Genomic DNA, 72089 nt, shown 5'->3' on the forward strand with positions numbered 1-72089 from the left:
CATCTATAGAGTTCATTCCCAGTTTTTCTTTGATGTTTGGCTTTGTTTCTTTCTTCAACATAACTTTCTCTGTCTACCTGGGTTCTGGTGTGTAGCCATTTTTGATACGCCTTCTTTTTCCTTTTACAGGCTGCCTTGACTGTATCATTCCATATATATATATATATATATATATATATATATATATATATATATATATATATATATATCGGAATTATATGTCACATTTTTGCAAATGTATTATATATAACTTCTCTACATACCTTGGTCACAGTTCTTGTATATGCTTTTACGCATGTTCCTTGTTGCTACCGCAACAGATACATAGATGTGATTTAGTTACTGTAAATTGCTACTCAGTGTTTAAAGTAATCTCATACAGTATGTACATTTCTGGACACACCATGGCATTATGTTCTGTGAAGAAGATATTAACATACGCTAAACCAGTACTAAGTAAGTTCTGTAATATACTTTTTATACTTCACGTAAATGTATAGCCAAGGTCTAAAGATTTATAATACTCCAAATTATGTAGTCTTCTGAAGATAACAAATTAATTTGTCGAAACCGATAAAGCGTAATAAAATTTATTCGTGACTGATGACTGAATTTTATCCTGAAAAAAATAGGTTTGCTGAACAACATGTATTTATTCTTTATCCGTCTTACACAGCACAGTTATCCGGTTAGTTGAAGAGATACTGTGTTGAAGTTACCTGTGATATGACTTCCCAGCTTCCAGCGATTGTTTGCCTAGTCTGTAATATATGTATGCCACGTTTATGTCAGTGTTTAATGTCAATGTGTGTTACAAAGGATTTTAACACTGCTTCGATGCATCACTGCAGCCCATGCTACGAGCAAACGAGAGCTTATAATCTCCCAGTGCTGATGGAACGAAATGTCAGCGGCAGAATTCGAATGTATCCCAGGCGAGCACAAACAGACAACATGATTGACGGCAAGCGCGCAGCACACAGTAAAGTCTGGGATTTGCTTGACATCTGACAGGAGAGAGAACTGTACGACGTTAGCTCATTAACGTCATTTGGCTAAACAAACTACACCGTACTGTAGGGAATAATGAAATGTATATGCGAGTAAACCGTAAAATACTACCAGAGAAGGGCAGAGAGGAAGCTGTTTTTGACAGTTAAACAGCTGCAGTGACTCCAGCTGAGATCAAAAAATGCCAGCTACGCAGTTTTTCGATTCTTGAACTTTTCTGTAACAAGTGTTGCTTCTTCAAAGGTGCAATTCGAAAACTGGAAAATAGTACACACTATTTTCTGGAGCGGTCTACATTTTGAAGTTATATCCCCCATTTAACAAACAGGATGAAGTAAGTTACGCTGAATAACAAAACAATGGCACAAGGAAAACAATTTTAGTAACCGGGAAGAAATCACGAAGGCAGATTCACAGGATTCAATTTTAGATCTTCACCTACCCCTTACATATGTGAATGGATCACTTAGGACCACGCGTAATCAACAGTTATTGGCCTTCCTTTTCGCCCAGTATTCCTTCATAAACAACGAATGGGCTAGCTGCAACTTCTCTGTATACTACAGCATCATCCGCAAAAAGCCGCATGGAACTTCCGACACTATCTACTAGGCTACAGCTATGAATACCAGTGACACATACCACAAAATATTCTGATGTAGGTATCAACGTCAATCAATATAAATATATACAAATATCTCCAAAATAACAGACACAATGCGCATGAGAAGAATCTAATTCATGGGGCATTTAGAAAGAATGGACTCAAACAGGTTAACGCACAAAATCCGTACATTTTTAAAGAACAAAACTACAAGACCGAAATGGTACAAACAGATGGAAAAAGACCTGAGAGAATTAGGGTCTCCAAATGTACATGATAGAAATGAAATTAGAAAAATCACAAACACACGGGGTTTTGAGGAAGAAGAGAGAAAACCGAACCGACATACATGAGCTACGCAACGAAAGCTAGCCCATCCACTTAACATTCATCAAGCAGACTTGATACTTTCTGCAGACGATATTAGTGTTATAATAACTCACGTTAGAGAGGAAGCAACAGAATAAACTGCTAATGATCTTTTTGAAGGAACAAAATAAAAAGTGGTGCTCTGATAATGGACTTTTCACAGAGTTTGAAAAAAAAGCACTATATTCAGTTCTGTGCAACAAATGGAGTTGTACCCACAACTGATGTAGCACATGAAGTCGAGTCCGTAGACAAGGTAGAATTATGGAATAATATTCAGAAAGCCATCAGAAGATCAAAACGAATCGCAAAAAGATTTGGATAATGGATGTAATAAAACTGAATCTCAGTGTAGCTGTGAAAGAGAAAAGTTGAAGATGAACAGATATAAATAATAAGGTTCTCAGGAAGAGGAGCTCCTTGGTGTCTTTGAATGGATAGTATATTTAAATCAAGATTTCGATTAATAATAAATTAAACAAAGCTTAACGTGGGGAAGAGTGGAAAAATAATGTAATTAATTATTTGATTCACCTCAAGGCAACAGCAGCGGCAAAAGTGATTTTGTTGTGTTAGAATCAAAACTGCACGACTTGACTGAAATATGGGTGGCACCACAAGTGCGTCTTGAAAGGCAAAACAAAAAGTTTTCTTCAACAAGAGAGTCATATAATAATATCCATCATTAACATACAGTTCAAGAAGAAATTTTTTGAAACTCTCCATGTAGAATACAGGACTTTAGGGAAGTAAAACTTAGACCTACTATGAACTAGGGAAGAAGGAATTGGAAGTGTTTAAAATATTCGACAGATCGTGGAGGTCGTTTGTGGACTATATATTAAAGTGGTGTAGTTTATATATAGAATTACGAAGAGATCAAAAAAATCAGCTCAAGATAAAAGGAAATGGCACACAGGTCAAATTATAAACAAGACAAAGATATATGGAATGAATACACTAATTTAATTTGTTTTGTTGTTACGTGAAACTTCATGCATTCTCCAACGCAATGAGCCGTATGGGTATGCTTAGGGTAAATCAGTCAACGCAACAGTTACGTGGTCTTCTAAAATGCTTAGGATGTTTTGTACAATACTCGTGTCCTGGTTTCCAATCATCCAGCCAATCGGAGGGTAAAACGGCTTCCGAATTAAGCTTTTAGTGCTGGTGTGAATACGGTAATGAGACCGTGACATCTTACCGCAATCGCAATGGAGGTGGTTCGCCACCGGCCGTTTAATCTGTCCCCTTTCTGTCACCAGTTTTCCGGAAAGAAGAAAAAGCGGTGAAGATGCATCCAAACTCTGGGCAACAAGGAGCACCTGGTTAACGACGATACACTAGAATAAAGCTTCGCAAGATATCAGCTCATTGTCGAGTGGCGATCCTACACTTTTCAAGGAAGATGTAGCTGCCAGAACACATTAATCGTTCATTACCAATGTTGACATGAACTAAGAGTTAACTTGCCGTCGTAAATGAGCTGGTACCTTTTACATCGTTTGTACGTCAGCTGTTGACATGCACTGTTCGGATGCTACACCGCATGATGTGTCATCAGAAGGGAGAGTGACGTTCAAAACTGCTTGCGAACTCATAAACGTAATGGTTTCAATGGCACTTCAGATTCGTTCTGAAAAGAATTTTGCGAAAACAGAATAACACGGTAACTTCACCAACGTAAGAGTTAGTAACCTCATAAGTATATGCTGGATTAGGTGACACTGAACTCGAAAATTTTATCCAGAGCGAAAATAATTTACAGATTCGAGGCCACTTGAATTTTGGAATTAAATGAGCTGCTCAAAAGTCTTAACGGAATGCACACAAAGGATCAAGTTGTTCTGGAAGAAACAGTGATTATGGACAAGACCTACTGTTGATCTGTCGCTATGGTACTGATTTAAATAATGAAAGTAGTGAAGAAGACAGAACCAACAGAGTGAGTTATTCTTTGATCATGATGATGTTAGAGGAAACCAAAAGTAAAATCTGAATTCTCATGCAGAGGATCAAACATATTAAAAACAGAACAGCTGACTAACTAAGAGAAGCATCCCGTCATTAGTCTTAAATGATTTAAGGAAACCACAGAATACCTTAACCTGACTGGCCACGCATGGATTTCAACCACCATCCTTCCAAATACGAATGCAGTGTCTTCACCACTGCCCCACCTAGCTGAGTGTGAGCTTAGACGGAAGGTCAATAGTAAAGATGGTGATGGGTTTCTTTCGTTCTGCAGCTGGTAAAAAAAAAGAAACGTCTCAGCACCACATTAAAGCTTACAAGCTTAGGCGTGAGTCTGGATAAAAGAAATTTTCAAATTTTTTAAATAATAGCTTCGGTGTATCTACGTAGTGAACACATTACAAATACAGCCCAATCCCGCATTAAACATGGGCAGGGAAAGGAATAGGCAATAACCTGTTCAATGTTGGATATTCGAGTAAATTAAAGAAACCAACAAAAAGGTAGTATTTCGGGGGAGCAAAGTTTTAATCCCTGCTCAGTCGTCTAGTTTTGAGTTTTTCGTATTATCTCCGACGAATACAGACTCGCTTCTTTCAAAACAACCGAAGACTTAAAAGTAGTTACAAGGTCCCTTAACTGGTGCCGAATTACCTCGTCTCCGGCGAGACATGAACTTCCTTTTCTCTTTGTTTTGGAATTTCTGATCAGCTTTCTGAAAGTAAGGCTCAACACGGGAATCCTACTCAATATTCTAAGATTTTACTGGAAATGAAGAAGAAAACAAAATGCCTGGGAGGTAATCGCTATAAGAATGTAACACATTTAAAAGAGCATTCGTAAGAGCAAAATCTCCAGAAATTTGGCGAAAGGCAATCTCGGGTGTCTACTGAAAGAATTATCTTATGAAATGTGATGGAACGAAGAATTTACAACTGTGTTGTTGTAGCTGTAGTTGCTCTTGTGGCCTTTAGTACCAGGACTGTTTTCAGGCAATTCGCCACGCCAGTCTATCCTCACGATCTCTACCCATCTACCGCTACCTATATCCACTGACTTTGGTCGTCCTCTACAATTATTACCCTCAATACTACTCTCTAACACAAAGTCAAATAGGTGTAATGCAGGCGTAGGTTTAATAATGAATAGGAAAATAGGAATGCGGGTAAGCTACTACAAACAGCATAGTGAACGCATTATTGTGGCCAAGATAGATACGAAGCCCACACGTACTACAGTAGTACAAGTTTATATGCCAACTAGCTCTGCAGATGACGAAGAAATTGAAGAAATGTTTGATGAAATAAAAGAAATTATTCAGATAGTGAAGGGATACGAAAATTTAATAGTGATGGGTGACTGGAATTCGAGTGTAGGAAAAGGGAGAGAAGGAAACATAGTAAGTGAATATGGATTGGGGCTAAGAAATGAAAGAGGAAGCCGCCTGGTAGAATTTTGCACAGAGCACAACTTAATCATAGCTAACACTTGGTTTAAGAATCATGATAGAAGGTTGTATACATGGAAGAACCCTGGAGATACTAAAAGGTATCAGATAGATTATATAATGGTAAGACAGAGATTTAGGAACCAGGTTTTAAATTGTAAGACATTTCCAGGGGCAGTTACGGACTCTGACCACAATCTATTGGTTATGACCTGTAGATTAAAACTGAAGAAACAGCAAAAAGGTGGGAATTTAAGGAGATGGGACCTGGATAAACTGAAAGAACCAGAGGTTGTACAGAGTTTCAGGGAGAGCATAAGGGAACAATTGACAGGAATGGGGGAAAGAAATACAGTAGAAGAAGAATGGGTAGCTTTGAGGGATGAAGTAGTGAAGGCAGCAGAGGATCAAGTAGGTAAAAAGACGAGGGCTAGTAGAAATCCTAGGGTAACAGAAGAAATATTGAATTTAATTGATGAAAGGAGAAAATATAAAAACGCAGTAAATGAAGCAGGCAAAAAGGAATACAAACGTCTCAAAAATGATATAGACAGGAAGTGCAAAATGGCTAAGCAGGGATGGCTAGAGGACAAATGTAAGGATGTAGAGGCTTATCTCACTAGGGGTAACATAGATACTGCCTACAGGAAAATTAAAGAGACCTTTGGAGATAAGAGAACCACTTGTATGAACATCAAGAGCTCAGATGGAAACCCAGTTCTAAGCAAAGAAGGGAAAATAGAAAGGTGGAAGGAGTATATAGAGGGTCTATACAAGGGTGATGCACTTGAGGACAATATTATGGAAATGGAAGAGGATGTAGATGAAGATGAAATGGGAGATACGATACTGCGTGAAGAGTTTGACAGAGCACTGAAAGACCTGAGTAGAAACAAGGCCCCCGGAGTAGACAACATTCCATTGGAACTACTGACGGCCTTGGGAGAGCCAGTCCTGACAAAACTCTACCATCTGGTGAGCAAGATGTATGAAACAGGCGAAATACCCTCAGACTTCAAGAAGAATATAATAACTCCAATCCCAAAGAAAGCAGGTGTCGACAGATGTGAAAATTACCGAACTATCAGTTTAATAAGCCACAGCTGCAAAATACTAACACGAATACTTTACAGACGAATGGAAAAACTAGTAGAAGCTGACCTCAGGGATGATCAGTTTGGATTCCGTAGAAATGTTGGAACACGTGAGGCAATACTGACGTTACGACTTATCTTAGAAGAAAGATTAAGGAAAGCCAAACCTACGTTTCTAGCATTTGTAGACTTAGTGAAAGCTTTTGACAATGTTGACTGGAATACTCTCTTTCAAATTCTAAAGGTGGCAGGGGTAAAATACAGGGAGCGAAAGGCTATTTACAATTTGTACAGAAACCAGATGGCGGTTATAAGAGTCGAGGGACATGAAAGGGAAGCAGTGGTTGGGAAGAGAGTAAGACAGGGTTGTAGCCTATCCCCGATGTTATTCAATCTGTATATTGAGCAAGCAGTAAAAGAAACAAAAGAAAAATTCGGAGTAGGTATTAAAATCCATGAAGAAGAAATAAAAACTTTGAGGTTCGCCGATGACATTGTAATTCTATCAGAGACAGCAAAGGACTTGGAAGAGCAGTTGAACGGAATGGATGGTGTCTTGAAGGGAGGATATAAGATGAACATCAACAAAAGCAAAACGAGGATAATGGAATGTAGTCGAATTAACTCGGGTAATGTTGAGGGTATTAGAATAGGAAATGAGACACTTAAAGTAGTAAAGGAGTTTTGCTATTTGGGGAGCAAAATAACTGATGATGGTCGAAGTAGAGAGGATATAAAATGTAGACTGGCAATGGCAAGGAAAGCGTTTCTGAAGAAGAGAAATTTGTTAACATCGAGTATAGATTTAAGTGTCAAGAAGTCGTTTCTGAAAATATTTGTATGGAGTGTAGCCATGAATGGAAGTGAAACATGGACGGTAAATAGTTTGGACAAGAAGAGAATAGAAGCTTTCGAAATGTGGTGCTACAGAAGAATGCTGAAGATTAGATGGGTAGTCCACATAACTAATGAGGAAGTATTGAATAGAATTGGGGAGAAGAGAAGTTTGTGGCACAACTTGACGAGAAGAAGGGATCGGTTGGTAGGACATGTTCTGAGGCATCAAGGGATCAGCAATTTAGTATTGGAGGGCAGCGTGGAGGGTAAAAATCGTAGGGGGAGACCAAGAGATGGATACACTAAGCAGATTCAGAAGGTTGTAGGTTGCAGTAGGTACTGGGAGATGAATTTCTTGCACGGGATAGAATAGCATGGAGAGCTGCAACAAACCAGTCTCAGGACTGAAGACCACAATAACAACAACAACAACTACTCTCTAATACCAGACTGACGTTTCCTTGTTGGCTCAGTGTGTCCTGTCAGCTGATCCCTTATTTGAGTCAGGTTTTTCCACAAATTTCTCCATAACACGTTTCAGCGCCTCTTTACTAGTAGCCACTCTCACCATGTAATCTTCGGCGTCCATTTGTAGCAACGTATTCCTTTCAAGTTCTTAGACTCTTATAACTGCAGTCTGGTTTCTGTACAAGATGTAGATAACCTTCATTCGGAACTTCAAAGAGCGTATTCAGTTCAATATTGTCAAAAAAGCTTTCTTTAAATATGCAAATACTATACATGTACGTTTTACTTTCTTCACTCTATCTTCCAAAATAATTCGCAGTGTCAGTGTTTCCTCTGGTGGATTGTTCAGAATCAAAAATCTATCTCATCTGTGGAGGTATTTTCATTCTTACATTAACAATTTGTGTCAGTATTTTGCAAGAATGGCTAAAACTGATGGCTCTGTAATATTCACACCTGTTAGTTCCTTTCATCTTTCGAAAATCGAGTTAATACACTCTTCTTGAAGTCTGCTGGTATTTCATCTGTCTCATACACCCTGCATGGCTGTTGGAATATTCTTGTCCGAATATGCTTTTTCATAACGTTATCTTCAAGTTCGTTTCCTTTGTAAAGCAGTTCTACACTGGTGTGTAAAACTGAAGAGCGGAAGTAGGTTTCGCAAGACGTGTCACTGCCAAGTAACACAGCTCAACTAAACTAGGACCATACATTGAAGGACCTGACTCAGTGCAGTACAGTCTCTTATATGGTGAGAGGTGAGAACACGTAGTGGGCCTAGGAATGTTGTCGAACATGATAGTTTTGCTGGTCCATGTGTTATGTTGTGAGGATGCATAACGTTCGTGGGCGTACTGTCCTAGAAATCTTTGAACGTTAACACCCTCCGTTCAACATTATTGTGGCACTGTACTCTTTTCTCACGTGTGTCTTTTCAGGAGCGCACTCGAACTCGATTTCATACTTATGGATGACAATGCGCGACCGCACCGAACAGCGCAGGGTGAACGAGTTCTAGGAACGACAGGTTATTCGGCTAGCAGCTAGTACCCCCGACTTAAATCTCGTGGAGCACATGTGGGAGAGACGAATGCAGCACGTTCGCATGCACCAACGACCGTCCAACAGTTGACAATCGCCCTTTGTGGCCAGCATGGGGCACGTTGCAGAAAATGCATTTCCGGCCGTGGTAATCACAACCCCATCCTCTATTTTCTAGTGTCCAGGGGAAAATTGTAAATCGTCGTAACTTCAGTACGATTATTGTCTTTGAATAAAGGTGACATTTCTGTTCATCGCGTTTTCTTTGAGTTACCGTCTGTGATATACTGCAGCAGTTCTTTCTATGTAAGTTCCAAGTGTCATCGAGCTATGTTACCTGGCAGTGGCACGTCAAGCGAAAGCTACTTTCATCCGTAAGTTTTGCACTCCCTATCATATATTTGTTCTACTGCTGAGAATATCCTTGTGTATTTTTTGTTTGAGAAACTGCAGTGCCCAAAAAATTCTTCATGCGTTTTGCCGAAAGACGCAAAACGTTCATCAGTATAAAGATGTTGTTCAAGCTTCAGCAGCGTCAGAGAGGAAGGGCTGGGCGAATTCCAGCGGAATGGTAACAGCTGGAGCCACAAGAGAGCCGACGTGACCGCGCATAACGAGCAAAGGCGCAAAAAGAGGAACGCAGTCACAGAGTGTATTTGCAAAAGATTTACTGGCCGCCCGGCCTTGGCTTTTGCTGCTGAAGATTCGCCAGCTCCACTCGACTTGCGGATGTACGCCAGCGTAGCGGCAACGTGTGGTGTTAAAAGTTAAAAAAAAAAAAGAATCAGTGGAACTTCAGATGCGAAATGTTAAGTGGAAAATGCTGTCGGCGAATTCACGTTTTTGTAATTTCTTCTGCACCTCTGCTGTATACAGGGTGTTACAAAAAGGTACGACCAAACTTTCAGCAAACATTCCTCACACACAAATAAGGAAAAGATGTTATGTGGACATGTGTCCGGAAACGCTTAATTTCCATGTTAGAGCTCATTTTAGTTTCGTCAGTATGTACTGTACTTCCTCGATTCACCGCCATGATTTCATACAGGATACTCTACCTGTGCTGCTAAAACATGTGCCTTTACAAGTACGACACAACATGTGGTTCATGCGCGATGGAGCTCCTGCACATTTCAGTTCGAAGTGTTCGTACGCTTCTCAACAACAGATTCGGTGACCGATGGATTGGTAGAGGCGGAACAATTCCATGGCCTCCACGCTCTCCTGACCTCAACCCTCTTGACTTTCATTTATGGGGGCATTTGAAAGCTCTTGTCTACGCAACCCCGGTACCAAATGTAGAGACTCTTCGTGCCCGTATTATGGACGGCTGTGATGCAATACGCCATTCTCCAGGGCTGCATCAGTGCATCAGGGATTCCATACGACGGAGGGTGGATGCATGTATCCTCGCTAACGGAGGACATTTTGAACATTTCCTGTAACAAAGTGTTTGAGGTCACGCTGGTACGTTCTGTTGCTGTGTGTTTCCATTCCATGATCAATGTGGTTTGAAGAGAAGTAATAAAATGAGCTCTAACATGGAAAGTAAGCGTTTCCGGACACATGTCCACATAACATATTTTCTTTCTTTGTGTCCGAGGAATGTTTCCTGAAAGTTTGGCCGTAACTTTTTGTAACACCCTGTATTTATACATAAAATCGCTTTTAAGCTTCAGTCGACGCGTTGCGGAAGCCTGCTGCCATCCTCCGGGATGTAGCTGATTGTTATACACTACCTGTTTGTCACTGATTTCTGTTCGACTGGTCATGAGACAGGTTGAAGAAAGGCAAGGTACGTTTATAACAATTGTGTATTCAGTGCAAGCTTTTGACAGTGCTGACAGGAATGGGTTCGTTGAATTTTTGAATGCTACAGGGGTAAAATACAGGGAGTGAAAAATCATCTACAATTAATACAGAAACTGGTAGCAGCTACAAGGGTCGAAGGGTACGATAAAGCAGTAGTAGTTGAGAAGGGAGTGAGACAGGGCTGTAGCCTCCCCGCGATGTTACTCAATCTGTACATTGAGCAAGCAGTGAAGGAAATCAAGGAGACATTTGGAAAGGGAGTTAAGAGTTTAAGGGGAGGAAATTAAAACTTTGAGGATTACTGATGACAGTGTAATTTTGTCAGAGGCGGCGTAGGACTTGGATGAGCAACTGAACGGAAGGGATGGTGTCTTGAAAAGCAGTTATAAGATGAATATCTACAAAAGTAAAACGAAGGTAATGGAATGTAGTGGAATTAAATCAGGCGATGCTGATAGAATTATATAAGGAAGTCAGACCCTTAATCTAGCAGCTAAGTCTAGTTCTATCAGTAGCAAAATAACTCACCACTGTCGAAGCAGAGAGGATATGAAATATAGACTGGCAATAGCAAGAAAAGCATTGATGAAAAAGAGAAATTTGTTAACAAATAATATCTATGCAAGGGTTAAAAAGTTTTTTCTGAAGGTATTTTTCAGTAGTGTAGTTTTGTACGGAAGTGAAACGTGGACGATAAACGGCTCAGACAATAAGATATGGTGCTACAGAAGAATGGTGGGTACTGGTGTAAGTACTGAGGAAAGACTGAATCGAATTCGGAAAAAAGGAGTGTATGGCAGAATCTGGCTACATGAAGAGATAGACTGATGGGACACATCCTGAGGCATCAAGGATTCATTAATTTGCTAATGGAAGATGTGTATGGGGTAAAAAAGAAAGAGACATAGATTACAGTAATTATTCACAAAATGGCTCTGAGCACTATGGGACTCAACTGCTGAGGTCATTAGTCCCCTAGAACTTAGAACTAGTTAAACATAACTAACCTAAGGACATCACAAACATCCATGCCCGAGGCAGGATTCGAACCTGCGACCGTAGCGGCCTTGCGGTTCCAGACTGCAGCGCCTTTAACCGAATTATTCACAAATGAAGATATTTGCACAGGACAGACTCGCATGGTAAGCTGTATTAAACCATTCTTTAGACTGAAGATCATGATAACGACAAGTAACGCTAACACTCGAGGAAGCATACATGCGTGTTGGCGAAATTTATAATGCCAATAAAAATTTAGGAAATATTTCTTGAAAGTTTTGTTACGAGAGTTGCCGTATAAATGGCACGCAGGAGGCAGCAGAAATATTCTCAATGCTACAAACAAGCAGACGCATTATCATACGCATATTATCATCATAGTAGTTTGAGTGACCTTCTAGCTTCTTTCCGTGCTAACGGTCCATTCACAAACACGTTTCAGGTAAGTAACTGCTTAAACATCGGCGGCAATGCGCCAGTAACTGTCATACGTGCCAGAAAGTTATCAGGATACTAATATCAGCAAGACAATACAAAATTCGGATGCTGTAAAGTAGTTGGCAACTCCAGAATTCTTCATTTTCACATTCTGAAGAAACATTTGCTTAAGAGACAGTATTTTTTTTTCGGTTTCGTCGCATACATTTTCGTCTCTTCTCAGAGGACTTTGTTAATCTTAAAATTCCCAACTAGATATTACTTTATTTGCTGTACTTATTTGCCCTAGTACCCCTTACTCACAGTACTGTTGTAGCTGCAGAGGGTTGTACAACATAGAGACGACACTGATTACCTGATGAATTCTATATACGGATAACTATTCTACTTTGACAACGGTAAATAGTATAAAAGGAGTTACAGTAACAAAAGTTAAACCCTGTTACGAATTAGAAAGCAAAAGTAGTAATCTACATATTCCGTCAAATGCAAAAATTAATTTGAAGCATACTTCTACTACGCTTCGGTGTCCAACCGGATACAGTCGTTTACGAAACACGATATTTCGACAATGTACCTTGCCGTCGTCTTCAGGGAACACCTGTAGAATGATGGTCTTCGCTACATCGTGCCTCATTTCTACTGTTATCGCTCCCCACTCCTTATCTCACTAGCTGGCAGCATCGCATGCCGCGTCGGGTGGAGTGGTGAGTGAGTGTGTGTGTGTGTGTGTGTGTGTGTGTGTGTGTGTGTGTGTGTGTTTAGGGGGGGCGGGGCGCGATGGTCATATGCTGTGTGTGGTGTCACCGCCAGACACCACACTTGCTAGGTGGTAGCTTTAAATCGGCCGCTGTCCATTAGTACATGTCGGACCCGCGTGTCGCCACTGTCAGTAATCGCAGACCGAGCGCCACCACACGGCAGGTCCAGAGAGACGGACTAGCACTCGCCCCAGTTGTACGACGACTTTGCTAGCGACTACACTGACGAAGCCTTTCTCTCATTTGCCGAGAGACAGTTACAATAGCCTTCAGCTAAGTCCATGGCTACGACCTAGCAAGGCGCCATTAACCATATCTGGAAAGTGTCTTTTTGTATCGTCAGGAGCGATGTACCACAAGGATGAATTAAAGTTGAGTATTAACGCAGCTACGTACTTTTCTTTATAGCATTCATTACGTATCCTGTTTCAGACCTCACGCCAGCCGGCGGGTGTGTACGCGTGCATTTCGGCTCAAATGGCTCTGAGCACTATGGGACTCAACTGCTGTGGTCATAAGTCCCCTAGAACTTAGAACTACTTAAACCTAACTAACCGAAGGACAGCACACAACACCCAGCCATCACGAGGCAGAGAAAATCCCTGACCCCGCCGGGAATCGAACCCGGGAACCCGGGCGTGGGAAGCGAGAACGCTACCGCACGACCACGAGATGCGGGCATGCATTTCGGTTACCCGTCACTGTGGACTGGCTGTCTTGTCAGTCCACAACACTGTGTACCATCTCCGGTGCCGTCAGTGAGCTGAAGGTTTAAATGGTTCAAATGGCTCTGAGCACTATGGGACTTAGAACTACTTAAATCTAACTAACCTAACGACATCACACACATCCACACCCGAGGCAGGATTCGAACCTGCGACCGTAGCCGGTCACGCGGTTCCAGACTGAAGCGCCTACAACCGCACGGCGACACCGGCCGGCTGAGCTGAAGGGATGGGGTGGCAACTGAGAAGAGTATGGAGGAGAAGCGATGCAGCAAAGACTCCCATTCTACAGGTATCATCTGAAGATAACGGAAAGGTACGTTGTCGATGTATCGTCTTTCGTAAATGACTGCTGGACATCTGTGAGCGATAGAAATAACTGGTATGCTGGGAAAGATTATGACCAGAATTAGATACACCAATGATACCGGGGTTCCATAATACTTTCTGCTATCTAAATCTGTAGAAGGGCACGAATATTAACCATTTCACGAGTTAAACTGTTAACAGGTATGCAGTTTTTGGCCACTCCTACTCGTATTTTATTTTTAACGGGATATACGTTTCGAGTGTAATTTAATTTTCAGGGACCGTCCACAAATGTTATTTACACTCCTCAATCAACGTTACGTTGTTGTGGGTAAGGTACTTCTGGTTCCACTAGCTGACCCCCCCCTACAGTGTCCCATTCGCAAGTGACGCGTCGGATGAATGATTGTCAATAAACCTCCATATTCGGTCTAACTTCTCGGATTTGACCATTGTCCACTGACAGGATCAGTATGTGACATGGAATATGAATGTTCTGAATGGTCCCTGAATAAGAACTTTCGTTTACTGTACAGAAATTGATTGCTGAGTTACGGTTTTTGATATTTTATGCTTTTACTATAACGAAATTTAATTTTTATATTACCATGAAATTATTGTTCATGATGGGTCTCTCTGACATTCGTCGCTGGTATTCGGTTAAAAGTTGTTGAGGACAGCGCAAGTAGCCACAAATGCGTTTGACGTTGATAATGATGATGATGATGATGATGTGATGTGTTCTGCACATTAGAACGGTCAGCATTCTACAATTCTCTCAGTTTTCGTTGCTACATATAATACACTTATCTTGACGTCAATTAGGCCGTGTTTCCTCCTTCCTGAGGTCCTATTGTCAGTTACCATTCCCTGTAGTGCATTCTTTATTGCACAGTGTCTAACACTATATTTTTTTCCTCCTCTTAAATGCTTCCATTATTGGTCTTTTCTCATTCATCTGAGTAACGCAACCTCTTTTCCTTATTTTATATGTCCATTTCCTACCTTCCACCCTTCCTCAAAATTAAAAACGCTTCTCTAATCTTGTCTGTAATTCCTTGTAGGATAGACAACAAAAAGTAATACTCCTTCTTTAAGAACATTTCTTTTTGCGACAGCTATCGTTATTTGTATTTGTGGACTACGTGTCATATTACTGGTTATTTCACATCTTAGGCACATCTTAGGCACCTGAAGTTAACAACTTGCTCCACTAATCATAAAAAAGTTTCTCTTTTATCTTCCGTGAAATATTTTTGGTAAGCTTTCATTTTATCTCTGCAACCAGTTTCTAGCAGCTTCACCATCTAAAAAAATAACTGAACATCAGAGAGTGCACCATAGCAGCAATCTTTCGACAAAGACCTTCGCCAAGCACGTAACGTATATGTAGCCACGTAGGAGATAGGCGCACAGGTCCGAAACCGATAACGGCATGAAACAAAATCTTTCCAAAAGCATCTGTTGCTGTTTGTGCTCCCCTTCACCAACTTCAAATGAAATTGTTCGTGTACCTTTAAAGTAAGGTCGCATGATTTAAGATCTTAGTGGAAGCTTTGCACGTAACACAGGCTGGAGAAACAGGCCATTGCCGTGGGAAAATAAAGTTCTTCTGAAACAAAACTGGTTCTTTTCGAGCACGAACTAATGACTGCTACTGACAGGCAAGTTCAGTCCATATTTACAGATTTTCGTTTAACTTTTGACACCATTCCTCAGAAGCGGCTTCAAAGCAAACAGCATCCCTATGGAGTATCGTCTCACTTGTGCTATTGGACTCGTGATTTCATATCAGAAAGATGACAGTTCAAAGTAACTGACGGGAATTAATGTAATGAAGTAAAAATATCTAGAATTATAGGCCATCTGCTATGTAAGAGATATACCAGACAATCCGAACAGCTATCTTAAATTGTTAGCAGATGGTTCTGTCGTTTGCCATCTAGTGAAGTCGTTAGAATATCTAAACGAATTACAAAACTGACTTAAGAGTGCAGAAAGCAGAAATTGACTCTAAAAAAATAAAAAATGTGACGTTCTCTACACAAGTACTAACATAAGCCCTTCAGTCACGGTCACGTTATGAACCAGTTAACTTTAAAGATCGCTGATTCATCTGAATAGAAACGTATCACAGTTAGCAAAAACTTAAACTGCGACGATCACATTGCAAGTGTTGTGGGCAAGGTGAACCGAGGACTGCGTTTTATTGCCAAACGCTTACAAAATGCAACAGTTCTACTAAACAGACTACGCTTTTCCGTCCTTTTCTAGAATACTGCGTGCGGAACGACGTTTACCAGACAGGATTTACGGAGGACAATGAAAAAGTTCAAAGAAGGACAGCTCGTTTTGTATTATAGCGAAATAGTGGACAGAGTGTCAGGATTATGGTAAGCGTCTTGCGGCGTCAAATCGTTAAATGAAAGGCGTTTTTCGTTGCGGCAAGATCGTTTCACGTAATTTCAATCACCGAATTTTTCCTCTGAATGCGAAAATGCATTGTTGACTTCCACCTACGTAGGGAGAAATGACTGGTGTTGTTGTGGTCTTCAGTACTGAGACTGGTTTGATACAGCTCTCCATGCTACTCTATCCTGTGCAAGCTTCTTCATCTCCCAGTACCTACTGGAACCTACATCCTTCTGTATCTGTTTAGTGTATTCATCTCTTGGTCCCCCTCTACGATTTTTACCTTCCACGCTGCCCTCTAATATTAAATTGGTGATCCCTTGATACCTCAGAACATGTCCTACCAACCGGTCCCTTCCTTCTCTTCAAATTGTGTCACAAACTCCTCTTCTCCCCAATTCAATACCTCCTCATTAGTTATGTGATCTACCCATCTAATCTTCAGCATTCTTCTGTAGCACCACATTTCGAAAGCTTCTATTCTCTTCTTGTCCAAACTAGTTATTGTCCATGTTTCACTTCCATACATGGCTACACTCCATACAAATACTTTCAGAAACGACTTCCTGACACTTAAATCTATACTCGATGTTAACAAATTCCTCTTCTTCAGAAACGCTTTCCCTGCCATAGCCAGTCTACATTTTATATCCTTTCTACTTCGACCATCATCAATTATCTTGCTCCCCAGATAGCAAAACTCCTTTAGTACTTTAAGTGTCTCATTTCCTAATCTAATTCCCTCAGCATCACCCGACTTAATTCGACTACATTCCATTATCCTCGTTTTGCTTTTGTTGATGTTCATCTTATATCTTACTTTCAAGACACTGTCCATTCCGTTCAACTGCTCTTCCAAGTGCTTTGCTGTCTCGGACAGAATTACAATGTCATCGGCGAACCTCAAAGTTTCTATTTCTTCTCCATGCATTTTAATACCTACTCCGAATTTTTCTTTTGTTTCGTTTACTGCTTGCTCAATATACAGATTGAATAACATCGGAGAGAGGCTACAACCCTGTCTCACTCCCTTCTCAACCACTGCTTCCCTTTCGTGCCCCTCTACTCTTATAATTACCATCTGGTTTCTGTACAAATTGTAAATAGCCTTTCGCTCCCTGTATTTTACCCCTGCCACTTTTAGAATTTGAAAAAGAGTCAACATTGTCAAAAGCTTTCTCTAAGTCTACAAATGCTAGAAACGTAGGTTTGCCTTTCCTTAATCTAGCTTCTAAGATAAGTCTTAGGGTCAGTATTGCCTCACGTGTTCCAATATTTCTACGGAATCCAAACTGATCTTCCCTGATGTCGGCTTCTACCAGTTATTCCATTCGTTTGTAAAGAATTCGTGTTAGCATTTTGCAGCCGTGACTTACTAAACTGATAGCTCGGTAATTTTCACATCTGTCAACACCTGCTTTCTTTGGGATTGGAATTATTATATTCTTCTTGAAGTCTGAGGGTACTTCGCCTGTCTCATACACTTTGCTCAGCAGATGGTAGAGTTTTGTCAGGACTGGCTCTGCCAAGGCCGGCAGTAGTTCTAATGGAATGTTGTCTACTCCCGGAGCCTTGTTTCGACTCAGGTCTTTCAGTGCTCTGTCAAACTCTTCACGCTGTATCGTATCTCCCATTTCATCTTCATGTACATCCTCCTCCATTTGCATAATATTGTCCTCAAGTACATCGCCCTTGTATAGATCCTCTATATATTCCTTCCACCTTTCTGCTATAGTGACGAAATGAGAGCTCGCAAGAAAGATTTAGGCGTTCATTTTTCCGATATCCCACCCCACAGTGTAATGGTCTGAAACCGCATCTGGGAAGCCACTGTCGAACACTTGGACGTGACTTGCAGAGCAGCCGCGCAGATGCGGGTGCGGCGGACTTACCTGCGGTGAGAGGGCTGGTCGAGGTCTCCCAGCTTGTCCTGCAGGAAGCGCGCCATGGCGAAGCGGTCGAGCGCCTGGTCGGCGCTGCCGCAGATGTTGGAGTAGTGCATGTAGGCCGCCAGCACCACGGCCACGCTCTCCTTGCCGCCCCTGCAACACGACCACCCCGCCACACCGTCAGTATCTTGTCGCACGGAAGCACGGGCACTGCTGCGCCCTTCTCCGCACTGTTAGAACAGTGATTACTTACTAATGTTATACTTACTAATGTTTTTGTTTGTAATAGATCTGAAGATGGCAGTAGCCGGAAGCGGTAACAGGAAAGTATAAAAGTGTGTGTGCTGAAGACGGACCTGTAATATAATTATAACAAACGTCTGTTTTTTTTTCCTTGCGGTTGCGCAGACACTACCTAAGTAACCACGTTTTCTAAATTTTATAAATAAGGCCACTTGTTCTTGTCGGTGTTTTGTTATAACAAGTCGATGGTCGATGGCCGTCATCGAGGCAGAGGGATGCTCGAAACATGCACCTAGCAATGGATGGAGCTCAGGAGGGGCAGTGCTATACGAGCGACATTCACGTGAGGCTCGATAGGATCTGTGATAACGATAGTAGGTTCAAAATGGCCCTGAGCGCTATGGGACTTAACATCTATGGTCATCAGTCCCCTAGAACTTAGAACTACTTAAACCTAACTAACCTAAGGATATCACACAACACCCAGTCATCACGAGGCAGAGAAAATCCCTGACCCGCCGGGAATCGAACCCGGGAACCCGGGCATGGGAAGCGAGAACGCTACCGCACGACCACGAGCTGCGGACAACGATAGTAGGCACCATGCTAACTGTGGACTCCATGAACATCATTGCGGACTGACTGCATTCCTTCGTGCTTGATGCCTTTCTCGTTGGCCACACAGCACTTTGAAAAAAAAAAAAAAAAGGGTTCAAATGGCTCTAAGGACTATAGGACTTAACACTTAACATCTGAGGTCATCAGTCCCCTAGACTTAGAACTACTTAAACCTAACTAACCTAAGGACATCACACACATCCATGCCCGAGGTATGATTCGAACCTGCGACCGTAGCGGCCACGCGGTTCCAGACTGAAGCACCTAGAACCGCACGGCCACACCGGCCGTCACCACAATTCTCACGTTACAGTGTCAAGCAGGCCACTACTAATGCTGTATCCGAACATTACTGGTTTGTTTTTGCTGCTCATCTTCATTAACTTACATTTTTCGACATTTAGAGCTAGCCGGAATTTAAGACACCAATTAGAAGTTTTGTCTAAGTAGCCTTGTATCCTCCTAGAGTCACTCAATTTCGACAGCTTACCGTACAACACAGCATCATCAGCAAACAAGACTGCAACCAATTGTCGGAGATTTGCAGAGAGACCGCTACGGTCGCAGGTTCGAATCCTGCCTCAGGCATGGATCTGTGTGATGACATTAGGTTAGTTAGCTTTAAGTAGTTCTAAGTTCTAAGAGACTGATGACTTCAGATGTTAAGTCCCGTAGTGCTCAGAGCCATTTGAACCGTCGAGGACAACATTTCGGGTTCTATTACTTAAGAAATCTTCGGCACCACTCTCATATCTGGGAACCCATCCTTATGCTCGTATCTTCCTTGACAGTCTGCAGTGGGGCACCGTATCAAACGCTTTCCGGGAATCTAGGAATACAGAATCTTCCTCTTGACCTTCATCCATAATTCGCATTACATCCTATGAGAAAAGGGCAGGCTGCGTTTCACACGAACGGTGTCTTCTAAAACCATGCGGATTCCTGGACGTAATATCATCAGTTCAAAGAAAATTTATTATGTTGAGAATACGTTCAAGGATGCTACAGCAAAACGAAGTTAGGATATTAGTCTGTAATTCTGTATGTCCGTTCTTCTACCCTTCTTCTATACAGGAGTCACTTGCGCTTTTTTTCCAGTCATTCGGGACTTTGCACTGAAACAGAGATTCGCGATAAACTCAGGCCGGCCGGAGTGGCCGTGCGGTTCTAGGCGCTGCAGTCTGGAACCGCGAGACCGCTACGGTCGCAGGTTCGAATCCTGTCTCGGGCATGGATGTGTGTGATGTCCTTAGGTTACTTAGGTTTAAGTAGTTCTAAGTTCTAGGGGACTTATGACCTCAGAAGTTGAGTCCCATAGTGCTCAGAGCCATTTGAATCATTTTTTGATAAACTGAGGTTAAGTGTTTAGCTAACGGTAATCTGTACAATAGTTTAATGTGCCTCTTTAAAGTGCGCTATTGATAGATAAAACGCTTGGTATCAGAAGTTTGCAATGCTTTCGTAAAAGGACTGATGGATATCAATAAGTTAAGTTTGAAGTAAGACTACAATATTTATTTATATTTTATTTTTGTTCACGAGCACAGATCGCCCTTTACACTATCGGTCCTCCTACAGGAATCTATGTAGATGGAGAGGGTGAAACTAATGGGTAAGAGTCACCTGCGCTTACTCTCTTTCTGTCTAACTTTTTTGCCTCGTATTTGGGACAGGTTGAAGACTTCAGAATTTTTCGTATTTTTCACCAAACGTGATTCCGAGCTCATCGCAAACAGCTTCTCTACTGCACTTTGTAAGACTGCGATTGTATCATCGTATTATACATTACTTTCGACGTCCTATAGCTCTGGTCGCAGACGAACTGCATTTAAGAAATTCTTAGTTCTCTCGTTTGTCCACCTCTCCTTCTCTGTATACAACAAACTCACAGCAGCAAACAACTGAAGAAATAGGTGGCTATGTTTAAAAGCGCACATTTACGAACAATAGCGAAACTATATTGTTTTCCTTCGGACAAGTGACGGCAGCGCCGTCGGTGAGAGAATTAGGATACAAAGATGAGAGCGAGAGGAAAATATTTACACACAAGGACAGAAATAGATAGCGCCCTGCAATACCAAATATTCTCCACTGTTGGTGGACAACAGCTGCGACTCCTCGACAGTATACCGGCAACGTCTTTCAACTACCTGCGACACTAGCAATATTGCCCGGCCATACCGCAAAATTGCCGTGTACTGCAGTGACATAACACCATTTCTGGCAGCAGCCCTACTGCAGAAAACACTACCGTAAAAAGTGGCCCGTATAAACGCACGTTTAGAGTCAACGATTATTACTGGGGAGCCAACAATACAATCTACATCTACATCTACATCCATACTCCGCAAGCCACCTGGCGGTGTGTGGCGGAGGGCACCTTGAGTACCTCTATCGGTTCTCCCTTCTATTCCAGTCTGGTATTGTTCGTGGAAAGAAGGATTGTCAGTATGCTTCTGTGTGGGCTCTAATCTCTCTGACTTTATCCTCGTGGTCTCCTCGCGCGATATGCGTAGTAGGGAGCAATATACTGCTTGACTCTTTGGTGAAGGTATGTTCTCGAAACTTTAACAAAAGCCCGTACTGAGCTACTGAGCGTCTCTCCTGCAGAGTCTTCCACTGGTGTTTATCTATCATCTCCGTAACGCTTTCGCGATTACTAAATGATCCTGTAACGAAGCGCGCTGCTCTCCGTTGGATCTTCTCTATATCTTCTATCAAACCTATCTGGTACGGATCCCACACTGCTGAGCAGTATTCAAGCAGTGGGCGAACAAGCGTACTGTAACCTACTTCCTTTGTTTTCGGATTGCATTTCCTTAGGATTCTTCTAATGAATCTCAGCCTGGTATCTGCTTTACCAACGATCAACTTTATATGATCATTCCATTTTAAATCACTCCTAATGCGTACTCCCAGATAATTTATGGAATTAACTGCTTCCAGTTGCTGACCTGCTGTTTTGTAGCTAAATGATAAAGGATCTATCTTTCTGTGTATTCGCAGCACATTACACTTGTCTACATTGAGATTCAATTGCCATTCCCTGCACCACGCGTCAATTCGCTGCAGGTCCTCCTGCATTTCAATACAATTTTCCATTGTTACAACCTCTCGATACACCACAGCATCATCTGCAAAAAGCCTCAGTGAACTTCCGATGTCATTTATGTATATTGTGAATAGCAACGGTCCTATGACACTCCCCTGCAGCACACCTGAAATCACTCTTACTTCGGAAGACTTCTCTCCATTGAGAATGACATGCTGCGTTCTGTTATCTAGGAACTCCTCAATCCAATCACACAATTGGTCTGATGCTCTTACTTTGTTCATTAAACGACTGTGGGGAAATGTATCGAACGCCTTGCGGAAGTCAAGAAACACGGCATCTACCTGGGAACCCGTGTCTATGGCCCTCTGAGTCTCGTGGACGAATAGCGCGAGCTGGGTTTCACAGGACCGTCTTTTTCGAAACCCATGCTGATTCCTACAGAGTAGATTTCTAGTCTCCAGAAAAGTCATTATACTCGAACATAATACGTGTTACGAAATTCTACAACTGATCGACGTTAGAGATATAGGTCTATAGTTCAGCACATCTGTTGGACGTCCCTTCTTGAAAACGGGGGTGACCTGCGCCCTTTTCCAATCCTTTGGAACGCTACGCTGTTCTAGAGACCTACGGTACACCGCTGCAAGAAGGGGGCGAGTTCCTTCGCGTACTCTGTGTAAAATCGAACTGGTATCCTACCAGGTCCAGCGGCCTTTCCTCTTTTGAGCGATTTTAATTGTTTCTCTATCCCTCTGTCGTCTATTGCGATATCTACCATTTTGCCATCTGTGCGACAATCTAGAGAAGGAACTACAGTGCAGTCTTCATCTGTGAAACAGCTTCGGAAAAAGAGATTTAGTATTTCGGACTTTAGTCTGTCATCGTCTGTCTCAGTACCATTTTGGTCACAGAGTGTCTGGACATTTTGTTTGGTCCACCTACCGCTTTGACATAAGACCAAAATTTCTTAGGATTTTCTGCGAAGTCAGTGCATAGAACTTTACTTTCGAATTGCGCGAGAGGAGCCCTGAGGTACGAGGAAAGGGCTCCCGGGGATTCCCGGCGCAACGATGAGTGACGGAGGAACCGCAGATGAGGCCTGGGAGGCGGCCCGCCGGGCGGGGGTCGTGCGACGCGCTACGCACCCGCACCGCCGCACAAACAAACAATTAAGGAGCGGCGCGTGCGTGAGTGCGTGCGGCTGCGGCAGATGTAGCACGTGGCCCGGCCCGGCCCGCACGCACGCTATATTTGTCGGCCGCCTGCCGACGCAGCACCGCTGGCCACGGCGGCCCTCCACCCTCTGCACGCCAAACAGAGCTAGCCAGCGGCAGAGCTCCACCTGCCGTCGAGGACCGCCTCTGACGTGCACAGGGTGGGTGGGCACCGGAGGTCAGAGGTGAGCTCTATACACTCGCTTTAAGATCGCCATCGGATCCTATGACGTCATCTCCGAACTCGCGAGTCTGCGATGCCGTCCGTTTAACATTGAACTCATCTCTTCACTGTGTTGCCTGGTACAAGTGGACTATAACAGCACAGAAAGGAGAGAGAGAGTACAAGAGTTCGCTACATGGGCAACTGTTGCGCATGACGCGTCATGCTCCTCGCGCGCGTGTGTGTGTGTGTCTGTGTGTGCATGTATGGAAGCAGGCCGCTCTATATATATATATATATATATATATATATATATATATATATATATATATAGGGTTATTACAAATGATTGAAGCGATTTCACAGCTCTACAATAACTTTATTATTTGAGATATTTTCACAATGCTTTGCACACACATACAAAAACTCAAAAAGTTTTTTTTAGGCATTCACAAATGTTCGATATGTGCCCCTTTAGTGATTCGGCAGACATCAAGCCGATAATCAAGTTCCTCCCACACTCGGCGCAGCATGTCCCCACCAATGAGTTCGAAAGCATCGTTGATGCGAGCTCGCAGTTCTGGCACGTTCCTTGGTAGAGGAGGTTTAAACACTGAATCTTTCACATAACCCCACAGAAAGAAATCGCATGGAGTTAAGGTGGGAGAGCGTGGAGGCCATGACATGAATTGCTGATCGTGATCTCCACCACGACCGATCCATCGGTTATCCCATCTCCTGTTTAAGAAATGCCGAACATCATGATGGAAGTGCGGTGGAGCACCATCCGGTACAAAGATGAAGTCGGCGCTGTCGGTCCCCAGTTGTGGCATGAGCCAATTTTCCAGCATGTCCAGATACACGTGTCCTGTAACGTTTTTTTCGCAGAAGAAAAAGAGGCCGTAAACTTTAAACCGTGAGATTGCACAAAACACGTTAACTTTTGGTGAATTGCGAATTTGCTGCACGAATGCGTGAGGATTCTCTACCGCCCAGATTCGCACATTGTGTCTGTTCACTTCACAATTAAGAAAAAATGTTGCTTCATCACTGAAAACAAGTTTCGCACTGAACGCATCCTCTTACATGAGCTGTTGCAACCGCGCCGAAAATTCAAAGCGTTTGACTTTGTCATCGGCTGTCAGGGCTTGTAGCAATTGTAAACGGTAAGGCTTCTGCTTTAGCCTTTTCCGTAAGATTTTCCAAACCGTCGGCTGTGGTACGTTTAGCTCCCTGCTTGCTTTATTCGTCGACTTCCGCGGGCTACGTGTGAAACTTTCCCGCACGTGTTCAACCGTTTCTTCGCTCACTGCAGGCCGACCCGTTGATTTCCCATTACAGAGGCATCCAGAAGCTTTAAACTGCGCATACCATCGCCGAATGGAGTTAGCAGTTGGTGGATCTTTGTTGAACTTTGCCCTCAACTGTCGTTGCACTGTTATGACTGACTGATGTGAGTGCATTTCAAGCACGACATACGCTTTCTCGGCTCCTGACGCCATTTTGTCTCACTGCGCTCTCGAGCGCTCTGGCGGCAGAAACCTGGAGTGCGGCTTCAGCCGAACAAAACTTTATGAGTTTTTCTACGTATCTGTAGTGTGTCGAGACCATATGTCAATGAATGGAGCTACAGCGAATTTATGAAATCGCTTCAATCATTTGTAATAGCCCTGTATATATATGGTCTTACAAAAAGGTACGGCCAAACTTTCAGGAAACATTCAAAAATTGGTTCAAATGGCTCTGAGCACTATGGGACATAACATCTGTGGTCATCAGTCCCCTAGAACTTAGAGCTACTTAAACCTAACTAACCTAAGGACATCACACACATCCATGCCCGAAGCAGGATTCGAACCTGCGACCGTAGCAGTCGCGCGGTTCCGGACTGCAGCGCCTTAACTGCGAGACCACCGCGGCCGACAAGGAAACATTCCTCACACACAAATAAAGAAAATATGTTATGTGGACATGTGTCCGGAAACGCTTACTTTCCATGTTAGAGCTCATTTTATTACTTCTCTTCAAATCACATTAATCATGGAATGGAAACACACAGCAACAGAACGTACCAGCGGGACTTCAAACAATTTGTTACAGGAAATGTTCAAAATGTCCTCCGTTAGCGAGGATACATGCATCCACCCTCCGTCGCATGGAATCCCTGATGCAGCCCTGGAGAATGGCGTATTGTATCACAGCCGTCCACAATACGAGTACGAAGAGTCTCTACATTTGGTACCGGGGTTGCGTAGACAAGAGCTTTCAAATGCCCCCCATAAATGAAAGTCAAGAGGGTTGAGGTCAGGAGAGCGTGGAGGCCACGGAATTGGTCCGCCTCTACCAATCCATCGGTCACCGAATCTGTTGTTGAGAAGCGTACGAACACTTCGACTGAAATGTGCAGGAGCTCCATCGTGCATGAACCACATGTTGTGTCGTACGTGTAAAGCCACATGTTCTAGCAACACAGGTAGAGTATCCCGTATGAAATCATGGCGGTGAATCGAGGAAGTACAGTACATACTGACGAAACTAAAATGAGCTGTAACATGGAAATTAAGCGTTTCCGGACACATGTCCACATAACATCTTATCTTTATTTGTGTGTGAGGAATGTTTCCTGAAAGTTTGGCCGTACCTTTTTGTAACAATATATATTGCAGCCGAAATTGTACAGAATTCTTTTGGAACTTGGACTACCAAAGAAGTATGTTAGACTTATAGAAGCGAGTTTGAAGAACACAAAAGGTAGAGTACGCGTGGGAAAACTGGAGACAGAAGGATTCGTAATAAAGAACGGACTTAAGGAGGGAGATGACCTGCCTCCGCTACTTTTTAATTTAGTCCTAGAACATATTGTACGAATGACAGCAGATAATTCAGGGGGTGTGGAGTTAAATGGAAATATTAAGATATTAGGGTATGCAGATGATCTAAACATCATTAGCGATAGGAAAGAATCTGTAACAGCAAATGCGAATGCGTTAATCAAGGCTAGTGAGGATGTAGGTCTAAGGATAAGTGAAGACAAAATTAAATACCTGGTTACTACTAGAATGCCAACAGCAGTAGATCAGGAAATGTTAAGAGTTCGAGACATGCAGTTTGAAAAAGTGAACACATTTAAGTGTCTAGGCGTGGACATCACTTCGAGAAATGAGATTGAATCCGAACTGTAGAAGAGATTACGGGCGGGAAATGCGTGCTACTTCTCATTGAATAGATTACTTTCATCACGGATATTGTCTATGAATTTAAAGATTAGAATATACAAAACTATTATTCTACCAGTTATGCTGTATGGGTGTGAGACTTGGTCTCTCACTGTGCAAAATGAAAAGCCGTTTCGAGTATTTGAAAACAAAATTTTGAGGAAAATTTTCGGAGCAAAAAGGGATGACATTAGCGGAGAGTGGCGAAAACTGCATAACGAAGAGGTTCACGAACTCTATTAAAGCCCTGACATAATCAATATTATTAAATCACGTAGGCTGCGATGGGCGGGTCACGTAGCTCGAATGGATGAGGGCAGGGCAGCGCGCAGAGTACTGGTAGGGCACCTAGAGGGAAAACGTCCTGTGGGGAGACCGAGGCGTAGATGGGAGGACAATGTGAAGGCTGATTTGAGGAGCCTAGGTATTGAAGCTGAATGGAAGGAATAGCCCAAGGCAGGGACACATGGCGAAAATACGTTGCTGCGGTAATGGACTCTCGACTCCGGTATGAGCAGTGAGTAATATATATACAGGGTTATTACAAATGATTGAAGCGATTTCACAGCTCTACAATAACTTTATTATTTGAGATATTTTCACAATGCTTTGCACACACATACAAAAACTCAAAAAGTTTTTTTAGGCATTCACAAATGTTCGACATGTGCCCCTTTAGTGATTCGGCAGACATCAAGCCGATAATCAAGTTCCTCCCACACTCGGCGCAGCATGTTCCCATCAATGAGTTCGAAAGCATCGTTGATGCGAGCTCGCAGTTCTGACACGTTTCTTGGTAGAGGAGGTTTAAACACTGAATCTTTCACATAACCCCACAGAAAGAAATCGCATGGGGTTAAGTCGGGAGAGCGTGGAGGCCATGACATGAATTGCTGATCATGATCTCCACCACGACCGATCCATCGGTTTTCCAATCTCCTGTTTAAGAAATGCCGAACATCATGATGGAAGTGCAGTGGAGCACCATCCTGTTGAAAGATGAAGTCGGCGCTGTCGGTCTCCAGTTCTGGCATGAGCCAATTTTCCGCGGGCTACGCGTGAAACTTGCCCGCAAGCGTTCAACCGTTTCTTCGCTCACTGCAGCCCGACCCGTTGATTTCCCCTTACAGAGGCATCCAGAAGCTTTAAACTGCGCATACCATCGCCGAATGGAGTTACCAGTTGGTGGATCTTTGTTGAACTTCGTCCTGAAGTGTCGTTGCACTGTTATGACTGACTGATTTGAGTGCATTTCAAGCACGACATACACTTTCTCGGCTCCTGTCGCCATTTTGTCTCACTGCGCTCTCGAGCGCTCTGACGGCAGAAACCTGAAGTGCGGCTTCAGCCGAACAAAACTTTATGAGTTTTTCTACGTATCTGTTGTGTGCCTTGACCATATGTCAATGAATGGAGCTACGGTGAATTTATGAAATCGCTTCAATCATTTGTAATAGCCCTGTATATATATATATATATATATATATATATATATATATATATATAATGTGTGTGTGTGTGTTCATGTTTATACGGTACATACGAGGGCAGTCCAGAAAGTAAGTTCCGATTCATCGCGAGGTGGAAACGACAGTGAACATCAGAAATGTTTTATTTGCAACAGTCAGCTCTACCTTCCAGCTACTTCTCTACGTAGTCGCCGTTCTGACTTAAGACACCTGTCGTAGCGTCGTACCAACTTTTCAGTACCCTCGTCACAGAAGGCAGCCGCCAGTGCTTTCGGCCAATTCTCTACGCTGGCCTACAAGCTCGTTGTCTGTGCCAAAATGCTGTCCTCATAGCCAACGGCTCATGTAACCAGAGATGAAACTCAGAAGGAGACAATTACGGGCTGTATTGTGGGTAATGAAACATTATCAACTGAAAACAATGCAGGAGCATCTTCATCTTCATTGCCCCTGCAGAATGCGGCTGGTAATTGTCTTGAAGAAGAAACCGGGCGACCGTTATGTAATGTTGGCTGGATAGCTTCAGGCGAAATTTCTCACCAGGCCCTCGTACTTGGCGGAAGACACTATTTTCTAGACGTCTTTACGCGCTCACTGTGAGCTCAGATATGAGAAGAGCGACGTTATGCTATCTCGGGTCATACTAGAGACACTGCCCAACACGTCTGTGCTTAGCTGTATCGGATTTTCATAATCGTTTCCATTTCGCGACCGATCGGAACTTACTTTATGGACACCCCTCGTATATATGTGTTTGTATGTATATATCTTTGTATATATACATATAAAACTTTTTTATGACTGCACTGTGATTTGGCAGTGACAGAGCATGCGAAAATTACTTTCGTTTTTAAATTTTGCTCACCGATATACACTATGCTGCACGTCTCTTGCTGGAAACTATGCTTCCTGAATTGCAAACAACAATCCTTTATGTGATGGACAACGCCTGTATCGAAGCGTCTGCCACGGCAATTTGTTGAGCTCTCCTGCTGAAGCAAAAATCCCGTGGCGAAATGCGCCGCTCTTCGTTGGATCTGCTCTATATCTCCTGTCAATCAAACTTTGGAAGGCTCCCAGGCCGATGAGGAATCAACAATCAGTGGAACATGTGTTTTACAAGGCATTTATATCATGGACGAACTACGTTTCCTTAAGATTTTGCCAGTAAACCTCAGCCTGGCGTCTGCTTTTCCAGAAACTAGTTTTACGTGGCCATTCAAATTTAAATCGCTCCGAACGGTTAGTCCTAGGCTGCCGTCGCTCTGTAACGGTACGCACCAGTACGCCGTACTGGTTCCTCCGACAAAGGAAAATCATAAAAGCAGATTTTATGTATGGTACGATAGAACTCAATGTTTTACCAGCGCAAATGTCGTATTCACGCTTTTAAAACGCATTCTGAGAAAAGCGTTAAAACAACGTTTTAAGAAGTCTTAATTTCACCGAGCGGGTTGGCGCAGTGGTTGTAAGTAGGCTGTTTATGTTTTCTTATTGACAACGTTACGTAGCGCTCTGTATGAAAATCACTGGCTGGGCTGTGTCCAGTCTGTGGCTAGTTTGGATTGTTGTCTGCCATTGTAGTGTTGGGCAGCTGGATGTGAACAGCGCGTAGCGTTGCGCAGTTGGAGGTGAGCCGCCAGCAGTGGTGGATGTGGGGAGAGAGATGGCGGAGTTTTGAAATTTGTAAAACTGGATGTCATGAACCACTGTATATATTATGATGTTAAGGTAAATACATTGTTTGTTCTCTATTAACATCTTTCAATTGCTAACCATGCCTATCAGTAGTTACTGCCTTCTGTAGTTTGAATCTTTTATTTAGCTGGCAGTAGTGGCGCTCGCTGTATTGCAGTAGTTCGAGTAACGAATATTTTTGTGAGGTAAGAGAATAGAGAAGAGAATAGAAGCTTTCGAAATGTAGTGCTACAGAAGAATGCTGAAGATTAGATGGGTAGATCAGATAACTAATGAGGAAGTATTGAATAGGATTGGGGAGAAGAGAAGTTTGTGGCACAACTTGACCAGAAGAAGGGATCGGTTGTTAGGACATGTTCTGAGGCATCAAGGGATCACCAATTTAGTATTGGAGGGCAGCGTGGAGGGTAAAAATCGTAGGGGGAGACCAAGAAATGAATACACAAATCAGATTGAGAAGGATGTAGGTTGCAGTAGGTACTGGGAGATGAAGAAGCTTGCACAGGATAGAGTAGCATGGAGAGCTGCATCAAACCAGTCTCAGGACTGAGGACACAACAACAACAACAACAACAAGTGATTTGTGAAACGTATAGGTTAATGTTAGTCAGGGTCATTCTTTTGTAGGGATTTTTGAAAGTCAGATTGCGTTGCGCTAAAAATATTGTGTGTCAGTTTAAGCACAGTCATATATAATTGTTCTAAGGGGACGTTTCATGGTTAACACACTGGACTCGCATTCGGGAGGACGACGGTTCAAACCCGTCTCCAGCCATCCTGATTTAGGTTATCCGTGATTTCTCCAAATCGTTTCAGGCCAATGCCGGGATGGTTCCTTTGAAAGGGCACGGCCGATTTCCTTCCCAATTCTTCCCTAATCCGAGCTTGTGCTCCGTCTCTTATGACGTCGTTGTCGACGGGACGTTAAACATTCGTTTCCTATTAATTTCTATCTCCCCGCCCCAGAAAGTCACAGTACCGTAACTTCCTTTCTTACAAATCAAGCACTGCTCTTAGGTATTTTACAATAGCTGCTGTCTCCATCGATGAGTCGCTGACAGCGTAATCAAACAGTGCTGGACTCTGTTGCCTATTTACGCACAGTGCGTTACATCTCTTTACATTCAGAGTCAACTGACAGACCGTGCGCCAACCACGGATTCTCTGCAAGTCTCCGACAATAGGGTACAGTCTTCTGGCGTTACAACCTCGCTACTCGCTATGGGCAACAACACAGCACCGCAGCACAGTCGGCTCCTCCGCGTTTTTTTCCTCCCCACCAATCTCTTCATATCCGGTGTCACCAGCACGAACCTACTGTACGCTTTCTCTCCCTGTCTCTCTCCTGCGCCTATAAGAGTGAAATATGAGAAAAATCGGACCTGAGGTCGTGAGTAGCGGAACCAGAGCAATAAAAACACCGGCCCGCGTCCGGCGGCGCAGTTTCGGCAGCACAGGGGAGGAGGGGCCCAGTTAAAGCGACCACCCACGCAGCGGCGGCGGCAAGCGGGAACAAGCGCCGTAAATCTCCACCGCCAGCCGTCATACAACTTTTAATTAACCCCTGCCCTGCGCCGTGTACGGACCAAATGGCATTCCGGTAAGCTCTTTTCGCACTGCACGCGGTGTTCCACTGGATGAGGACTCGACGAAGCAATCTCCTACAGTTGAAGGGGGCTTACGAAGCGCTCCTGCCTCGGAAATTGCTTGCGGTATTAACTCCGGTGCCTGCACAGATGGACAGTTGTGATTTTCCGAAGATGAGACCCTCTCCGCTTTCCTTGCCTGTCCCGCCATTCATTACGACATTCTCTAATGCGTAGCTGCGTACACTGCAGCTTTCATTCGAATTAAAGCAAAACAGAGGGTGTAATTTTTGTGACCTAGGTAACCTACATAAAAGTGGTTCAGGAAATAACAGCTTTTCACTGAAAGGCTCCTAAGGCACTGTAATTCACTCACGAGACGCGGCTGACAAATCCCTCGATCAGTCCACTACTGAATTCTATTGATTGCGACTCTTACCAAGCAGGTTTGATAGCGAATTCAAAGAAGAACGGGAGGTCTCGTCAGGGGCACGTTTCATAAAGCCGTCGGCACACGGACCGTGCATCCGAACGCTGAGTGTTGAGCGTGCCCAGTTTCTCGCGTCATAGCGTGGAACAACACGTTGGGGTGTCTTTCCGAACGTGCAGAGCAATATCTAGCATGTCAGAGATTCCGAACGTGCGGTTGAACGTTGACCAATGAGATAGCACAACGCCACCTGCGTCACACGCACGCCTTCTCCCTTCAGTGCAGAGTTGTGAGGCGCCATATTGGCTTCCAGTTGAAGCCCACATCTACCAGGTGATAAAAAAATCAGTATAAATGTGAAAACTTAATAAACCACGGAATAATGTAGATAGAGAGGTAAAAATTGACACGCATGCTTGGAATGACATGCGGTTTTATTAGAACAAAAAAAAAAGTATTGCTAGACGCGTGAAAGCTCTCTTGCGCGCGTCGTTTGGTGATGATCGTGTGCTCAGCCGCAACTTTCGTCACGCTTGGCCTCCCAGGTCCCCAGACCTCAGTCCGTGCGATTATTGGCTTTGGGGTTACCTGAAGTCGCAAGTGTATCGTGATCGACCGACATCTCTAGGGATGCTGAAAGACAACATCCGACGCCAATGCCTCACCATAACTCCGGACACGCTTTACAGTGCTGTTCACAACATTATTCCTCGACTATAGCTATTGTTCAGGAATGATGGTCGACATATTGAGTATTTCCTGTAAAGAATATCGTCTTTGCTTTGTCTCACTTTGTTATGCTAATTATTGCTATTCTGATCAGATGAAGCGCCATCTGTCGGACATTTTTTGAACGTTTGTATTTTTATGGTTCTAATAAAACCCCACGTGATTCCAAGCATTTGTGTCAATTTGTACCTCTCTATCTACATTATTTCGTAATTTATTCAGTTTTCAAATTTGTACTGACTTTTTAATCACCCGGTATATATGTCGTTTCTGAGCACCAGCAAACTGAGGAGCTCTGGAAAACCCTCAGTTAGTTGTATGTTTCGCTGTAATAAAATGACGAGAAATGTCACATACGCCGTAAAAGAACTATTCCAACTTGCGTATTACGGGAGTAGATCATCTGAAATGAACAGCATGTGAGGACCCATTAAATACGCATTGTTCTTGGTACATTTTGTTACAATTAAATTTCAGATTACATTGTAATTTTGAAGTGTTGGTGGTTCGCATCCCACTACACCCAAAAAGTTTTTCTTCTAACCTTGTCTTTATTAATAGGTGTGATACTTTCTTATTAGTTTAATATAAGTTCAAATGGTTCAAATGGCTCTGAGCACTATGGGACTTAACTGCAGTGGTCATCAGTCCCCTAGAACTTAGAACTACTTAAACCTAACTAACCTAAGGACATCACACACATTCATGGCCGAGGCAGGATTCGAACCTGCGACCGTAGCGGTCACGCGGTTCCAGACTGAAGCGCCTAGAACCGCACGGCCACACCGGCCAGCTTTAATATAAGTATATACTATGTAGATATAAGGGCGCTCCTTTCACCGGGGTGAGTTTGTACTTTTAGGGCACCTTGCACTACTTGCAGTAAGATATATTTTGCACTTTTTTCGTTTTACTCTTGTAATTCACATGTAGAGTTTCAACTAATGATTAGGAACAGTAATCAAGTAAGAATGACCTTAGGATTTTACTAAATAGTGAGAATGATGAAATAATTTTAGCTTGCGTGGAGAACTATTGCAAATTAGTATCGCACTATTTTCATATTAACAGAATCTTCCGACGTTTCTTGGTAAAACAACATTAGAATAAATGAAAAGCAACAGTTTGCTTTTGTTCTACAATTGTAGAACAGAAGCAAACTGTTGCTTTTCATTTATTATCGCACTATTTGTAATTGAACTTTTATAAGCTGATGTCCTTACTAACTGGGCATCGTACTTCCCTTTTTGCCTTATAATATTTTCACGGATATTAAAGTTTTTATTTATGTATACCGCGAACAGAACAGCTTCTCATAGTCCTATTACACGACCTCGTTCAAAGTCGATAATGCCATTCTTGACTGACATCAGCTCATTACGTCCACTCTCAAAGGTAACTAACGCTCATGACGTTTGCAACGCGTATTTGAAGCAAACCTGATTTGCATCCTCACCTAGTGGCGCTAGAAGTGCCGCTCTTAAGCAGCTGGCTCGAAATCTGAATAGAGATCATCTTTCAGATATAGGAGCACGCCTACTAACTTTCGTTTATGTCGCACGCCTCCTCCTTGGTGTTGAGATTCTTTTTTCCGTCAGACATTCTACGAGGTGCACTCAAGTTCTAAGGCCTCCGATTTTTTTTCTAATTAACTACTCACCCGAAATCGATGAAACTGGCGTTACTTCTCGTCGTAATCGCCCTGCAGACGTACACATTTTTCACAACGCTGACGCCATGATTCCATGGCAGCGGCGAAGGCTTCTTTAGGAGTCTGTTTTGACCACTGGAAAATCGCTGAGGCAATAGCAGCACGGCTGGTGAATGTGCGGCCACGGAGAGTGTCTTTCATTGTTGGAAAAAGCCAAAAGTCACTGGGAGCCAAGTCAGGTGAGTAGAGAGCATGAGGAATCACTTCAAAGTTGTTATCACGAAGAAACTGTTGCGTAACGTTAGCTCGATGTGCGGGTGCGTTGTCTTGGTGAAACAGCACACGCGCAGCCCTTCCCGGACGTTTTTGTTGCAGTGCAGGAAGGAATTTGTTCTTCAAAACATTTTCGTAGGATGCACCTGTTACCGTAGTGCCCTTTGGAACGCAATGGGTAAGGATTACGCCTTCGCTGTCCCAGAACACGGACATCATCATTTTTTCAGCACTGGCGGTTACCCGAAATTTTTTTGGTGGCGGTGAATCTGTGTGCTTCCATTGAGCTGACTGGCGCGTTGTTTCTGGATTGAAAAACGACATCCACGTCTCATCCATTGTCACAACCGACGAAAAGAAAGTCCCATTCGTGCTGTCGTTGCGCGTCAACATTGCTTGGAAACATGCCACACGGGCAGCCGTGTGGTCGTCCGTCAGCATTCGTGGCACCCACCTGGATGACACTTTTCGCATTTTCAGGTCGTCATGCAGGATTGTGTGCACAGAACCCACAGAAATGCCAACTCTGGAGGCGATCTGTTCAACAGTCATTCGGCGATCCCCTAAAACAATTCTCTCCACTTTCTCGATCATCTCGTCAGACCAGCTTGTGCGAGCCCGAGGTTGTTTCGGTTTGTTGTCACACGATGTTCTGCCTTCATTAAACTGTCGCACCCACGAACGCACTTTCGACACATCCATAACTCCATCACCACATGTCTCCTTCAACTGTCGATGAATTTAAATTGGTTTCACACCACGCAAATTCAGAAAACGAATGATTGCACGCTGTTCAAGTAAGGAAAACGTCGCCATTTTAAGTATTTAAAACAGTTCTCATTCTCTCCGCTGGCGGTAAAATTCCATCTGCCGTACGGTGCTGCCATCTCTGGGACGTATTACAATGAACGCGGCCTCATTTTAAAACAATGCGCATGTTTATATCTCTTTCCAGTTCGCAGAAAAAAAATCGGAGGCCTTAGAACTTGAATGCACCTCGTATATTCCGTCAACCTTAAGGCTTTCGTGATGCAACGCTTGCTGTTCAGATTATCATTAATACGCAGTACTTGTGATCGCTAGTTGTGCGCAATAGTGACCCAACCCACATGGTATTTGTCTTCTGTTGCTACGGTCTAAATTCCCAAGAAGGATCTCGTGCAGCAGTCTACTCTGGTCTATCCTGTGCAAGTGTCTTCACCTCTGCTGCTACTACCGCAACCAACATCCATCTGAACCTGTCTACTCTAATCAAGCCTCAGTCTCGCTCTACAATTTCTACCCTGCAGACTGCGCTCCTTTACGTCTCTCCTCAACCAATCGGATGACATCGCTGTGGTGTACGCCTACTTGGTGGGCGCCTTCCCTTACTGACAGCCTACCTTGTTTCAAAGCGTCAACTCTTTGACGCCTCAGGAACTAAATGAGTTGATAGTGGAAGGTTCCAGACCGTGTTAGCATGGTCCCATGTAATGATACAGGTTGCAGTTGGTCGAATAATTTGACATCAGGTCACCTGTGGCGGCCTTTACCTTCCCAGTACCACCAGACTCAGATGTTTATGGTTTCAGTCTAGATGTTTATGGCTTTAGTCTGCAGTAACAAAAGGATTATGGCAAAGTGTAATATTTCCCTTCTAGACGCCAGAAACCGCCTAAAATATACATTTGAGTTCAGCATCAACATTCCTTCGTTTCAAGAGAAGGATAACATATTTCAATAACTGTAATTGTTTGCGTGCCGTCAGATCTATGTTGTGAAAGGTTTCTGTTATCGTTCCTTTTCTTAACAACGACATTGGCAGGGGATGCGAAAGTAGACAGTACCCTACAGCGGGGTAGGTCTCTAGACAGGTAGGTAAGCCAAGCATGGATGGATGGAATCCCTCACATCTCCCCGCCAGCCTGAGAGTAGGTATTAGGCAATTCCCGACACAGGTTTGCCAGATGGTACGTTATCTCCACGCTTTCACTTCAGACACAACAACGAGGATTTAAGCAAGGGCATACACGTGCTACAGTCTGCAGCTGCGTGACGTACACGCCTTTCGCTGCCATATTACGTTTACTTGACACAGGTGCCACAGGAAGAGAAAACGCCACATAAATAGGAATAATGTTTTCAGACCACTCGCATACCAATAATTACCGCCAACAGAGCCAGAACGAAAACAAAGTTTTAATAATTAGACAGAATACTATTCTGTTTATGAACGATACATTTATAAAATGACACAGTTTTCCCTGCAAGGCTCACGGATCTGCTTGCCTGGTATCAGTTATAAATTGCGCACTATCCTAATGAAATAGTTTAACGATCGAATCATGGAGAGTTGCCAGAAAAAAAAGGAAAAATCATCGCAGTAGGAAAATTGGCTGTAGGCCTTGCAACTTAGGTAGAGACGTACAGTGAAACCCGCTTTCGTCAATCCATTATGAGGTCTCACACATTGGGAAACCGCTGATTTCAAGCACACTGGCTGCCAATTGAAGGTAAAAATGACGCAGTCACGTCCAATGTGTAAGGAAACAGCCTCGAATGCCGTATATGTAGGCCCTCACACGTGAAGCAAGGTCAGCTAAGCTTGTACACTAAGAAGGTGTTGCAAAGCTTGCCTGTACATATCTCTAGACTAACGTCGTACATCTGTCTACATGTACCTATTTCTGTACTTGAACCTAAGGTTTAGATTAGAAAAACAGAATCTGGCACTTTCATAGTTCGTGGTCTGCAGTACTTTACGCTACTGTGTACACCCGAGGCTTAAAAAAGTTATACGCCTGGTGTGGCCATTTGTTCCGGTAAGTGATTGGAGAATACGGCAAGCCTCATCTACGTCTTACACTTACTGAAGTGTCTGTGACATTCTGCATTGTCATTGCAAACACGTGAAGAGGTAACAGAAAGCAGATCAGTAAGCCAATCCAGACTCTCATATCCTTATCATCACCATATCTAACTCCTTAGTCTAACATCCAAGTCTCCTGTGCTGTCTCCAACCACAGATACCTGAAATATTCCAGTTTGACTCCGTCGCCGTTTCACTGCCTGTACGGAGCCACTTACGTACCAAGAAAAGGACGACATAAAATCCTGCATCCCCTCTTGTCTGAGCATGAGCTTTTCAGAAAGTATGTTGCGACCCACGTTGATGTAGGACAGCAACATTCATATAAAGTGTGTATATGTACCACGGTTAATAATGGAAAAAAGCATGCGCCAACACAAAAACGATTAAGTAAATGTGGGTCGGCAAACTAGATGTTTGTGAGATAACTGCGAATGTGTAGCTGCGAGCCGCCAAAGACTTCAGTGGCGGATATTGTACTAGTTAGTACAAGTGAATTTAAAATGTAAACTTTTCGATTAAGCTCCCATGTAACTCTACTTAAATTTCACCCACAGCCGTGCTTGAGAAATGTGGCAAATGTATAGTGAGTCACAGCAAAATTTTGCCGCTGAGCAAAAGGCTCATAGATACAGCAGACAATAGTTTCTCCCTTGAGTGGAATAGAGAAGGAAACGACTAGTAGTGTTGAAGGTACCTTCCTTCATGTGTTACACACTGGCTTGCGGAATCCATACGTGGATGTAGACGATGTAAAACAACATATAAGGCGCCAGTAAGGTCCAACATTGGATTCTCAATCAACTGTATTTTTCTGTCTGGTATCATCTCGAAAGTGAAATGTACGAGGTGCATTCAAGTTCTAAGGCCTCCGATTTTTTTTCTAATTAACTACTCACCCGAAATCTATGAAACTGGCGTTACTTCTCGTCGTAATCGCCCTGCAGACGTACACATTTTTCACAACGCTGACGCCATGATTCCATGGCAGCAGCGAAGGCTTCTTTAGGAGTCTGTTTTGACCTCTGGAAAATCGCTGAGGCAATAGCAGCACGGCTGGTGAATGTGCGGCCACAGAGAGTGTCTTTCATTGTTGGAAAAAGCCAAAAGTCACTAGGAGCCAGGTCAGGTGAGTAGGGAGCATGAGGAATCACTTCAAAGTTGTTATCACGAAGAAACTGTTGCGTAACGTTAGCTCGATGTGCGGGTGCGTTGTCTCGGTGAAACAGCACACACGCAGCACTTCCCGGACGCTTTTGTTGCAGTGCAGGAAGGAATTTGTTCTTCAAAACATTGTCGTAGGATGCACCTGTTACCGTAGTGCCCTTTGGAACGCAACGGGTAAGGATTACGCCCTCGCTGTCCAAGAACATGGACACCATCATTTTTTCAGCACTGGCGGTTACCCGAAATTTTTTTGGTGGCGGTGAATCTGTGTGCTTCCATTGAGCTGACTGGCGCTTTGTTTCTGGGTTGGAAAATGGCATCCACGTCTCATCCATTGTCACAACCGACGAAAAGAAAGTCCCATTCATGCTGTCGTTGCGCGTCAACATTGCTCGGCAACATGCCACACGGGCAGCCGTGTGGTCGTCCGTCAGCATTCGTGGCACCCACCTGGATGACACTTTTCGCATTTTCAGGTCGTCATGCAGGATTGTGTGCACAGAACCCGCAGAAATGCCAACTCTGGAGGCGATCTGTTCAACAGTCATTCGGCGATCCCCCAAAACAATTCTCTCCACTTTCTCGATCATGTCGTCAGACCGGCTTGTGCGAGCCCGAGGTTGTTTCTGTTTGTTGTCACACGATGTTCTGCCTTCATTAAACTGTCGCACCCACGAACGCACTTTCGACACATCCATAACTCCATCACCACATGTCTCCTTCAACTGTCGATGAATTTCAATTGGTTTCACACCACGCAAATTCAGAAAACGAATGATTGCACGCTGTTCAAGTAAGGAAAACGTCGCCATTTTAAGTTTTTAAAACAGTTCTCATTCTCGCCGCTGGCGGTAAAATTCCATCTGCCGTACGGTGCCGCCATCTCTGGGACGTATTGACAATGAACGCGTCCTCATTTTAAAGCAATGCGCATGTTTCTCCCGACTGGAGAAAAAAAAATCGGAGGCCTTAGAACTTGAATGCACCTCGTACAGCACTCCAGGAGATGTGCTTGAAACATTGCAGCGGAGAACTGTACAGGCTCCTCTAGATTTACGGTACGATTCGCGTGCGTTTAAAAAACTCGTAACTCACTGCAGAAGCAAGAGTAGCTGAAAAAGCTCATCACCACACTGGTTACGTTTACTTAACAGAAACACCAAATGTGACCGCTAGTTGTAACTCATTGTCATCGGCGGTCAGGCACACTGTGTTGACTCTGCAGGGAGTAACTGTTCTGAGTTTAGAGGTGAACATTCGTTCTAGGGTACAAGCGTGCTCCTCCGGTTAGCATGTACTCCTGGTAAACAACCTCACTGATTTGAAAAGGATACCATTGTGGGCTTGAGGGGAAGGTGGATAGACGTATGGATGGACTGCTACACATGTTGGGTAGTGTGTATCGATGGCAATTGCCTGGACGATTTAGGGAGATCACGGAAAACCTAAATCAGGATGGCAAGACGTGGGATTGAACCGCCGTCCTCCCGAATGCGAGTCCACTATACTAACCAGTGCGCCACCTCGCTGGGTCCTCACTCTGGTGTTGACTGGAGAGTGGAATGGCGCTCTGTTATCTTCTGCGATGAGGGTAGGTTCTGCGTGAATGCAAGTAACGGATGTACACGTGTGTGGCGTAGACCAGGTGAGCTGCCTTTTATACCACACTGCGTTTGTCCACGAGGCAAAGTTCCCATTCCAATCGCCATCGTGTGTGTTCGGGGGGGGGGGGGGGGTGTTAGTTACAAGTTGAGGTCACGCTTGGTATTTCTGTTGAGTAAAGTAAACAGTGCCCACTACACTGCATACGCTGTTACTCCCTTCCTACAGCGATTTCCTCGACAGGACTGTGGCGTGCTTTTTCAGCACGACAATGCACGACCACATAAGGCTGCAGCGACGCAGCGTGCTTTCCGTGTTGTACGAATGCCCTCGCCAACTAGATTTCCAGATGTGTATGCCAGGTGAACATGTAAGGGACACGATGAAATGGGAACTGCCTCGTTCTCCAGGACCTGCAAGAACCATTCGGCAACTGCGACAAAAGGCGCAAGGTGCTTGGAACAATAAATCGCAGAATGCCATTCGGCACCTACATGATCGTTTGCATGTTAGAATACACGCCTGCGCTGCTGCCTGAGGAGGTGCACCGTTTATTGATGAGACTCTTGGGGGTACCCTTTGTTCTGACATTTGCGTTTCATTTGCTCTCAATCTGTTATCATACACTCCTACAATGATGATCTACCTATTACCTCACATAACAGTAGAATGACTTTGTCGCAGAGAGTGTTGTATTTTACTTTTCCGGCAGTGGAACTAAATGGACTATGTTCCCATCATCATCATCATCATTTAAGACTGATTATGCCTTTCAGCGTTCAGTCTGGAGCATAGCCCCCGTTATACAGTTCCTCCATGATCCCCTATTCAGTGCTAACATTGGTGCCTCTTCTGATGTTAAACCTATTACTTCAAAATCATTCTTAACCGAATCCAGGTACCTTCTCCTCGGTCTGCCCCGACTCCTCCTAGCCTCTACTGCTGAATCCATGAGTGTCTTGGGTAACCTTGCTTCTCTCATGCGTGTAACATGACCCCACCATCTAAGCCTGTTCGCCCTGACTGCTACATCTATAGAGTTCATTCCCAGTTTTTCTTTGATTTCCTCATTGTGGACATCCTCCTACCATTGTTAACATCTACTAGTACCTGTAATCATTCTAGCTACTTTCATATCCGTAACCTCAACCTTGTTGATAAGGTAACCTGAATCCACCCAGCTTTCGCTCCCATACAACAAAGTTGGTCGAAAGATTGAACGGTGCACAGATAACTTAGTCTCGGTACTGACTTCCTTCTTGCAGAAGAGAGTAGATCGTAGCTGAGGGCTCACTGCATTAGCTTTGCTACACCTCGCTTCCAGTTCTTTCACTATGTTGCCATCCTGTGAGAATATGCATCGTAAGTACTCGAAACCGTCCAGCTGTTCTAACTTTGTTCCTCCTATTTGGCACTCAATCCGTTTATATTTCTTTGCCACTGACATTACTTTCGTTTTGAAGATGCTAATCTTCATCCCATAGTCCTTACATTTCGGATCTAGCTCTGAAATATTACTTTGCAAACTTTCAATCGAATCTGCCATCACAACTAAGTCATCCGCATATGCAAGACTGCTTATTTTGTGTTCACATATCTTAATCTCACCCAGCCAGTCTATTGTTTTCAACATATGATCCATAAATAATATGAACAACAGTGGAGACAGGTTGCAGCCTTGTCTTACCCCTGAAACTACTCTGAACCATGAACTCAATTTACCGTCAACTCTAACTGCTGCCTGACTATCCATGTAAATACCTTTAATTGCTTGCAAAAGTTTGCCTCCTATTGCATAATCTTGTAGAATAGACAATAACTTCCTCCTAGGAACCCGGTCGTATGCCTTTTCTAGATCTATAAAGCATAGATACAATTCCATGTTTCACTCATAACACTTCTCCATTATTTGCCGTAAGCTAAAGATCTGGTCCTGACAACCTCTAAGAGGCCTAAACCCACACTGATTTTCATCCAATTGGTCCTCAACTAATACTCGCACTTTCCTTTCAACAATACCTGCGAAGATTTTACCCACAACGCTGGTTAAAGAGATACCTCTGTAGTTGTTACAATCTTTTCTGTTTCCATGTTTAAATATTGGTGTGATTACTGCTTTTGTCCAGTCTGATGGAACCTGTCCCGACTCCCAGGCCATTTCAATTATCCTGTGTAGCCATTTAAGACCCGACATTCCACTGTATTTGATGAGTTCCGACTTAATTTCATCCACCCGCTTTATTGCACCGCAATCTATTGACCATTTTTTCCACTTCCTCAAATGTGATCCTATTTCCATCATCATTCCTATCCCATTCTACCTCGACTATGTTCCCGCCTCTGTAAAAAGAGTAACGTTCCTTACGTTCACCTGCCTAAATAAATATTCCTATTATTTTGCAAGCTACGTTAGGTGAAACAACGCGCGTGTCCTTCAGCTGCTGTTTACTTTGGTCTAGTTATTTCATTACTCTGAGTCATTTAACTGGAAGTTAAAGACAGAGGAGCCAGCGAGCGCGTGCAGGCGGCCCTACCTGGAGTGCAGCACGGCCATGCGGTGTGGCCCGCCGCCCAGCCACGAGTCGATGTCCTTGCAGACGGCGCACAGCCGCTCCAGGGGCGGCGCCAGCCCCGGCGCCCAGCCCAGGTTGCTCACCCTCTCGTGGTGCTGCCGCAGCGCGCGCCGCGGCTCAGACAGGTTGAACACCTGCAACACGCAGACCCCAGAGTCAACCGGAAGCGCCGTGGCACCACCTCGTAACGCCGGAAATGCATATCCTCCTATTTCCTAATTTGTTTTCCTTATTTCTGTTACCTGAATATATAACATTTCTGTGTCTTCGTATATTGTAATTGTTTTACTATTTGTATATATATATATATATATATATATATATATATATATATATATTTATGTCGATGTATAATTGGTTCGTTTCGTAAATATTGTTTGTATTTTTACGCTGAGTCTTGCCTAGGGAAAACTGCTATCGAACGATTACATCAATAGCTCGTGTGAAGAATCAAAGTGTGTAGGATCTTTGGTAGTGTTAACTCTGCCGCTTGGAGCGCGGGCAGCGAGAGTCTGGCTGGGGTAGTGCAGTGGAGCAGGTGTGTTGTGTGAAGCTCCCGCGAGTTGCCGCGCTTTCGGGGTTTGGCAACATGTAATTGCGCTCGACTTGCGATGATAGTTTCTGACATGGTGTCGCGGACGGGAAGCATTAGCTGGCGCACATCAAGAGCGCGTTTCGTCTGGTGACCGTGTCGAGAAGAAGGCGCGCCAACACCCAGCTTCTGCAACAGCGACGGCCGACAATGAGTGACTGTCGCCACCTCCTCGATCGACGGCTTCAAACCTTCAATCAACCAACAAGGAAGACTGGAAGTACGTAAAGTTTTAGAACTGTATGGCAGACCTCAGCTTTTCAAGTTTTTAAAATTGTTGCATCACAAAATTACAGCAACTTAGCATGAACCTTTGTTGCTCACTGTCCCAATTGCATTACCAAGCAGGGTCCCTTCCTTTTCCGGAATGAACTCGAGTGTCGTTGAAATTCAAACGCCAGCATCATTATATTTCACTGCTTTAATTTCAAAGTTCAGTTAAGGTATCCTTAGCTGGCTACAATATTTAGATTACACAAGCACAAATTAAGAGTGCGAGTTTTGTTACCGTATTTTAGCTTAACTGTGACTGCAGCTCAGCTTGGTACGTACTAAATTTTACTATTGTTAATTGTTCAGAATCATTTAATTCAAGTTCAAAGTTAAATCTCTTATTTCTAAATTGCGTAGATTCAGGTAGGTTTTGAAATGATTGTTGAGGTAGTCCAAGACTAACCGTATTTTACTGAATTTCGATGTGCTTCAGAAAGAAAGCTCACTATTAACTTCAGTCACTAAATTAACTTTCGATTTTCCGGTTTTATTAATTCTTTTGCTAAATTAAGTCAGAGTCTAGCGAAATTTATTACTTCTGACAAACTTTCAGTTTTCACACTACACTTGTCAACCTTCAGTTGCCACGCTTCTAGTGCTAATTATATGTGTAATAATGTTTCTTTTTCAGTTACTATAGTAATTGTCCTTAGGACTGGCGACTGTAATTTCCCCCAAATCTCAAATATCTAATTACCGCTAGTTGATTGTTAACGTAACGGCCGCACATTTACATTCTTTATTAACTTTACCCCTATTTCAAAATTAATTTCCACCAGTTTCATTAGCATTTTTCCTTTCATTTAGATAAAACCCTTTCCTCCCTCTTTACCGACAGATTAACTTCGGTGACGATTGCTTTTCCCAAATTTCCATTAGGTACATGCGGTTTAATTTTTCACTGTCATTAAGGTCGGTAAGTGAGGGGGAGGTTACAGCCTCAACCGAGTAGCGACCGCGTCTCCGCGGGCGTCCTGAAAAATTCGTCTCCCTCACCCACATCTCGAAGCACTAAGTGAGTGTTTTTTTTTTCCCTCCAGAGGTTGGTACCACATTGAACGGGAACCGTGTGAAACTGGAAGTCATTCCTTTCAGCAGTTGCTACGGACGTGCGATGTTGGGGGAAAGCATCAGTGCTGACTGAAATCCTTAATATCCACGTCAAATGATGAAATATGAAATGTCGTGTGACGAGGGCCTCCCGTCGGGTAGACCGTTCGCCTGGTGCAAGTCTTTAGATTTGACGCCACGTCGGCGACTTGCGCGTCGATGGGGATGAAATGATGATGATTACGACAACACAACATCCAGTCCCTGAGCGGAGAAAATCTCCGACCCAGCCGGGAATCGAACCCGGGACCTTTGGATTGACAGTCTGTCGCGCTGACCACTCAGCTACCGGGGGGCACGCGTTGAACGATGAATTTATGGAATGGCGAACAGAGCAATATACGAGGGTGAGACAAATGAAAACTTTAAATATCTTTTAAAATATTATTTATTGCGCAGAAATGGTACAAAACTGTATCAATTTTCAACACAATATCCCCCACGCTCAATGAAAGTTCTCCAGCGCTTACAAAGTGCATAAATTCCTTTAGAAAAAAAAAATCTTTTGGTAATCCGCGCAATCACTCATGCACCGCGTGGCGTACCTCTTCATCAGAACGGAACTTCTTTCCTCCCATTGCGTCTTTGAGTGGTACAGACATATGGAAATCACTTGTGGCAAGGTTTGGTGAGTATGGTGGATGAGGAAGACGCTCAAAATGCAGTTTAGTGGAAGTGAACTTAGGTTTCGTCCCCAGTAACGATTCTTGCAAGGAAACCATCACCTTCTCGTTCAAAGCGCCGAAGAAGTTCTTGACAAGCATCAACACGTCGTTCCCTCATTTCAGGAGTCAGCTGCCGTGGCACCCATCTTGCAGACACTTTGTGAAACTGGAGCACGTCATGCACAATGTGGTGTGCTGGCCTATGATTAATCTGTAAACATGCTGCAATGTCATTCAGTGTCACTCGGCGGTTTTCCTTCACTATGGCTTCAACTCGTGCTATGTTTTGTGGAGTCACAACTCGTTGTGCCTGACCTGGACAGGGAGCATCTTCCACTGAAGTCACACAATTTGCGAACTTGCTACTCCATTCGTAGACTTGCTGCTGTGACAAACATGCATCACCGTACGGAATCTTCATTCGTCGATGAATTTCAATAGGTTTCACACCTTCACTACGCAAAAACCGAATAACAGAACGCTGTTCTTCCCTGATGCAAATCGCAAGTGGGGCGGCCATCTTTATACTGATACTGCGACGGTATGTGTATCCTGCACTCTGCTGCCATCTACAGGCCATTCTGCACGATGTTTGTAGCACGCTTACCAACTTACAGGATAACGGCGCGAAATTTCGATTTGTTATTACAAATTTAAGGTTTTCATTTGACTCACCCTCGTACAAATACGTTTAATGTCATATCATGAATCAATAAATACAGCTATAATTAACATCAAATATCCCTCAACCATTTGTCGAAGGGCGCAAAAATATTATTTTTGAGAAAAATTTCCCCTTCAGCGTATTGTGTTGTTCGCAGATTGCATATCTTGCCTTCGAGGTCTTTCGGAAGCCGACGATGTGGCTATGCAGTTCAACTATTTTCCTCCCGCGTGGAATGTGACATATCGTACATTCATTAAAATCTTGAACGAGCCACGATGTTTTGGAATTGTGCCAACAACATATAACGGGCTGCTGCAACTCGCTGTTCCATGTCGTTGTGAGTCAATCCATTCAAACCACTGCTCTAAGTCCTGTAATTTTCAATTTTTAAAAGTAATCATGTGTTGCCGCCCGCGTTATATATGCGTTACCGACAACAATGCTCTTCATTAGCTTCAAAGCATGGATGCGACTAATGTACCTACAGTCGACTCTTTCTAAATAGAATCTCGATTAATCAAACCAGTTTAACTGTCCCCTGAAACAAATAAATAAAATAGCTTGATAAATCGAAGTTGTGTTTCAGTACACTTGCTAAATCGAAGCGACTGGCAGTGATAGTGTGTCCGCAGACAATGTGTGGGAACAGCAGCGTCGCTGCCCAGCGAGAATTTTGAGGCAGACCCTCTCTGATATGACAGTGCTGCAACTTCCTGGCAGATTAAAACTGTGTGCCGGACCGAGACTTGAACTCGGGACCTTTGCCTATAAAGCTGTGAGGACGGGGCGTGAGTCGTGCTTGGCTAGCTCAGATGGTAGAGCACTTGCCCGCGAAAGGCAAAGGTCCCGAGTTTGAGTCTCGGTGAGGCAGACAGTTTTAATCTGCCAGGAAGTTTGTAACGCCGGAAATGCATATCCTCCTATTTCCATCTATTTCACTGCAATTTTTTTTCTTATTTTGTTACCTGATGATATAACATTTCTGTGTCTGTGTATATTGTAACCGTTTTATTAATTGTATATATACGCATTTATGTCGATTTATAATTGGTTTGTTTTGTGAATATTATTTGTATTTATACGCTGGGTCTGGCCTAGGGAAAACTATGCTATCGAACGAAAACAAGGATAGGTCGTGTGGAGAACCAAAGTGTTTAGGATCTTTGGTAGTGTTAATTCTGCCTCGTGGAGCGCGGGCAGAGCAGAGGGAGTCTGGCTGGGGTAGTGCAGTGGAGCAGGTGTGTTGTGTGACGCTCCCGCGAGTTGCCGCGCTTTCGGGGTTGGGCAGCATGTAATTGCGCTCGACTTGCTATGATAGTTTCTCACACGGTGTCGCGGACGGCAAGCATTAGCTGGCGCAAATCAAAAGCCCGTTTCGCCTGGTGACCGTGTCGAGAAGAAGGCGCGCCAACATCCAGCTTCCGCAACAGCGACGGCCGACAATGAGTGACTGTCGCCACCTCCTCGATCGACGGCTTCAAACCTTCAATCAACCAACAAGGAAGACTGGAAGCACGTAAAGTTTTAGAACTGTATGGCAGACCTCAGCTTTTCAAACTGATCCATTTTCATAACTAAACCAACTAAACCAACAGCAACGTAGCACGAACGTTTGTTGCTCATTGTCCCAATTGCATTACCAAGTAGGGTCCCTTCCTTTTCCGGAACGAACCCGAGTGTCGTTGAAATTCGAACGCTAGCATCATTCGAGTTCACTGCTTTAATTTCAAAGTTCAGTTAAGGTATTCATAGCTGGCTACAATATTCAGATTACACAAGCACAAATTAAGAGTGTGAGTTTTGTTACCGTATTTTAGCTTACCTGTGACTGCAGATCAGCTTGATACGTACTAAATTTTACTATTGTTAATTGTTCAGAATCATTTAATTCAAGATCAAAGTTAAACCTCTTATTTCTAAATTGCGTAGATTCAAGTAGCTTTTGAAATGATTGTTGAGGTAGTTCAAGACTAATCGTATTTTACTGAATTTCGATGTGCTTCAGAAAGAAAGCTCACTATTAACTTCAGTCACTAAATTAACTTTCGATTTTCCTGTTTTATTAATTCTTTTGCTAAATTAAGTCAGAGTGTAGCGAACTTTATTGCTTCTAACAAACTTTCAGTTCTCACACTACACGTGTCAACCTTCAGTTGCCACGCTTCTAGTGCTAATTATATGTGTAATAACCTTTCTTTTTCAGTTACTACAGTAATTGTCCTTAGGACTGGCGACCGTAATTTCCCCCAAATCTCAAATATCTAATCACCGCTAGTTAATTGTTGACGTAACGGCAGCACATTTACTTTCTTTATTAACTTTACCCCTTTTCAAAATTAATTTCCACCGATTTCTTTTGCATTTTTCCTTTCATTTAGATGTAACCCTTTCCCCCCTCTTTACCGACAAATTAACTTCGGTGACGATTGCTTTTCCCAAATTTCCATTAGGTACACGCGGTTTAATTTTTCACTGTCATTGAGGTCGATAAGTGAGGGGGAGGTTACAAGTTTCATATCAGCGCACATTCCGCTGCAGAGTGAAAATCTCATTCTGATGACAGTGCTGTCTTGGACATCGTAGTGCGAGGCCACGTACTGTTGTGTGTATGCATTGCGCTAAATAAAGCGTTTGTTGTACTCTGTCCCTTCGGCGTGATTAATCTTGTGTCAGTATTACACACCGGAGATCCAAAACTGTATAATTCGAAGTGCTCGGCTCTCTAACACCCGGTAATTCGAATTGTTTCAGTAGTTGTTACGCCATTCAACTCTTCACCACGGTCCTTTGTATATCCAACACTCTATGACGCACTACACTACATAAATCAGTTGTAAAATCACTTCGCAGACGTACAACTGTTTTAACTCCCGCAGGAAAGAAGCTGGTTATTGAGGACGTGAAATACTGAGTGGCAAAATGACCGATGTAGTGAAAACTTGCGCGATTCCATCATATACGACGTGTGAGAGAAAAGTAATGAAACTGATTTTTTACCTAGCAAATTTTTAATTTTTTTTTTCAAACAACAATATTGTCCTCTTATAAGCAGTTCCTTTCGGCAGCTATACACTGGTGAACTCGTTGTTACCAGACTTGGCTCAAATGGCTCTGAGCACTATGGGACTTAACTTCTGAGGCCATCAGTCCCCTAGAATTTAGAACTACTTAAACCTAACTAACCTAAGGACACCACACACATCCATGCCCGAGGCAGGATTCGAACCTGCGACCGTAGCGGTTGCACCCCTCCAGACTGTAGCACCTAGAACCGCTCGGTCACTCCGGCCAGCCCGTCACCAAATACATCCTTAGATCGGAAGTAGGCGATAATGTATTTTCGACGTTGGCCACAACAGAAAATGTGTTTGCCCAAGCTTACTGGTGATGACAAGAAAAATTCACTGATTTCTTTACGAAATAAAATTCAAGTTTTCTTATTTGTTTTCGCCAACTTGTATGTGCTTTTTGTCTGACACGTAAAAAAAGTAAAAAGTCAATTACAAGAACAAGAAGAATAACACAAGGAGTGAGAAAAGGGTGTCTTTTATTACCCACGGTATTCAATATGTATATGAATGACATTTTAAATTTATGGTAACAAAAATGGAAGATTCGTACCCACCGCGACGTATAGAAATAACGTGTTGGACTTTTGTGGGCAAGAACATATTAGAGCCAAAACTATAACTGAGAACAACATACTGAAACAAGTCCATATGTTCAACTACCTGGGCTGTGATGTATCTTACGCGTATCATAATGATACTGAAAAGAAATTACAAAGGTAGTTACACACGTTAACTATACTTAAGTGACTGCTGCTGACCAAAAACAGGAAAGAGACAGTGCTCTAATTCTGTGCCTTTACTATTTTGTGGATTTGAATTATGAACTTTAACGACAAAAATATTACAGAGAACTGAGCGGCAGAAGTGATACTTCTAAGACCTTTGGCAGGATACAAATTAAATCATAAGAGGAACAGTGAGAAGAGAGAGAAGCTCCACGTTTTAGGAACAATAGAAAACATCCAGCAGCACGGAAAGGAAAGGCATCATCTACTACGTATGGCTCAAGGAGAAGCTATGACTACGGGCCCAAAGACAGGAGGAACAGCGGAGTAGAGCGCTGGGGAAAGAAGCGGCCGAAATACTATTTTCATTTGCCTATGGAGAGGGCAGCCTTCTGAAACATACGAGTAGACGTGGATACGGTAGCACTCACGACGGAAAAAGATAGTGGTACTGTGGTCGTGCGATAGGAGGACTATAAAAAGATCCACGTTTTGTTGTGTGACCCAACATACCGCGAGATCGACAAGGATCCTGCTACCTGAGTGATGGAAACGAAAAGAACTTCCACTTTCTACAAACGTTCCACTGATGGAATGACTACGTCTCGTCGGCGATAGGTTTGGGTGTTGCATTACAGCGTTATTGGAACACACTCTCTCCTCGACGTATGTTTTATTTGTGTTTTAATTTGGTGGTAATTCCTATGGGACCAAACTTCTAAGGTCAGCGGTCCCTAGGCTAACACACTACTTAATCTAACTGAAACTAACTTACACTAACGACAACATACACACCCATGCCCCAGGGAGGACTCGAACCTCCGACGGGGGCAGCCGCGCGAACCGTGGCAAGGCGCCTGAGACCGCACGGCTACCGCGCGCGGCGTATTTTTTTAAATTTAACAACGAGTTTTACGAACTATTTGACGGTGGTGTTAAGGGTAGTCCTTAGTTTCCCGTGGTGGCCAATCTTTTTAGGACGATTTTGTGGACACCGGCCGGCGTGGCCGAGCGGTTCTAGACGCTGCAGCCTGGAACCGCGCAACCGCTACGGTCGCAGGTTCGAATCCTGCCACGGGCATGGATGTGTGTGATGTCTTTAGGTTCGTTAGGTTTAAATAGTTCTAAGTTCTAGGGGACTGAAGACCTCAGCAGTTAAGTCCCATAGTGCTCAGAGCCAACGATTTTGAGAAGCGAGCTCTTGTCCCCAGCTTTTTTTCAAACCGACATGACAACACGTTGAGGACGCTTTTATAGTTTTATGAATGCGTGGTGCCTGTTCTTTCAGACATATCCGAAAGAACAGACACCACAAGGGATCCACAGCTATGATACTTAGAATGTAAACTGAAGTTGGAGGAGGGAGAAAGGAAACAAAGTGAAGGCACTGATGATATCAGCTGCATCGAGACTGAAACGCGTACGTTTCATAGGCAGCGATGGCGAACCATGACAATCTCTGACCAGAGAGCATGTAGTCAGTTCAGTTGCGAGAGAGTAATAGCGTGCGAGAGTTCAGTGCAGTTGCATGTAGGGAGTCGGTAGTTGCAGTTGCGAGTTAGCTGTTGTGTGTGAGGAGTCGGCGGGCGTCGACATGGCTCTATGGTCGAGATTCAGGACGAGGTATATTGTTAAATAAGGTAAAGAAGCAGCATTGCGCTCATCTGATAATGTAATGGATCTTAAGTGTAATTAATTTGTTCAAGAAATGCCCCAATAATAATTCTGTTTTCAAACCAAGCATTTAACAAAACAAACATTTTATTGAAAGAAAATTTCCTTTGCTTTTCCTCCAAGAATCATCACGCTGGTTATTGCACAGGGCCTAAGGTTAGCGCAGCTGGCCTTATAAATTTTATCAGGTTTAGCATAACGTTAATTTTGTGGGGACTTAACATTCTTGCACATTTTATTATCATTGACTTTTATTACTGTGGGAAGCTAACATATGGGATTATTTGCATTTTTTATTGAATTCATATCATTTAAAAATAATTACGGGGAGGTTACACTTGGCTCTATGTCCTTTGACATTTAAAATATTTTCTTTTAAATTTTTGTGGGAAGGTTACAAGACTTACTGCAGAATCAGCGGTAACGAGCGAAAACTTACGCCACACCGGGTCTCGAACCCGGGATCGTCTGCTTAGCAGGCAGCTGCGTTAACCGCTGCGCCACCCAGACACAGTATTTATCGCAACTTCGCCGACTATCTCCGCACACCTCACGTCCGACCCACATTCCCACCTAGCGCCATATATCCGCAGTCCCCATCCATGTATGTGCTTCATACACTCTAATTTTAGATTCCCTGTGGAGGTAGGACGTAAAGAGGCATCTACATTGAAGGTTGTCAGTCCACTGCCCATGCAGACGAATCAGTTATATGAATGCATAGTGTCTGTTCTTCCGGACGAGTCCGAAAGAACAGACACGCTTTCATATGACTGACTCGCCTCGATGGGCGATGAATCCATAGCCGACAGTGCAGCAGCACATTTATGTTCGACCTCCACTGGAAAGCTACAAAAATCTAAAACTAGCGAGGATGGAGGCCACGGATGGGGAGTGCGGATAGGTGGCCCTTGCGATAAACACTTTGTACGCATGGCAAAGTGGTTAACGCAAGTGCCTAGTAAATAGAAAATCCTGAGTTCCAGTCCTGGTGCTGCACACATTTTCACTCTTCGCCGCTGATTCCGCATGAAGTCCCGATGCAGCTGAAATTATTAGTTCCTATCCTTTCCTTGCCTCTCTCTCCCCTCCTCCTTCTCCTTCAATTTACATAACTTTTATAATTTTGTCTCATAGTTTGGAGAGTCTCGGAGAGTTCCCTCTACACCGTAACTCCATACATGAAAACATAAAATATGCATAAAACTAACGCTCAAGTATCCGAAATTTTTAGGGAGTCCATGGAACTCCTAGTAATCGGGTGTAGACTGTATTTATTTTTGCAGGTGTGCAAACCTCCATTATTATCATGTTCCTTTATGAGTAACTATTGTGCTCTTTATTTAACACTTATACACTCAAGCTCCAAAGAAACTGGTATACGTAAGCGTATTCAAATACAGAGGTATGAAAACAGGCAGAATACTTCGCTGCGGCCGCCAACGCATATACAAGACAACGGATGAGTGGCGCAGTTGTCAGATCGGTTACTGCTGCTACAATGGCAGGTTATCAAGATTTAAGTGAGTTTGAATGTGGTGTTTCAGTCGGCGCACGAGCGACGGGACACAGCATCTCCGAGGTAACGATGAAGTGGGGATTTTTCCGTATGACCGTTTCACGAATGTACCGTGGATATCAGGAATCCGGCAAAACATCAAATCTCCAACATCGCTATGAAAGGAAAAAGGATCCTGTAAGAACGGGACGAACAACGACTCAAGAGAATCGTTCAACGTGACAGAAGTGCAACCCTTCCGCAAACTGCTGCAGATTTCAATGCTGGTCCGTCAACAGGTGTCAGCGTGGGAACCATCCAACGAAACGTCGCCGATACGGGCTTTCGGAGCCGAAGGCCCAATCGTGCAACTTGATGACTGCTCTACACAAAAATTTACGCCTCGCCTGACCCCGTCGACACCGACATTGGACTGTTGATGACTGGAAACATGTTGTCTCGTCAGACGACTCTCGTTTCAAATTGTATCGAACAAATGGACGTGTACGAGTATGGAGACAACCTCATGAATCCATGGACCTTGCATGTCAGCAGGGAACTGTTCAAGCTGGTGGAGGCTCTGTAATGGTGTGGGGCGTGTCCAGTTTGAGTGATACGGGAACCCTGAAAGGTCTAGATACGACTCTGACAGATGAAACGTACGTAACCATCATGTCTGATCAACTGCATTCATTCATGACCATTGTGCATTCGGATGGACTTGGGCAATTCCAGCAGGCAGTGCAACCTCCCACACGTCCAGCATTGCTACAGAGTCGCTCCAGGAACACTCCTCTGAGTTTAAACACTTCCGCTGGCCACCAAACTCCCCAGACATGAACATTATTGAACATATCTGGGATGCCTTGTAACGTGCTGTTCAGAAGAGATCTGCACCCCCTCGTACTCTTACGGATTTATGAACAGCCCTGCAGGATTCATGGTCTCAATTGCCTCAGCACTACTTCGTACATTACTCGAGTCCATGGCACGTCGTGTTGCGGCACTTCTGCGTGCTCGCGGAGACCCTACACGATATTAGGCAGGTGTAACCCTTTCTTCGACTCTTCAGTATAGTTTGGTCTCATAGTTTGAAGAGTCTCGGTGAGTTCCCTCAACATTTGAAGTCCATACGTGGAAACATAAAATATGCATATAACGAACGCTCAAGTATTCGAAATTTTTAGGAGGTCCCTGGAACTCTTAGTGGCCAGGTGTAAAGTGTATTTATTTTTGCAGCTGTGGAAAGTCAACAGGCGGACGGACACCTCTCGCCCAATATACTTTGTTATCACGTTCTTTCATGAGTTTCTGCTTTATGTAACACTTGTACACTACTGGCCATTAAAATTGCTACAACAAGAAGAAATGCAGATGATAAACGGGTATTCATTGGACAAATATATTATACTAGAACTGACAGGAGATTACATTTTCATGCAATTTGGGTACATAGATCCTGAGAAATCAGTACCCAGAACAAGCACCTCTGTCCGTAATAATGGCCTCGATACGCCTGGGCATTGAGTCAAACAGAGCTTGGATGGCGTGTAAAGGTACAGCGGCCCATGCAGCATCAACACGATGCCACAGTTCATCAAGAGTAGTGACTGGCGTATTGTGACGAGCCAGTTGCTCGGCCATCATTGACCACGCGTTTTCAATTGGTGAGAGATCTGGAGAATGTGCTGCCCAGGGCAGCAGTCGAACATTTTCTGTATCCAGAAAGGTCCGTAAAGGACATGCAACATGCGGTAGTGCATTGTCCTGCTGAAATGTAGGGTTTCTCAGGGTTCGAATGAAGGGTAGAGCAACGGATCGTAACAAATCTGAAATGTAACGTCCACTGTTAAATGCGAACAAGAGGTGACTGAGAGGTGTAACCAATGGCACCCCATACCATCACGCTGGGTGATACGCCAGTATGTCGATGACGAATACACGCTTCCAATGTGCGTTCACCGCGATGTCGCGAAACACGGATACGACCATCATGATGCTGTAAACAGAACCTGGATTCATCCAAAAAATGAGGTTTTGCCATTCGTGCACCCAGGTTCGTCAGTGAGTACACCATCGCAGGCGCTTCTGTCTGTGATGTATCGTGGGTAACCGCAGCCATGGTCTCCGAGCTGATAGTCCATGCTGCTGCAAACGTCGTCGAACTGTTCGTGCAGATGGTTGTTATCTTGCAAACGTCTCTATCTGTTGACTCAGGGATCGAGACATGGCTGCACGATCCGTTACAGCCGCGCGGATAAGATGCCTGTCATCTCGACTGCTAGTGATACGAGGCCGTTGGGATCCAGCACGGCGTTCCGTATTACCCTTCAGAACCCACCGATTCCATATTCTGCTGATAGTCATTGGATCTCGACCGACGCGAGCAGCAATGTCGCGATACGATAAACTGCAATCGCGATAGGCTACAATCCGACCTTTTTCAAAGTCGGAAACGTCATGGTACGCATTTCTCCCCCTTACTCGAGGCATCACAACAACGTTTCACCAGGCAACGCCGGTCTACTGCTGTTTGTGTATGAGAAATCGGTTGGAAACTTGCCTCATGACAGCACGTTGCAGGTGTCGCCACCGGCGCCAACCTTGTGTGAATGCTCTGAAAACCTATTCATTTGTATATCACAGCATCTTCTTCCTGGCGGTTAAGTTTCGCGTCTGTAGCACGTCATGTTCGTGGTGTTGCAATTTTAATGGCCAGTAGTGTATAGTACTGCGCTGGCTGCGTGGACCGACAGTAAAAGTAAAAAATAAAGACGTGCACGCAGCGGGCCCCTTCCCTCTTCGCGTGTAACGGCGGCGACGGCGCCGTAGCTCGTGCGGAAGACGCAGGGGCGACGCGTTGCGTAAATCCTACCCGCGACCGCTCCGCTGGCGGGCGTCGCCAGCCCTGTTAAGTCTAAAAGCCCATTGTGCTGGATTCCATTATAAGAGAGTGCGAACCGCTCCCCGGCGCTGGCTGCCGGGTCTGCCCTGCCTCCGCCAAGGCCGGGCGGGTACCGGTCCGGGCGTCGCTTCCAGCCAGGTGACGCGTTGCGCTCGGCGTCACCGGTATAAATACCCCGCGCACACGAGCACCGCGTGTGCCGTTGCTTGCGTGTAATTCCCTCCTCGGCGATGGTAACCCGAGGACAACGTCCAGAAACGTGCGCATAAAACGCGCAAACCTTGGCGCTATGAGAAGTTGGAGAAAAATTTCGCCGCATGGAAGAGATAACTGGCTTAGACTGAGGTGTGCACATATACAGATGACACTAGTATCGCAAACTGCCTACACAAGGTGTAATAGGGCAGTGCATTGGCAGTGCTGTCCTTTCTACTCAAGTTCAAAAATGGTTCAAATGGCTCTGAGCACTATGGGACTTAACATCTCAGGTCATCAGTTCCGTAGAACTTAGAACTACTTAAACCTAACTACCCTAAGGACAGCACGCAACACCCAGTCATCACGAGGCAGAGAAAATCCCTGACCCCGCCGGGAATCGAACCCGGGAACCCGGGCGCGTGGAGCGAGAACGCTACCAGCAGTGTCCTCGCACCCACTCTTTTCAACATGCAGGGTGTTACAAAAAGGTACGGCCAAACTTTCAGGAAACATTCCTCACACACAAATAAAGAAAAGATGTTATGTGGACATGTGTCCAGAAACGCTTAATTTCCATGTTAGAGCCCATTTTAGTTTGTTCTTCCACCTTCGCTCAAAGGAGCACGTTATCATGATTTCATACGGGATACTCTACATGTGCTGCTAGAACATGTGCCTTTACAAGTACAACATAACATGTGGTTCATGCACGATGGAGCTCCTGCACATTTCAGTCGAAGTGTTCGTACGCTTCTCAACAACAGATTCGGTGACCGATGGATTGGTAGAGGCGGACCAATTCCATGGCCTCCACGCTCTGCTGACCTCAACCCTCTTGGCTTTCGTTTATGGGGGCATTTGAAAGCTCTTGTCTACGCAACCCCGGTACCAAATGTAGAGACTCTTCGTGCTGGTATTGTGGACGGCTGTGATACAATACGCCATTCTCCAGGGCTGCATCAGCGCATCAGGGATTCCATGCGACGGAGGGTGGATGCATGTATCCTCGCTAACGGAGGACATTTTGAACATTTCCTGTAACAAAGTGTTTGAAGTCACGCTGGTACGTTCTGTTGCTGTGTGTTTCCATTCCATGATTAATGTGATTTGAAGAGAATTAATTAAGTGAGCTCTAACATGGAAAGTAAGCGTTTCCGGACACATGTCCAAATAACATATTTTCTTTCTTTGTGTGTGAGGAATGTTTCCTGAAAGTTTGGCCGCACCTTTTTGTAACACCCTGTATATGTGAACGATCAACCAGTTGCACCAGGGACTAGGAGCTTTGCTTACGCGGACGATCTTGCAATAGCCGTGCAGGGTCGGAACTTTAACGACATAGAAATTAGCCTTACGAATGCCCTCAACGGTCTAACGCCATACTACGAAGCCAACTGCCTACACCCGAACGCAGCAAAAACATTATCCTGCCTATTCCATCTTCGAAACCGAGACGTCAAACATACCCTAAACATCACGTGGAACAACCAACGGATCGTGTTCAGCAGCACTCCTTGTTATTTAGGCGTCACCCTTGATCGCACACTTACTTACAGACATCATGCAGACAAGATCAGGGGCAAACTATCAACAAGAAACAACCTCCTGTGTAAGCTCACCTCCACAAAATGGGGTGCCGACCCACATACTTTACGTACGTCGGCCCTTGCACTCTGCTACTCGGTTGCCGAGTACGCTGCCCCAGTTTGGGAAAGATCAGCGCACGCGAAACGAGTGGATCCTCTGCTGAACGATGCCTGTCGCGTAATCACGGGATGCCTAAGACCCACCCCGGTTAGCCAACTTTATTTGCTTAGTGGCACAGCTCCACCAGACATCAGACGAGCTATAGCAAGCGAAGCAGAGCGCCTCAAGCAGCTGCGCGACCAGCGCCACCCTCTCTTCGGACAAAACCCTCCACACACACGTCTAAAATCGAGACGGAGTTTCCTCACCTCAGTTCAACCGCTCGAAACCTCAAAACAAAAGGCCAGATTGTCAAAATGGCAAGCAACACTGCCTACGGGAGACCAGGCACCTCTAACCTCACCCAACGAACAATTGGCCTCTGGAAATGAACTAAAGTGGATTCCGCAAACAGAGATCATGTGAAACTCAGCTCGCCCTATTTGCCGAAGAAATTCACAGTGCCGTAGACACTGGCGAGCAGATTGATGCCGTATTCCTGGACTTCAGGAAGGCATTTGATACGGTTCCGCACTTACGTTTAGTGAAAAAAATACGAGGTTACGGAACATCGGACCAGGTTTGTGATTGGATTCAGGATTTCCTAGAAGAAAGAACACATGTCATTCTTAACGGTTCAAAATCTGCAGATGTAGAGGTAATTTCGGGAGTACCGCAAGGAAGCGTGATAGGACCTTTATTGTTTACAATATACATAAATGACTTAGTTGACAACATCGGTAGCTCCGTGAGGCTATTTGCAGATGACACGGTTGTCTACAAGAAAGTAGCAACATCAGAAGACTCGTACGTACTCCAGGAAGACCTGCAGAGGATTAATGCATGGTGCGACAGCTGGCAGCTTTCCCTAAACGTAGATAAATGTAATATAATGCGCATACATAGGGGCAGAAATCCATTCCAGTACGATTATGCCATAGGTGGTAAATCATTGGAAGCGGTAACGACCGTAAAATACTTAGGAGTTACTATCCGGAGCGATCTGAAGTGGAATGATCACATAAAACAAATAGTGGGAAAAGCAGGCGCCAGGTTGAGATTCATAGGAAGAATTCTAAGAAAATGTGACTCATCGACGAAAGAAGTAGCTTACAAAACGCTTGTTCGTCCGATTCTTGAGTATTGCTCGTCAGTATGGGACCCTTACCAGGTTGGATTAATAGAAGAGATAGACATGATCCAGCGAAAAGCAGCGCGATTCGTCATGGGGACATTTAGTCAGCGCGAGAGCGTTACGGAGATGCTGAACAAGCTCCAGTGGCGGACACTTCAAGAAAGGCGTTACGCAATACGGAGAGGTTTATTATCGAAATTACGAGAGAGCACATTCCGGGAAGAGATGGGCAACATATTACTACCGCCCACATATATCTCGCGTAATGATCACAACGAAAAGATCCGAGAAATTAGAGCAAATACGGAGACTTACAAGCAGTCGTTCTTCCCACGCACAATTCGTGAATGGAACAGGGAAGGGGGGATCAGATAGTGGTACAATAAGTACCCTCCGCCACACACCGTAAGGTGGCTCGCGGAGTATAGATGTAGATGCAGATTATGGAGAACCCTCAACCGCCTACGAACTGGGGTGGGCAGATGCAACGTAAACATGTGTAAATGGGGATAACGAGACGGGACGGACACGTGCCAGCGCGGACAGACCCAAACAATGGACCACCTCCTGGAGTGCAGGAACATGGGGGAAGTGTGCAGCAAAGAAGATCTGGCAAATGCTAAGGCAGTGGCAGTTAAATGGGCTGAATTTTGGCGGGACGTGATGTGATATTCATACTACGTTTGTTTTTATATTGTAATGTGACTCCCCATTTTGGGTTTGTTTTATTTATACATATGTGTATTGTGTTTGTATGTATATGTAATACGTGGGTTGTCTATGGCTTGGACACCATTAAATAAATAAACAAACAGATACTGAACGCGAAACGGTGCTTGGTGCTAGACGCATGGGACACATTCTGTTTCGGAAATCATTAGGGAATTCAGTATTCCGAGATCCATAGTGTCAAGAGCATGTCGAGAACAGCAAATTTCGGGCACTACCTCTCACCACGGACAACGCAGTGGCCGACGGCTTTCACTTCTCGACCGAGAGCAGCGGCATTCGCGTACGGTTGTCAGTGCTAACAGACAAGCAACACCGAGTTACGTAGTCGCAGAAGTCAATGTGGGACGTACGACAAACGTTCGTTTAGGTTAGTGCGATAAAATTTGGCGTTAATGGTCTATATTCAATGTGTGTGAAATCTTACGGGACTTGACTGCTAAGGTCATCAGTCCCTAAGCTTACACAGTACTTAACCTAAATTATCCTAAGGTCAAACACACACACCCATGCCCGAGGGAGGACTCGAACCTCCGCCGGGACCAGCCGCACAGTCCATGACTGCAGCGCCCTAGACAGCTCGGCTAATCCCGCGCGGCTAATGGTCTATGGGAGCACACGATTGACACGAGTGCCTTTGAAACTTCCTGGCAGATTAAAACTTTGTGCCGGACCGAGACTCGAACTCGGGACCTTTGCTTTTCGCGGGGCAAGTGCTCTACCAAGTGAGCTACCCAAGCACGACTCACGCCCCGTCCTCACAGCGTTACTTCTGCCAGTACCTCGCCTCCTACCTTCCGAACCTTACAGAAGCTCTCCTGCGAACCTTGCAGAACTGGCACTCCTGAAAGAAAGGATATTGCGGAGACATGGCTTAGGCACGGCCTGGGGGATGTTTCCAGAATGAGATTTTCACTCTGCAGCTGTGAGGACGGGGCGTGAATCGTGCTTGGGTAGTTCAGTTGGTAGAGCACTTGCCCCGCGAAAGGCAAAGGTCCCGAGTTCGAGTCTCGGTCCGGCACACAGTTTTAATCTGCCAGGAAGTTGCATATCAGCGCACACTCCGCTGCAGAGTGAAAATCTCATTCTGGAAACGAGTGCCTTTGTTAGCAGCACGATGACACCTGCAGTTCCTCTGTGACCTTAGCGGTTGGACCGTGGACGATTGGAAGATCATAGTTTGGTCAGATGAACTGCATTTACATGGAATGGACTGGGTCCTCTGGTTCAGTTGATTGAACCGATCGCTGACTCGACACATTTCGCTGCTTGCAGACCATCTGCAGCCATTCATGGATTTCATGTTCCCAGACAGCGATGTCATGTCACCAGTCCACAATTGTTCGCGACTGCTTTGAAGAACATTCTAGAGAATTCGAGCGAGTGATTTGGTCGCCCAGATCGCCCGACATGGAACGCTATCGGGAGGTCAGTACGTGCACAAATCTTGCATCGGCAACACTTTCACAATTATGGCCGGTAGTAGCGGCAGTACGACTCAATATTTGTGCAGGGGACTTCCAACGACGTGTAGAGTCCAAGCCACGCCTAGCTGATGCACTACACAATATTAGGAGGTATCCCATGACTTTTGTCACCTCAGTGCAGTTTTTTCTTTTTTACCCTTAAGGGGCTCCGGAACGCCCTATACTTGCAATGTTAAAATAACGCTTATAAATTACATCTTTCCTCACAAAGTATTTGATGTAGGAAGTTGAACTTTTTACAGATTATTTATTGGAATATGGGCTACAACTTAACACAGGGATTTTACAAAATTTTAGTTCAGTTATTAAAGATGATTTTTTTTCAATTGTAATGAAAATTCGCAACTTTTTTTGCAATTTTTTATTTATATATTCAAAAATATACAGTTTTTTGGAAAAAGGCTGTGTTAAATTATGCAGAAGGTACTGTGTAACATTTACTGAAAGTGTGAAACAAATATGTTTGGAAGATCCTTAGAAAACATGTAATTAGTATGAGAAAATAAAAGTTTTGGGAATCGAGCGACAAAGATTGGATTAACTTTTTAGTGCATTCCAGGTCCATAGGATGGATTATCTGCAAACTCCTCCTCCAGCTTCCTCTTGTTCCTCCTCCTGTTTACTCTTGCTTGTATTTCTAGACTCTTTACAGCCCTGTCTGCAGCCCGAAGGCGTTCCTTGTCTAAAGCAAGCATCGCTCGTACCATGTTAGAACCTATCTTCATTCCCATATTTCTAAACACCTTGCACCTTACAATGTTGCCATCACTGAAAGTCGCAACAGCATCATACACACCAAAGTGAAGTGTTTCTATTCCAACAAATACAGTCTTGGGGATTCTCGACCATATAACACTATTTACACTTTCATTTGGGTTTTGAGTTTTTCCGTGAATACACTTTTTCAACAGTTCAGGTGCTGCTAAGTCTCTGAAAATAGGATTTATCACCTCCATTATTGCATTTCACACCACTAAAATGTACCTGATGAACACGGACGTTAATAATAACACCATTTGACAGCAGTTTAACAGCGCCACAGTGGGTCACGCCCATGTAGAACAAATTTTTAAAAAAATTTAAAAATAGTTGTAGTCTTCGGAATTGAATAAATTATATATCTATTAAAAGGTAATAGTTTGCAGATTCAGAAAACGCAAAAAAGTAAAAATTGAACTTTTCGTGATTTTGAGCCTTTCCGGAGCCCCTTAAATGTTTCGGGACTTAATGTGCTTTGCTTAATGTTGTTCACTATTCCACCTGAAAAGTTTTGGTTACATTGCTGTCGTAATTTTCAGTCCAAAGAATAGTTTGATGCAGCTCTTCGTGCTACTACAACCTCTTCAATCCTCTTCGTCTCGAAATAACTACTGCGACCTACATCCTTTTGAAGCTGCTTGCTACATTCATGGCCGGCCGCGGTGGTCTAGCGGTTCAGGCGCTTAGTCCGGAACCGCGCGACTGCTACGGTCGCAGGTTCGAATCCTGCCTCGGGCATGGATGTCCTTAGGTTAGTTAGGTTTAAGTAGTTCTAAGTTCTAGGCGACTGACGACCTCAGATGTTAAGTCCCATAGTTCTCAGAGCCATTTGAACCATTTTACTACATTCATCCCTCATTCTCCCTCTACAATTTCTAGCCTCGACACTTCCTTTCATTTCCAAATTTACGATCCCTTCATGCCTCGGACTGTGTCGCATCAGCCAAATCAACCAATCCTTTCTCTTGCTGCTGATTCTGCAATAGGTCTCGACACAGCTGATATCATTAGTTCCTTCACTTTCGTTTCCTTTCTCCTCCCCCCTCCCCCCCACCCCCACACACACTTTGCGTTTACATAATGAATATTACAGCTGCGGATCCCGCTTGGTGTCTCTTCTTTCGGACATGTCCGAAAGAACGGACACCACGCATTCACAAAACTCTAAAAGCGTGCTCAACGTATCAAGTGTTGGTTTTAGAAAAGCTGGGGACTAGTACATACACTTCCCACTATGATGCGCTGCAAGCGGCTATGCATGTGGGTGACTGCATTGCTTACGTACTGTCTTCACGAGGCTTTCTGCGCAGAATATTCCATGATATCATCCTTACGGTGGATGAATCAACAGCATACATTTGTTGAAATGTGCACCCGTTTCCTCGAGAGACAACACAAAATATCGGCCATGATAGACGTCTTAACTGCTGGCTGTCACAGGACGACCGTTCTTCATATTAAACAGGCGGTAAGCATATGGGACACAGCTCAAATTACAATACAATGACGCGTTTCATTTTCTTAAGCTAGTTTAGGTTGTGAACGTGAGACTTGCCTAGCTTCCAACCCTCAATAAGGAAGAGTTATGAAATATTTAATTAGTATGCTTCCAGGCATAGACTCCAACTGTAGAAGAGATATGGAACCTAACGGCTGCAGTCGTGGCATCGTTGTGTAGACAATTAATGAGCTGGTAAATTTCATAGGCAAACTTTCTCTACAAAATAATTTTCGATATTGCAGTGCCTGTGTTGATACGAAGAACGATCCAATGTTCCTCCGGAAATGCATGCGCGACCGAAGGAATTGGCACGGCGGCGACTACAGCTGTTATGAAATATGCGAAATGTATTCGCAGTTGTGAATACGCACAACCATCGGCTGTATAAAGGGATGACGACAGTGAAAATTTGGGACGGACCGGGGCTCGAACTCGACCTTCTCACTTCACGCCAGCTGTCACCTTAACCGCTTTAGCTATTCGCGAACAGCTCGCAGCCAGACAAACTTCCATACGGCCTCGTTCCTGCGTCACAACCTGTACTATAACACACATTATGTAGTTGCCGTACAGAGGAGGACTTACTTGAATACTGGGATACCGTATTTATCCATCGATATTCGATTAAAATGTCATGCCCTGTATGGGAATAACATAATGTGCGTACGAGTATATGGTGACACGCCCGCCCGGTTAGCCAAGCGGTCCAACGCACGGCTTTCCGGATTCGGAAAGAGCGCTTGGTCCCCAGCAAGAATCCGCCCGGCGGACTTGTTTCGAGGGCCGGTGAGCTAGCCAGTCTGTGGACGGTTTTTAGGCGGTTTTCCATCTGCATCGGCGAATGCTGGCTGGTTCCCCTTATTCTGCCTCTGCTACTCTATGTCGGCGATTGCTGCGCAAACAACTTCTCCACGTACGCGTGCACCACCATTACTCTACCACGCAAACATACGGGTTACACTCGTCTGGTGTGAGACGTTCCATTGTGGGGTGGTGGGGGGGGGGGGGGGGTGTCCACCGGGGACCGAACCGCACAATAACGCTGGGTTCGGTGTGGGGCGGCAGAGGGGTGAAGTGGACTGCGGTAGTCGTTGTGGGGTTGTGTGGACCACTGCGGCGGGGACGGAGCCTCTCCGTCGTTTCTAGGCCCCCGGTGGCTGGAAATTGTAGAGGGAGAACGAGGGATGAATATAGTAAGCAGCTCCAAAAGGATGTGGGTTGCAATAGTTATTTGGAGACGAAGAGGATTGAAGATGTTAACATACAACATACAATATAATGCAATAAGTTGTGACTGAGGAAGGACGACATATGGAAGTTTGGGTTTGGCCGCGAGTCGTGTACAGATAGCCATAGCGGTTAAGGCGACCGCTCGCGTAGAGTGGGAAATCTGTGTTTGTTTCCTGATCCGGCACAAATTTTCATTATTTTCATCCCCATAAGAAGCTGATGGTTGTTTGCGTTCACAACTGCGAATACATTTCGTGTAAAATAATTTTCCCGTGATTTTGAGCCGACCAACGTGTCCAACGTGCGAGCAGGTCAACATAATTTTTAGAATTGTGGAAGTCAATTTAGTAAAATAGTCCCAAGTTGTTGTATTCCTCGAAAAGGAAGTTAATGGGCGTCGAATACATAGAAAGAAGGATCCTTTATTGTATGATTATGTGATAGCGGAACAAACACTGGTAGCAGTTACTTCTGTAAAATATCTGGGAGTATGCGTGCGGAACGATTTGAAGTGGAATGATCATATAAAATTAATTGTTGGTAATGGGGGTACCAGGTTGAGATTCATTGGGAGAGTCCTTAAAAAATGTAGTCCAACAACAAAGGAGGTGGCTTACAAAACACTCGTTCGACCTATACTTGAGTATTGCTCATCAGTGTGGGATCCGTACCAGATCGGGTTGACGGAGGAGATAGAGAAGATCCAAAGAAGAGCGGCGCGTTTCGTCACAGGGTTATTTGGTAACCGTGATAGCGTTACGGAGATGTTTAACAAACTCAAGTGACAGACTCTGCAAGAGAGGCGCTCTGCATCGCGGTGTAGCTTGCTCGCCAGGTTTCGAGAGGGTGCGTTTCTGGATGAGGTATCGAATATATTGCTTCCCCCTACTTATACCTCCCGAGGAGATCACGAATGTAAAATTAGAGAGATTCGAGCGCGCACAGAGGCTTTCAGACAGTCGTTCTTCCCGCGAACCATACGCGACTGGAACAAGAAAGGGAGATAATGACAGTGGCACGTAAAGTGCCCTCCGCCACACACCGTTGGGTGGCTTGCGGAGTATAAATGTAGATGTAGATGAATGTAGATGTAGAGAGTCCAAACCTACTCTGTCTGCCGCCATGCTTCCACGCAAGGATACTTTCGTCCCGCGGGGGCGTTGGACTTGCGCCACCGTACAGTGACGAACTTAAAAGGCAGGGTGCCTCCCCTGCCACAGCACTACCTCCCTGGTCACGATGATGGCACCAAGGAACAATTTTCTAGTGGTGGAATTCCTCCACAGTGATTACACCGAGGAAATAAAATCGAAGAACACGCACTGCCAAGTCCACTCTGTAGCAGCGTCTATTCACGGTCGGTTGCTTCCCGTACATCGTGAAGATTGGCGTACACGTCTGCCGCCATGTTAGCTGCAGTATGTGCTAGGCTTCATTATCTTGAAGGCAGACATGTACGGGAAACTAACGATAGAAAAAAAATGGTTCAAATGGCTATGAGCACTATGGGACTTAACTTCTGAGGCCATCAGTCCCCTAGATTTCAGAACTACTTAAATGTAACTAACCTAAGGACATCACACACATCCATGCCCGAGAACTAACGATAGAAATTCGGTCTTTTCTTTAGAAGCCACGCGCTGTTTTGGCGATCGCTTTAACAACGCGCGTTTACGTCCGGTTCTGCAAATAGCCCATCGTCAACTCACCGATGTTTATGTCAGTGGATGGATTGTTTGTGCCAGAAGTAACCCATAATGGTGTATTCATGGTTGTTTCCATATTCTGAAAGCTGCCTCACCGTTTCCCACGCGTTGAATTCAATTGCAGCACATCAGTTATTCTTCTGTAGCCCTTACATCTATTTATGAGAATCTTAATCAAGTCACTATTCAAACACCTGCTGTAGATTGCGATCTCTGATGCTGAACACTGAAGGAGACAGGCGGTTTTTGCATGTAAGCCATAATTTGTCTGTAAGGTTGCAGGAAGGAGCCACAGAATTTTAACTAAGATTGTAATCAACGATTGAAATCAATTGTCATATTTCCATTTTAATTAAAGCTGTCCTATATAATAATCGCAACCCCACCTTTTCATTTATTAATCTAGTCACGGGTGTTGACGAAATAAAGCAATTTATTTCTTCAGCGCTTCACAGGCCTGGAACATGTGCCAGTCCAAGAGGTTTATACGCCAGTAACTACAAGGTGAATGCTGGAATGGTGCCTTAAACAATGTTAAGGTTGATTTCTTCCCCTGTCTCCGTGTTCAGATAGTAGTGATATATGAAGTGTAACAGAAGCGAATATTGATCCTCTTCATTCAGTAGGTACTGAAAGATGAACACACATTTTCTATAGTAAATAAGAATAAAATATTGGGTTTAAAACACTGTGAAAGATGATTCCACCTTATGGAATGTGTAAAAAAGCACAGGTGGAGATTCTGCAGCTGAAGCTGTGTCTTAGATCACGAAACTGCTTCTGGCTAAACCATGGAGATCAGTTTCCCAAAGTTCTGAAAAGGGAGAAATGGAAGATGGAAGGCGGAGAGGTAATGCACATTCACTGCTACCTCTAAGACGGAAGGTGAGCGTCTCTATGTAATCCTCTTCGTGAAATTTTATTTAAAGTAACCACATCTCAGTACCTCTGATACCTTAATTTACGAGGCAGTTAGTAAATTTCCTCCGGTAAAAAAAAAAAAAAAAAAAAAAAAGAGCGAACGGCTGAAAAAATGGCTCTGAGCACTATGGGACTTAACTACTGAGGTCATCAGTCCCCTAGAACTTAGAACTACCTAAACCTAACTAACCTAAGGACATCACACACATCCATGCCCGAGGCAGGATTCGAACCTGCGACCGTAGCGGTCACGCGGTTCCAAACTGACGCGCTTAGAACCGCTCGGCCACACCGGTCGGCAGCGAACGGCTGAGTTCATTCATATCAGCCACAGTTTACATACTGTTCATATGTCACACTAAACTTGTCTGATAATTCTCTAATCCAGATGCACTTGCGCAAAGTTCATTAGGATATGCTACTTCTCTGAGTCCCACACTCATGGAACAATAAAACGAATAAATGTGTGTGGGCAATTAGCATTCTGTGTGTAAAACCATTGGAGTTAGAGTAAGCTGCTACTGTGACAGTAGCTAACTTTAATAGATGCTTGGTGGGTAGCAAAGATTTTTGTGTTTGCCTTGGTCGAACCCCATGTGTAGGGTGCCACAATTACAGTAGACCTGCTCTCTGGACAGTTCCAATGCCAGATAAACCATGGTTTGAGCGATCATTTGCGTAGGTATTTCAAAAGGAAGATTGAAAACACGCACTTGACGAATACCGTAACCCGTGTGGCACACGGTCACGTCGCAAACGCTTCCGTCACGATATTTAAACTTGCGTTTTCCACCGTTTTCATTTACGATTTTTTCGCACATTTCCGCATCATTGAATTTCATAAACAGGGTTCCGGTAATAAAGTCCCACTGGATTCCATACGTTTCGGTGTCGGTAAGACCGAGTTCGTCAATAACCCAGTCGTGAGCTTCGTATGCCGTAGGGCGTACAGCTTCTTTGTCGAAAATAACGTTCAATGTGTTCGATCTGTTTACGTTTTCCATTTTCAAACTGTTACTTAAGAACTACGCAAAAAAAAAACGCGCGAAAATGAGAAACTCGACAGCGGAACGCAACGCGGCGATGCCAACAGAGCGGCCGCTTAGTTCGTGTGAGGAATTTTTATTTCACTGCCGATAGTGCCGAATACTTTGAAATTTAGGTGATTTCTTGGGCTGTTGTTTGATTCAACTAGTCACTTGAGTACGTGGACGTATGTTGAATGGGTAACGATTCAGTTCAAACCAGCTTCTCATTTTTCTAGCCACGAGAGCGTGTGCATTATATGATACAACTGTGATGTTACCACTGATTCGTCAGTCCGTTTTATTCTGTTGGTTTGTTCATAAACACCACGTGTGCCCTTTCAAAGGAACCATCCCGGCATTTGTCTGGAGCGATTTATCACAGAAAACCTAAATCAGGGTGGCCGGGTATGCTAACCGCCTGCACCACCTCGTTGGGTCGAGAATCTTTCAGCAAATCCTTGTATATAACCGGATTATTACGAACTGACTACATTCAGAAGTACATCGTTGATGCTAAAACAGTTTCCAGTGATCACTAGCTCTCCAGGCCACGCAATAAAAATACACTTAGTTTTTCAGTAGATTCGAAGACTGTGCTGTACGGTATGTTTCTTATGTGTCTCATTACCTGGAAGTCACGTCATTGCCTAACAAGCACCGTGTTAGAAGGCACTGTATTACTGCGTGTGAGGTAATGACGCACCTTTAGCGATGTTGGCGAAGGAAAATTTGCTGCCCGCATTCGTAGCGTCCTTTCAGCGTAATGATCACCTGAAATAACAAATCCTCTTTTGTTTGCCATCAATCAGAGAGACTCGACGTGGAATGTTAACAGACGATTGTGCACTGTTATGGAACATTCGGATGAAAGGAAATCTCACAGGCACTCACTGTTAGCTGAGTTGTCCTTTTCTTCTGCCACTCGACAGGAAATTACCAAAAGCTCTTCGCAGTGACGCAGAACGTGTTTGTAACTCGGCAGAGTGGTGAAGGTTCTCTTTTCTATTCCTCTTCTGAAGAGGACTCCTGATCTGAGAGCGCATTCAGGCTGCCTGTGATTTTTGAGCCCGGGTGAAACACATCGTACCGCGCTGGCAGAGAAATTTCGAACATAAAGTAAAGTTGTGTCACGCCGTGCCGAAGCAAGTATACCGCCGAAGCAGCTATACAACAGCGAATGTTCCTCAGTTCAAATTTAGGGATTCAGGCAGCAACGAACCATTTATGGTGCGTGTGTCATTAAGGCGGGCATTGTGGCTACTGTGAGACCCGAGTTTCTCCTGGCGTATACAACTTTCAAATATGATGTGAAATGTGTTCGTATTCCGTGTAGCTGCGGCATGGCATATATTGGTCAAACTATCAGGACCGTGGAGGACCGATGTACTGAGCATAAACGGCACACACGATTACAGCAGCCAAGTAGTAGATCTGCTATTGCCGAACATTGCTTGGATACTGGTCACCCCATGTTATGTAATAACACCGAGATATTGGCATGCACGTCCAGCGATTGGGGCAGTGTTGTTAGGGAGGCAGTTGAGATTAAATTAGCGAGCAACCTCGTTCACGGGGACGGAGGTTTCAGTTTAAACTCTGTTTGGAATCCGGCTCTCTCCCTTGTCAAAAAAGAGAGGGACAGAGGCAATGCTACCTCAGCTGCAAATTCATAGTCTCACTATCGATAGCTCTGACTTTGGTCATCTTTGGTGGCACTGTTTAATGGAGAAATACAGGTATCAGTTTTCGGAATTATGTTACATGTAATTTTTTTTCACTGTATCCTGGTTGGAGTATAGGCAGCGAATGCACATAAACCAAGATGTCACTTTACCTTAAATTGCCGCAACGAGACTTCAACCTATTTCCTTCCTCACTACTGCCGATTAGAGCTAATATTTCTAATGAACCTGGTGACGACGAAACGTTAAATCTAATTTTCCTTCCTTTTCCATATTTCAAGGAACACAATAAGACACAACGTTCGTTCCCAAATATGAAAGGCCAATGAAATCTGAAGGCAGATTCAATTATACGCCTGGAACCCACGATAGCGAGTAACAGTAAAACATACTCAACAGAGGTGAACACAGCTGACACCGAAGGTACTATCAATTTCAGTATAATACTTTCGCACTACAATGGGACGTGTACAGTTTTCGAACTTTCTGGCAGATTTAAATTGCCTGTTAGATCCACAACTCTGCCTCAGAACCTTGTCTTTCGATGGGAAATGCTCTCAGAAACAGTGCAATCCTAGCACGACTGCCGGCCGGTGAGGCCGAGCGGTTCTAGGCGCGTCAGTCTGGAACCGCGAGACCACTACGGTCGCAGGTTCGAGTCCTGCCTCGGGCATGGATGTGTGTGATGTCCTTTGGTTAGTTAGGTTTCAGTAGTTCTAAGTTCTAGGGGACTGATGACCTCAGCAGTTAAGTCCCATAGTGCTCAGAGCCATTTTGAACCTAGCACGATTCGCCACCCGCCACAGTTTCAGCTCTGTTGGAAACTCTCTCCCACTTTTCAGACTTACCGAAAGCGATCCGTGAGTCATACCTGGATCGATGAGTCAGGATTCTAGACTCGAGTCTCCATCCTGCACAAAATCATAGTCCACCAAACACTTTAAGGCTATCAGTTATTGGCAAATATAGCTCGTCTGTGTCACAATAACTTGGGATGAGCGTATACTAAAGACAATTCTGTACCAAAACTAGTCACCTGCAGACGACAAAACGTCGAGGAAATAGGAACATAACAGTTGCAATGACTTTTTGAAACTTTGGCGCTAGCTAAACTTATGATATTGAAATGTGTAAAACACACATTTTCCGAACAAAAATTGATAAAAATTAATCAGATAAGCCAGTTAAGAAATTGATGGAGAATTCTGGGAGAACTGACGGACATGAGGACTATACAGGGTGAGTCACCTAACATTACCGCTGGATGTATTTCGTAAACCACATCAAATACTGACGAATCGATTCCACAAACCGAACGTGAGGAGAGGGGCTAGTGTAAATGGCTAATAAAAACCATAAAAAAATGCACGGAAGTATGTTTTTTTAAAACAAACCTACGTTTTTTTAAATGGAACCCCGTTAGTTTTGTTAGCACATCTGAACATATAAACAAATACGTAATGAGTGCCGTTTGTTGCATTGTAAAATGTTAATTACATCCGGAGATATCGTAACCTAAAGTTGACGCTTGAGTACCACTCCTCCACTGTTCGATCGTGTGTATCGGAGAGCACCGAATTACGTAGGGGTCCAAAGGGATCGGTGATGGACCTTAGGTACATAAGAGACTGGAACAACACATTACGTCCACATGCTAACACCTTTTAATTGGTCTTCTTCACTGACGCACATGTACATTACCATGAGGGGTGGGGTACACGTCCACACGTGGTTTCCGTTTTCAATTACGGAGAGGGATAGAGTGTGTCCCGACATGTCAGGCCAATAGATGTTCAATGTGGTGGCGATCATTTTCTGCACACAATTGCAATCTCTGGCGTAATGAATGTCGTACACGCCGCAGTACATCTGGTGTAATGTCGCCGCAGGCTGCCACAATACGTTGTTTCATATCCTCTGGGGTTGTAGGCACATCACGGTACACATTCTCCTTTAACGTACCCCACAGAAAGAAGTCAGGAGGTGTAAGATCAGGAGAACGGGCTGGCCAATTTATGCGTCCTCCACGTCCTATGAAACGCCCGTCGAACTTGTACCTCACCCCTCATGGTAATGTACATGTGCGTCAGTGAAAAAGACCAATAAAAAGGTGTTAGCATGTG

The sequence above is a fragment of the Schistocerca cancellata genome, chromosome 6 (assembly GCF_023864275.1).
Source record: "Schistocerca cancellata isolate TAMUIC-IGC-003103 chromosome 6, iqSchCanc2.1, whole genome shotgun sequence".
Lineage (NCBI taxonomy): Eukaryota > Metazoa > Arthropoda > Insecta > Orthoptera > Acrididae > Schistocerca > Schistocerca cancellata.